Raw genomic sequence first — 72,089 nt, 5'->3', positions numbered from 1 at the left:
AACAAAAAAGTAAGTCTTCATAAGTTCAAAGTGATAAGTGGAAGATTTAAAACAGTCTTTTCCCCTCATTTTTATTAGCATATACTCATTGTACAGGGGGGAATTTGTTGTGACAATTCTGAATAGCTTTACATTGTACCTTGGTTAGATCATTCCCTTCATTTCCCTCCTCCAAACCCACTACCCCCTCCCCACTTAAAGCAATTACAAGAAGTTCCTCTTCAACAAATTAGAGATAAAGGCAAAATAGTTTCTGCCTGGTTGCGAGGGGGAAGGGGAAGGCAGGGGGTGGGGGCGGGGGGAAGGGGGAGAAATGACCCAAACATTGTATGCACATATGAATAAAAGAAATAAAAAAATTACAAGAGGTTCATTGCTCTATTTCCTTTATGTATATGAAGCCCATCAACCTTACTCCTTCATCTTTATCTCCTCCATTCACCTCCCTTTCCTATAAGGACCCCCGCCCCTGCACTGTACCTATTTTACAGTCTTGTCTTTAATTATTAGTCCCAAAGTCAATGTCAAAGAGTTTTCTCATGTATCCCAGCTGTAAATATGCTTTACTTTGGTCAGTTCAACCCCTTCTGTCATCTCCCTTACCTCTTCCCTCCCACCCTTCATTATTCAGCAGCTTTCAGTACATATCATGTCCTCTATCTATGCAGATATGAAATATTTCAATATTGTTGACTATCATTTTCTTTTCTTTTCTCTCCTCCCCCAAGTTCATAGTGTAGTTCCACTATTGCTAACAAATTCTACCTATAGATATGTACATGATCATATTTGTTTTGTGCATATGTTTATCTTTTGAATCTATCTTCTGCATATGAGAGAAAGCATGTACGTTTTGTCTTTCTGGACTTGACTTACTTCACTTAACATGATGTCCTTTGATTTCATCCATTTGCCTTCAAGCCATGTAGTTTCATTCTTTCTTATGGAATAAAACTCCATTTTGTGTGTGTGTGTGTGTGTGTGTGTGTGTGTGTGTGTATCTATCTCAGTTTCTTAATCTATTCATCAGTTGTGGGGCATCTTGGCTGTTTCCATAGTTTAGCTATTGTGAATAGTGCTGCGGTAAACATTGGTGTGCAGTGTCTCTACTGTGTCTTGACTTACATTCCTTTGGGTATGTGCCCAGAGGCGGTATCACTGGATCATATGGAAGGTCTATTTTTTGTTTTTTTAAGGAACCTCCATACTGCTTTTCATAATGGTTATAGTAACTTGCATACACCAATAGTGTATAAGAGTTCCTGTCTTGCCACATTCTTGCCAAAATTTCTTCTTGTTTTTGTTCTTAAAGATAGCCATTCTAACTGGGGTGAGATGAATGCAAATTTTGATTTGCATTTCTTTAAGTCCAGGGAAGTTGAACACTTCTTCATGCATTTATTGGCCATTTGTAATACTTTCTTTGAGAATTCCCCATTCAATTTCTTCATTGGGCTGCTGATTATTTGGGGGTTGAATTTTTTGAGCTTCTTGTAGATTCTGGATATTAGTCTCTTATTAGATGACTAATGTCTCTTATTAGTCTCTTATTAGCTTGCAAAGATTTTCTCCCACTCTGTAGGTTGTCTCTTGAATCTAGTGACTGTTGCTTTTGCTGTGCAGAAGCTTTTTAGTTTGATACAGTTCCATTTATTCATATTTTCTCCTAATTGATGAATCATTGGAGTTCTATTTAGCAAATTATTGTCTATACCTATTTGTACCAGTGTATTTCCTACAGTTTCCTGCAGTTGTTTCAAAGTTTCAGGACTTATGTTAAGGTCTTTGGTCCACTTTGAATTGATATTAGTCTAGATATTAGTATAGGGTGAAAGGCAGTGACCTAGTTTCAGTATTCTACTTGGAGATACCCAGTTTTCCCAGAAATATTTATTTTGGGCACCTCTGGGCACATACTCAGTATTTGGTTTTTCAGCAATATTTGTTGAAGAGGCTGTCTTTTCTCCACTGTGTGTTTTGGGCTCCTTTGTCAAAATCAGTTGGCTGTAGCTGCAAGGATTTATGTCTGGGTCTTCTATTCTATTTGTCTTCATGTCTGTTTTTGTGCCAATATCATGCTGCTTTTATTGTTATGGCTCTATATAAGCATAGTTTGAAGTCAGGTATTATGATACTTCCAGCATTGGACTTTTTGCTCAGAATTTCTTTGGCTATTTGAAGTCCTTTGTGTTTCCGTATGAACTTTAGGACTGATTTTTCTATCTCTGTGAAAAATGTCCTTAGAATTTTGGTAGGGATTACACTGAACATGTATATTGCTTTTGGCAGTATATCCATTTTCACAATATTGATTCTGCCAATCCATTAGCATGGGAGATCTTCCATCTTCTGAGGACTTTCTCAGTTTCTCTCTTTAGTGATTTACAGTTTTCATTGAAAAGGTGAATTCCTTTGTTAAATTTATTCCAAGGTATGTTATTTTTAAGGTATTTTAAATGGGATTGTTTCCCTGATTCTTCTCAGTCTGTCCATTGTTGGTACATAGAAAAACTATTGATTTCTCTCACTATTAATTTTGTATCCTGCTACTTTGCCAAGAGTGTTTGTGATTTCTAAGAGGTTTTGGTGGAGTTTTTAGGGCCTTTTAGGTATACGACCATATTGTATGCAAATAGGGATAGTTTGACTTCTTCCTTCTCTCTTTGTATCCCTTTTATTTCTTGCTACTGTCTTATTGCTCCAGCTAGGAATTCCAAAACCATATTGAGTAAGAGTGGGGAAAAGTGGACATCCTTGTCTCATTCCTGACTTTAGTGGAAATGGTTTCAGTTGTTCTCCACTTGGTATAATGTTGACTGTATGTTTATCATATATAGTCTTTATTATGTTGAGGAATGTTCCTTCTATTCCTAGTTCCTTCAGAGCTTGTATGAAAGGATGCTGAATTTTTTCAAAGGTATTTTCTGCATTTATTGAGATGATCATGTGATTTTTGTCCTTGCTTCTGTATATAGGCTGTATTCCATTTATAGGTTTGAGTATGTTGAACCATCCTTGAATCCCTGGAATGAAGCTAGTTGACTTGGGTCTTGATGTATGATCTTTTTGATATGTTGTTGAATTTGGTTTGTCAGTATTTTGTTGAGAATTTTTGCATCTATATTCATTAAAGATATTGGTCTGTGATTTTCTTTTTTTCTTGCATCTTTATTAGGTTTTGGAAAGAATGTAATACTGAGTTTGGTAGTGTTCCTTCCCTTTCTATTTCCTGGGTAAGTTTGAAAAGTTTTGGTATTAGTTCTTCTTTAAAGATCTGGTAGAATTCAGCTGTGATTCCAACAGGTCCTGGGCTCTCCTTTGTTTTGTTTTTGTTTTTTTCTTTGTGGTACTGGGGCTTGAATTCAGGGCCTATAACTTAAAACATTATAACAGCCCTCGTTGTGTTAGGTATTTTCAAGATAGAGTCTCACGAACTATTTGCCTGGACTGGCTTCAAACTGTGAACCTCTTGATCTCTGCCTCCTGAGTAGCTAGGATTACAGCCATGAGTCACCAGTGCCCGGCAAGGGCTCTTCTTTGTTAGGAGACTATGACTGCTACAGGATTTATTTAGGTGGCTAATATCTTCTTGGTTCAATTTTGGTTGGTTAAATGCACTTAGAAATTTGTTCATTTCGTCTAGAGTTTCCAGTTTACTTGAATATCAATTTTCCAGATTTTCCCTAATGATCATCTGGATTTTGTTCAATATTGTAGTTATGTTTCCTTTTTCATCTTTGATTTTATTAATTTGGAGCTTTTCCTCTGTCTTGTCAGGGTTGGCTAAGGGTTTATTGATCATATTAATCTTTTCAAAGAACCAACTTTTTGTTTCATTGTTTCCTTGTATAGTTTTTTTGGTATTGATCTTATTGATTTGGCTCTGATCTTTATTATTTCTCTCCATCAGCTAGTTTTGGGTTTTATTTGTTCTTGTTTTTCTAGAAGCTTAAGGTGCATCATTAGGTTATTTGAGTTGCCTCTGTTTTTTTTTTTATGTAGGCACTCATAGCTATGAACTTTCCTTGTAGCATAGCTTTTGCTATGTTTCACAAGTTCTGGTAGATTGTATTTTCATTTTCATTAGATTCTAGGAACTTTTCAATTTCTTCCCTTATTTCTTCAATGACCCACCAATCATTCAGCAGTGTGTTGTTCAGTCTCCATGTGTTTGAATATTTTTTGTAGTTTCTTTTGTTGTTGAGTTCTAGTTTTATTCGGTTGTGATCTGATATGATACAGGGGGTTATTTCAGTTTTCTTAAATTTGTTAAGATTTCCTTTGTGTCCTAAAATAGGATATATTTTGGAGATAGTTCCCAGAGCTACTGAAAAGAATGTGTATTGCATGGTGGTTGGATGAAATACTCTTTAGAAATTTATTGTCCATTTGGTCTAGCATGTCTATTAGTTCTGAAGTTTCTTTTTGATTTTTTTTTGCTTGGATGACCTGTTTATTGATAATAGTAACTTATTTAAGTCCCCCACTATCACAGTGTTGGGGTCTTTCTGTGCTTGTAAGTCCATTAGTGTTTTTTTTTTTTTTAATGTTGTTGGCTGCCCTGATGTTTGGCACATATATGTTAAGAATTATTATCTCCTCTTGGTGAATTGTTCCTTTAATTAATATGAAGTTACTTTTATAGTCTCTTCTGACTGATTTTAATCTGAAGTCTTCTTTGTCAGATATAAAAATAGTTGCTTCTGCCTATTTACAGGGTCTGTTTGCTGGAAAACCTTTTTCCACCCTTTCACTCTAAGTCAGTGTATGTTTTTCTCAGTGAGATGTGTTTTTTATGAACAACATATGGTTGAGTCTTGTTTTTTTTTTTTAACCCATTTTGCTATTATATGACTTTTGATTGGGGCATTGAAACCATTAACATTCAGTGTTAGTATTAGAGGTGTGTGGGAGTTTCCAGTCATTTTTATTCCCCCAATGTTTACTTTTCCCTGATTCCTTGTTTACTAGAATGCTTGGTCAAAGTTTTTATTTTTTTTTGGATTTTCCTAACTGACTCTTCTTTTGTGTAAGAGTCCTTTAAGTATTTTCTGCAGTAGTGTGTGGTGGTTGTGAATTCCTTTAGTTTTTGCCTATTGAGGAAGATTTTCATTTCTCCTTCAATTAGAAAGAATAGTTTTGTGGATAGACTAGTCTAGGTTGACAGTTGTTATCTTTCAGAGCCTGAAATATATCTTTTCATGACCTTTATGCTTTTAGAGTGTGCTGAAAAGTTTGCTGATATTCTAATGGGTTTGCCTGTATAGGTGACCAGTCTTTTCTCTTTTGCAGCTTTCAGCATTCTTTTTGTGTATTGAGTGTTTTGATTATGATATGTATGGAGGTGTTTCTTTTCTGGTCCTGACAGTTTGGTGTTCTGCAAACCTCCTGAACATGGACGTCCCTTCCGTTCTCAAGGTTGTGAAAGTTTTCAGCTATCATGCTATTGAATAAGTTATCTATGCCTTTAGTTTGTATCTCTTCTTCTTTTATACCCCATAACTCATAGATTTGGTCTTTTTATAGTATCTCAGATGTCTTGCATGTTTTGTTCATATTTTTTTTAGCATTTGGTCTTTGTTTGATCTAATTTCTCTACTTTGTCTTCTGTTTCTCATACTCTATTTTCAACTTGTTCCATTCTGTTCACCAAGCTATTTATTGAGATTTTTATTTGGCATATTGAGCTGTTCATTTAAAATTGGTTATTTTTCAGGATTCTATACCTTTAAGATTTCCTCATTCATATCCTGAATGGTCTTCTTAATTTCATTCATTTGTTTGTTTGAATTCTCTTTGAGCTCTTTTAGGCATTTATTCATATCTCTTTGAAATTGTTAATCATTCTTACTATTATTTTTTGGAATTCAACATTTGATATTTCCTCCTCTTTGCTGTTGTTTAGATCCTTAGTAGTGAAGTTGCCTTTTAAGGGAGAGCCATTGTCTTGCGGCTTCATGTCTCTGCATTGAGATTTATGCATCTGGTGGTGTTTTTGGTTCAAGGTTCTAATCCTTTGTACCCCTTTAGTTGGGGTTTTATGAAGGATTATACAGGTCTGGGTGGTGGTTGAGCTCTGCCTGGTGTGTTTTCTTGTCTTACTTGGGGGGTGGGTAATGGCTCAATAGTACTACCTTCAACTTCATATTCTCAGGATGCTGGATTCTAACCCCTGTTCCATATTAGGCAAAGAGGCTTACTACTAAAGCTGTTATAGCTCTTAAACTGCAGTCTTGAAATTACAGCAATCTCTCATAAAGGTCAGCTACGGTTACAGCATCTTTGGTTGTCTATTGAACCAAAGATGAACCTGCATGGTCCTGTAAAGCTAAAGGTAGTAAGTGTTGTGTTGGGAAGGAGACAGAGGGAATGCTCTAGTGGGTAATATGAGCTAAAAAGTTTATGTAGCAGATAGGGGTGGCAGCTGTGGTAATAGAAGTGGTCGATTAAGAAGCAAACTGGGATATGTAGGGGAGATTCAAAGTTATTGAAATGGGTGAGAAGAGGGGGAGAACAATAGAGAAAATTCAACAGACAGACATGGACAGATATGGTCAGAAAAAACTGCAAAAATGATCTAGGAATCCATTTAACCACTCATAATATTGGTAGTGAAGGAGAATTGTGGGTGGGTAGACTGTAAAAGGGGACATCAAGAGCTAGGAAGAGGTTATGATTGTTGTTAGGTGGACAGTATGAATTGGGGAGGGTGGTAGAAAGGAGAAGGAGTTGAAAGGCATGTTATGGGGCTCTCCTGTGATGCTAACCCAGAGTGGGAAGGGTGGAAGGTAGGACTAAAGAGAAATTTGGGGCAAGAATGTGAAACTGCTGTTGGAGTATACAGAAAAAGAAGATACAGATAAATTAATATAACATCTACACCAGTCTTAACAGCAACAAACACAAATTTTACATAAAAACAATTGTGAACTTTCTAGTGCTCTTATGAGCAGTTGATCACCCCCACCCCCTTTGTGTCTGAGTCTTTCAGTCCACTAAATGGCAGTTAATTGGATACCTGGCTCTGGAGCAGTGCCTGATAGTGGGGAGAAGAGGGTGTTTGGAGATCTAAGCAGGGTCTCTAGAGTTTGAACTGTCAAATTGGCAGTCTTATGCCATCACTTGTTGCAGCTTTCCCCTCTTCAGGCTTCCCAGGACTTATAGTCTATAGTTATGCTCAGAGGCAGGCTTTTGTCAGATGTCCTCACTGACAGAAGTCTCAAGTACCAGCAGGTCCTCGGAGGCCTTCACTGCCAAGGGTCCTGTGTTCCTTCAGTCTGGGGAAGGTCTTTGTTCAAAGGCAGCCATGTGGTACACCTCAACTTTTAACTGTGGGGTTCCAGAAGTTTTCCTCAGAGAGTTGTATGCTGGGCACTTTGCACTGCACCGTGGTTCTTGTGGTGAAGATTCAGCATTCCCTCCTCCACTGGAGATGCTCGCACTCCAGCTCTGAGGCCACATGGGAGCAGGGCCCCTCAGCATGGTGCAGAGTATGGAGCCTCTGTGAGCATGGGGTAGTGGGTCTCCTAGTGCCTACTGTGTAGTGAAGTATGGAGTCTGCTTGTGTGGGGCAGCATGCTTCCTGGCACATTGCAGGGTGCAGAGTAGCAGGGCGTGGAGCAGTGGAATGACAGAGGGTGGAGTTTCCTTGTGGTAGTGGTGGTAGAGGGGTAGCAGAGCCTCCTGGAGTGGAGAGTGCAAACCTGTGAACTGGTACTTTTTTCAAGTACTTTGTTGCTTCTCTCTTTGTGGGTTTGAAAAGCTCTCTGCTACTCACTAGCTGTGGGGCCTTGTGGGTGTCTTCTGGAGCCCTCAGTTTCCTTCTTCTTTGGGATGGTAGTGCTTTGGGACTGTCAACAATCCACCATCTTGCTGCCAAGTCTGGAATACAGATTCTTTATAACATAATCTCATTTTGTTTGAATAAAAAACTACTACATATGCAAAGAAACCAGAAAATATCATTTCCTAAGTCAAGGGAAAAATCAGTTTATAGAGGCTGACCCACAGATACCCAGATGCTTAAATAACAGACTTTGGACTTTATTGAAATATGTTAAAAGAATTGATGAAAAATGCTATGAGTGAAAAGTTAGGGAATTAAAAAAAAATACGTAAGAACTGTAAAAACAACCAAACGGAACTTCTACAACTGAAAAAATAAAATATCTGAAGTAAAAAATTCATGGGATGAGATTAACATCAGAGTGGCCATTTTATTAGATTTCTATTGCTGTGACAAATACCTGACCAAAGCAACTGAGAAAACAAAGAAAGAGTTATTTTGGCTGATGGACTCTGACCAGGGTTACTTGACCTCATGCCTCTAATGACCAACTTCCTACAAGTAGGCCCCACCTCCTAAAGTTGTACCTGTGGCATATTGTGTCACAGGCTGGTGACAAAACCTTTAGCACATGGCCTTTGGGGGACATTCCAGATGTTATAGTTTGAGTATAAAATGTCCCCCACAGGTTCATGTGTTTAATACTTGGTCCCCAGTTGGTGGTGTCATTTTGGAAAGTTCTGGAAATTTTAGGAGGTGGGGACTAGTTGGAGGAATAGATCACTGAAGATGACCTACTTTGAAGGCTATCTCTTCCTTACTCTCTGCTTCCTGCCTGTCATGAGCTGAATAGTCCCTTCCACATGATCCTGCTGCCATGATGTTCTGCCTCACCACAGGTGCCATATCAACAGAATCGATGACTATGAACTGAAACCTCCAAAATTGTGCAGTGACTGTGACTATGAAGGCAATGGTGGTGGCAGCAGTGGCAGTGTGAGTACTGCAACAGTTACAACTGCAGCTGCAGCATGAAAAAGGACTGCAGCACCTATCCCCACACCTGCGAATGCTCAAGCCCTCTGCCCAGGCTTGTAGTCTCTGCCCAGCAGCCTCCAGCTGGAAGGCTCCTAGTGCCTAAGTCAGCTGGAAGAGGGAGCACAAGAAGCAGTGGGAGGGCCAGGGAGGCTTGGAGCACTGGGGGCAAGACGGGCAATGGCCTGGCAGCCCACACGGACCACGCATGCTGTACCCAGCCATGCCTTGCATAGCACCCCAGCCCCATGGCAATGGTGGCAGCAGGAGGGGACTACATGCCCCAAGACCTGGATAGCCTCCTCTCCTGGAACACACACACAAAATTTTTTTTTTCTTCTTTTTTAAAAGGCGCCACCTCTGGTAATCAAGGTCCCATGCTGAGCTGGACCACCTTCCTGTCTGCAACCTCTCTGTCTTTCTCTTCTGATCCACTCCCTTGTCCACCTACTCTCCAGGCCTCTGTTCACCCTGTCCCAACAATCACTCTTGCTTTTCTTGTCCTTCTTGTCCTGTGGCATACAAGGATCACAGAAACGCTCACCCCGAGGTCATACTCCATTGTCCCAGGGCTAACAAGGACTTGTCTGCCTATCTTAGCCAAAGATTCTAAATTCTATTTAAAGGTAAAATCTAAATTAACATATAGGTTACATCTGTGTAGCTGTGATGTTGTTACTGTCTTTAAATGTTAAATGCATTTAAATTCTCTTGAGTATGTTTGCTAAAATTAAACAAAGAGCCATTTAATTAAGAATTTGACATTGGTCACCCATAAAGTATATCTTTAATAAAAACATATTGTAACTTATTTAAAATTCATTTACTCTAAAGGCAAAATTAAAGGGGAATTTATTCTATTAATAAGATGCCATTTTTTACAATAAAATATGAGTTTTAGATATATACTTGAGACAAGAAGAATTTAATGGTACTAATTAATGCTGTGTATCATAATTACTATTCTAAAATGTGATATACAATAAACATTTAAAAAACATTCTAATTTTAACTGTTCTCTGCTGATAAAATTAGGCTTACTTACAGCCAAGAGTTTAAAAAGAATGGGTTCTTATGTGTGGGTATTTTAAATAGGCAATGTAATTAAAAGTTTTATTCTTAATAATTAATTATTTTGTTTTAAAATTAATAAAACTGTTCTCTACAGCTCAATGTAGTATGTCAGATTTTAAACTTGTCCAAGGTCCTTTCCAAACCGTAGACCTGTAAATGGCTGGGTTCCACAGGGTTTGGATTCTTGGATTTCTAGGTAATAACAAAGCCCCTTTATGAGGCAACCCAGGATCTAATTATAAACAACTGGAGTAAACTGGGAAATAACAAGCCCCTCAAAGTTTAAAGGTTTACTGCCATTTGCCCTAGCCCTAGTAATCCTAAATTTAGATAAGCCTTTAAAACTAAAAACAGGACATTATATTCAAAAAGGAAAAAGCTCTATGACCTATAACTAATTCTCCAAAATTATCAGGTGATGTCACATCTAAGGAGACTAACAAAACTCTTTAAATCCCACCTTAGCTTGATTCAATTATTTGGTTTCTTCATTTGGATGACTAACTCATATGGACACCTGTGTCTCAGGGTGGGATGTCTTTTATTCCTGTAACATATTGCTATTTTGAGCTTGTATGTTACATGCAACTTGTCTTTGTGTTCCATTTGAGAGACCCTTTGGAGAAACCATGTGACCACAGGGAATGCTGCCACCATGATGAAACCCCCACATATCTAGCACTATCTTGCCACTCCCTAGGAACAGAAAACTCTTGGGTGACATCATCTTGCCATCCTCTAGGAAAATAATAATTAACTTGTGGTTAAAATTCTCTAAATCAGTATAGTTTTTATACATGTTGTTTTTGACACATTAATCTATTAAAGATTGGACGAAAATAGAGTATTTGTGTTAAAGATCTGTTATAAACTACTTAGGAATCTAGCTGACTAATCTGCTAAAGGTAATGACAAAGAAATGGTTTGTTTAATATGAGTGCACTCTGAATTAATGTGATTGTTTTGTGTGTCATCGTGTGTGTTTTCTGTGTATGTTTTTCTCCTACCAATCGTGGTCACTTAATTTTTACTTTTTTGAGCTCATGTATGTGCTTTGATATTCTTTGGCATGCCTAGATCAAAACATCTCTCTCTCTCTGTGTGGGGGTGTGCACGTGTGTGTTTAGATGTCTTTAGGATGGTTCTTAACTTACTCTTATAAAGTTAATGTGCACAACTATCTCAAAAGTTATCTAAAGTTCTAATTCCAGCAGGCCTAACTATTCTCTGCCTCAGAAGTAAAGAAAAATTTATAAACAATAATCTCAATCTGTTTCATTCTATCATGAGTGTAATTTACATTTGACTATTTTATAATTAGATTTATTAACCCATGTATTCTTATAGATTAAAAATATGTTTTAATTTAATTTCCTTCCTAAGTCTTTTAAGGTATAAGGTTACTAAGAGTTTTATTAAAAATAGTGTTATCTAAATTCCAGTTTTTACAAAGGTTATTTCAAATTAAGGTCTTAAAACTTGTAAGTTTATATATGTGTGATTGGGTTGGCTAGAGTCTAAAGTTTGCCTAGAGAGATTTCTAAGGTCAAAATTTAAGGTACTAATGTATATTTAAAAAATGGATTTCTGTTTTATCAAAATAATTATCAAGATCTTTTGGTGCTGTAGGCTAATACAAAATTTTCCCCAAACCAAACAAAAGCTTACCCTCCAGATGGGATGATAAAACCTTAAGTTTTTAGGAGCCTACAAAAAGGTAATTAATCCTAAAATACCAAATTATGCATGTCATTAACTCCAAATGACTGAGCCTGTTATTTTTGGGCTCCAGGGGCTACATGCAGGTCAACAACAACCCTGCTATGTGTCCCAAGTCATTCTGTTACTTAACATCCACACTCTAGGATGTAATTTCCAAGTCATGGCTTTCAATCTTTGGGTCTCCTAATTTATGCTTATTCCCTTATCTCTGTTTCTGTATCTAATCATTTGAGACATGAATCTCAATTGCTTTATTATTTAAAATGTACATGTTCCCCCATTTTTCTCTGTTTACAAGCTGACTACAACCCCATGATCTCATATGAAAACTGACTGTTGGGTCTGGAGACCTAAGGCAGATGAGTGATACTCACTATCATTCCTTCATCCTGAGGAGATGGAGGCCTGCATTCCTGCATCCTAAAGGACAGATACAGATCTGCCATAGGGCTGATGAGCAAAATGCTCTCAAGATTGTTTCCCCTCCCCCAATAAAGGTGCAAACCAAACCAGTTCACCTGAGAAAGCCTGAGAATCCATGGCCAATGAGAAAAACCCACCTAACCCAGAGTTAGAACATCCATAAAAACCCCAGCCTTTACCTGAGCAGCGAATCACCGGCTTCCGGGCTCCACTGCAGTACCTTAGCTGTAGCCTTTCCTTTCTCTCTAATAAATCCCACTTTATATCCCAGCTTTGGCTTATCATTCAGCTGCCTCACGAGCCAGTCTCTGGCCTCTGAAGGCAAGGACCCTCAACCCTGGCACATAACATGACCATGAGAAATGGGTCTGCATCAGCAGAGCCTACCTTGGTGCAATTTGGATTTGATAGTTAATTTTGTAGTAGTTACAACAGTTCATATGAAGATGTTTTCCTTATAACATTCAGCAGATTATCTTCCTACATATTGTTATCTTTTCATTTGACATGTTGTTTTGGTATCAGCCTCTTTGCCCAGTGCATAATAGTTCTGATGTTTTAATAGTTGGGTTAACATTCAGGATGAGCATCCCATCTAGGAACCCTCATGCAGGGGTGGAAGGGATGGGCCCTTAGGAGAATGAATGACTTGCCACTCACTTGCTCCACAGGTGTCTCATGGAAACAGGTTCGAGGGACATACATTGAAGCTTTCAAAATATAAGAAGGATGCTCCACAAATCTTGAACGCTCTCATTTTCTCTCTCCAAATGGGCACCTTTCCTCCTTTCCTTTTTTTCTCTCTCACTCTCCACCAGTCAGCATAGGGAATTCCATTCAGGAGCCCTTGTGCAGGGGTGAATGGATTTTCCCCCTTCCCTTCCCTCTCTTTCTTTCCACCACCCAGCAAAGGAGAAGTCAACATATTAATTTGGCTGTATGTTTAAGTACTGGGAGATGCTTTGATCCTACTAACCAAAAATAAGATAGCAAGTTCTGTTCATAGCCCACTTAAAATTATTTACTATTCTTTACATCCTGCCAAAGTCCTAAGGTATTTTTCTGATAACACTAAAAAAACTAAGTTTAAACTAAGTAAAAAACTTTTAAAATGGGTGTAATACTGCTAGTGCCTTGTATGTGTATCTAAATATTTTAAATCGTTTACAATGTTGAAAACATATACCTGTAAACAGCTGTAGTTCTTTTATCTAAGGTACATTCTATTTTAATAAGGTCTTTCACATTTCTACTCTTTATACCAAATGCTAAAATTCTACCATTTCAGCTTGACATCTGTCTGTCAGATAAACATTTTCCTGACATATGTTCATCACAGAAACATTGGCTTATCTGATGTTGGCTAGATAAACATTATTTTGTATATAATATGCAATTAAACAGCAGAACAGAGGCTACTTAAAATTACTAACATTGCCTACTCCTAACCATTACAAAAATTTAAAAATTTTAATTGCCGGTACTGTATTGACAGTACTGACAACCACTAACTGGTTACTTTACCTAACCAAAGTTCAAGGTTTAAATTGTGACTAACCATGGTTACTTAAGTTTTGTCATTACAGTTCTGATCCTTCAGGAACATGCACAGGCAAGCCCATGAAAAATGATTCTGACAAGTGCTTATCTATCAACCAGGACAGACATTCTTAAAAATTGTGGTTAAAGTTGTAAAGCGTTGTAACTGTTACCTGCTAACACTTCACAGCAGTTTAAAGGTGTCAGTACACCCCCTATGGGACAATTACATTACTTAAGCCCAGCCTAAAAGCCATTTTACAAATCTCTTTGTTGCTTAATTTGGTCAAAACAGTTGCATTGGCACTGACTTCTGATCTGTTTGTTGTGTTACTTCCCTTCCTCCGTGGGACAAAATCTGACTTTCTGGGAGAAGACTCTGTTGCTCTGTGGGACAAAACTGCCAAATTGGCAAAATCTTCAGAGACAGCTGTTCAGAGAAACAGTTTAAGAGGAAGAGATCCCCAAGCAATCAGTGTCTTCCAACTTCTTAGAAGGACAAGTGGCGTTCAGCCACCAGAGACAGTTGAAAAGGACTACACAAATGAGGGGACTTCTCCAGATCCAAATGGGGTCAATTATGCCAAAACTCTACAAGTAACCAAAGCCAACGGATTTTTCAAAAAGGTATTTTTACAAATGTGCTCTAATATTTAAACCTTCTAGGCTTCTGGCAAAAGACAAACTCATGTCTATGATCAAGTTCTCCTGTTTAAGCAAAGACAATGTAACTCTCAATGGCATCTAACTTTTGCCTAGGGACACTGTGAGTCTCCTTTCTGTACAGAACTGAGCCATTGATGTTTACTCTCTGATTGGACTGACACCTGCCCTCTGGTATACCTGGTCCCTAATGTAGTCAGCTCTTAACTGCCCACTATAATGACAGCTCAAAATAGAAGGCCATCTAAGAGTTAAAAATAGCTATGGGTATTAACATCTATAGGCAATGTCACTTGTCAACATTACTTTATCCTTCCTGCTATACCTGGCAGGGCCCCTTCTTATGCTCCTATCATTGTTGATGTTCAGGTCATGCCTCCTAAACCAGATTTATCTCTTCCAGGATAAAAGCTTTAAAACCCAAACCATGACACAACAGGGCCGTCAACTTCTGGATGTGGATGAGATGTCCATGAGCAATCTTGATTGGGCTGGACAAAAAAGACTGAGAATGTTCAAGTCCCCAGGGACAGTGATAGGAAAAGGGCAACATTCCTGATAGATAGGGTCTACAGCCCCTTTTCAGCTCAAAGCAGCTACCAAAGATGGACCACCCCTCTTCAGCAACCCCCCAAAAGAATTTTTGGAATATTGTCCCTCAAGGGGAGTTTAAGGGAGGCTTGCTTAGGAATAGTCTGGGACTGCTCCCCCTCTTGCCTCAAAAGCTCATCCCTCTAGCCTACAGGTGAGAGGATCTAGGTGATGATGTATTCTCTTCCCACTTCCAAGTTCAAGGTGGTATAAAAACGACCTACCAAAAGACCCCAGCTTTCTTCTTCTCTTCCCTCACCTTGCAGGATGGGTGATTCCCCTTTCTTCAATAAAGCTATTCTACCTCACCTCATCCACATGTTCTGCTTATATTATTCCACTTTGCAATGCAGGAACCAAGGTCTTCTGATAACACCATTTGCCATTAACAATACCAGTCCCTTACTCACTCTCTGCTTCCTGTTTGCTGTGTGTTGAGTAGCCTCCTTCTCCTGTTGCCATGATGGTTTACCTTATCAACAAATCCAAGGACAAGGACTATGCACTGAAACTCTGAGACTTTGAGCTAAAATAAATCTTCCACCATGTAAATTGTTCTCTAAGGTATTTTGGTCAAAGCTCAGCAAAAGTAATCAATGCAGATACAAAGAACAAAATTCCAGCCCTGGCCTCCAAAGTCTCATGCTCATCTCACAGTGCAAAATACATTTAGTTCTCTCCAGGAGTCTCCATATTCTCTACAATTCCAGCATGGCTCAGAAGTCTGGTACACAGTCAAGCTTTTGGCTGTGAGTCACTGTAAAAAAAGTTACATATTCCAGGATACAATGGTAGGACTGCTACAGGGTAAGCATTCTCATTTTAAAAGGGAGTAATAGGAAAACAACAAGGACGGATCAGATCAAAGCCAGACCAAAACCCAGCAGACCAAACTTAAATCCCATAGCTCCATGTCCAGCACCATGGACACACGATGGCATTATGTGGGCTCCAAAGGCTTGGCCAGTCAGTTTTGCCCTCTTGTGAAGCTGCACCCCACGTGGCTTCTCTCTCAAGCTGGACCTGCTTGGTATCTGTAGCTTCCCTTGGCAGGGGTCTGTGCTAGAAATATTGGGGTGATGCTATGATCACAAATCAGAAACACACTTGAAAGGTGATGGGCAAGGCAAAATTTAATTCTGCAGAAGAGTGTGTTTGTATGTCTCTGACTTAAGTCAGGCAAGCCAGCCTCCACCCCATACACACAGAGGGGTGGGGAGGGGGAGGAAACCACCTCCATTTAATCCCTGACATAGGATTGCCCCCTTGCTCTAAGGAGGGAGCTGGGGTTCACAGTCTTCACGATTGACTAGGATTGAGGTTTAGGGGAGGCGTAGGGGAGAGCAGATGTGATTGGAGAGCATGGCTGTGAGACTTAATTTGATTGGTGTACCCTAAGACAAAGAGGTGAGCCATAAGGTGGGAATTTCTAGGATTCTGGGGAAACCGAGGCCTGAAAGGACTGTTTGGCCTGAAGTGGCAGCACCAAGTATATAAGTAACTTGTGAGACAAGGGAACCTTGAAACCAAGATTCCTTTGGACAATGATTATTCTAAAACTAGCAGTTTGAGTTTTAGGACATCCGATGACAATTCTCTGCTTAAAGGCAGAAACTTTACAGCCAGGTGACATGCCACTGAGCACGTAGACAACTGGAGGAATTAGCTAATATCCATACAATGACAGACATATTCCATAGTGTGGCTATTAGGTGGGGGTGGAGGGAGAAGTTCATACCCACAAACCTGAGATTAAGATTCTCATGCTTTCTGTTAAAGATTCTCTTTGACAGAAAAAATCTCAATTTAGTTGATTTTCACAGTTCCCCTCCTTTTCTTAAAATTACAATTCTTTTCTTTAAAATTTTTTTCTAGCATGAGTTGGCTTTCTTGTTCAGGAGGATCTAGTAGGAACTGATTATATTGATATGAGGTAGGGGTTTGTTTGGTGGGGCTGTTTCAATTAATCATTGAATCAGAGCTGTCATGCATGGAATTACACACTTCTGTGGTTATTATTCCTAGTACAACAACTAGTGGGTTATAGTAGATGTTATGATTCCTTTCCAATTTCCAAACCATTTCTCCATCTAGTTAGTGAATGGGTCATTAATTCCTGAATTTTCTGCTAATTTATCTGCCAGGATAGTTAACCGTTGTTTGTGATTGTGCCATCAGGGGCAGTGTTATTGGGAATAAAAGTACAGCATTGGCCACCAATCACTCCCCCTTTTTCTGCTAGAATCATATCTAAGGCCAACTTGTTTTCCCATGCCATCTGACTAGTGGCATCTAATTGTTCTACTATTCCTTTAACAGCATCTCTAGTGTAATTGATAAACATCTGCTGATTATAATAGATATAATTAATCAAGTCTACAGTTTTATTAATTGTAGACCACCAGAAAAATACTGATTCGAATCCTGTTGTTATTTGGTTTCTAGCTTTAAACTCATTTGGTACTTCTCAGGGGACTCCAATTGCATGATATAAATGTGGGAGTCAAAAGACCCACCAGGAACAGTCATGGCACTGCTCCTTTTGATTCAGAATGGGAGTCTTTCTTTAGACTGGTCAGGTTGATGAAATGCCAGGGTGAAAGGGATGGCCAATTGAACCAAGGTGCAGGTCCTACTCCAATCAACTAGTACAGTCTCAAGCAAAGGTTCTTCATGATACCACCAGATGTCTCCTTGGGAGATGGTTAGTGCTGATTTGTTTATCATCTCCTCGAATAGTTGGCCTTCAGTGCATCTGGACAAGTTTCCCATGAAACTGAGTACTGTCCCCCCTGCCTGGAGAGGCAGGAAGTATAGTTAGTACTGGGAGTGGGTGACCACTAGTCTTTGGGGGGGTCCCTGCTTTTGACCCTTGCTTGTTGGAAATAACAATGACAAGTCTTGCAAGGTGAGTCCCCCCAAGCTGTACTACGCTGATACAGAGAAAGAATGCAAAACATCTGAGGATCAGCCAGTTGGGAATGAGACCACCTGTGCTTCTGGTCTCCCTGTAGCGCATGCAAAGCAAGTGCTCTTATTTAGGGTGTGTACAGAATATTTAATCCATTCCATCCTGGCATTTATCTCCCCATACCCTGCTCCCACCCACTGGTTGAGTTCATGTGTGTCCAATGGCTCCCTCTCACTTCTCATTGGATATTTTGAGGTCTATAAGTCACAAACTACTCTTTATTTCGTGTGCTTTGCTAGGTTACCTCCTTTGTGTCTCGATCCAACACATCTCAATCTAACTTTTTCCCGGCTGAGACTCAACATGAGAGTGGCTATCTTGGCAGAACTAAACTGGACACAGGTTGGACAAGGGCCACAAGGGTGTCACAGCTTAGACATGTAGGCATTAGACCACCCACCAGAATAGAGAAGTATTGTGTGAAAGGCATATTGTAAACGTCTATAACCACACCCTTAGAATTCCATCAGGGAGGGCTGAAGTGTATAACCACTCTCCAAAGAGAGACTGCAAGACCAAAGAATGGAAAACACAACATTGTAAAATGCCCTCACAATCTAAAAATGTGTTTTTATTTTTAATTGACACATAGTAACTACATATTTGTGGGATAGATAGTGTGACATTTTAATACATGTGTATAATGTATAATGATAAGATCAGAGTAATCGACATATCTGTCACCTCAGACACATATCATTTCTTTGTGAAATATTCAGGTTTTCATAATTTTTGGTATAACCAGATGCTCCAGCCTCTTTTTGTACCCACCCTGCATCATCCATTTTTACAAGGAACTTTAGATATTTTTAGTAGGAAATGGAATTAGAGACTAAGATCTGGGCACTGGGAATGCTCACTGTGAGAGTTTGTTTCTTGTCCTGTTAGCAGACAGAACTAAGACATATCTGTATATATAACAGCATATACACACATCTATACAAATACACACATATGCATATATACGTATGTGCATTGTATATATATGTGCATATACATATATGAATAAGGTCAGAAAGGTGACACCTGATCTGATAGGATTAGTGTCTATTATGGTTTGGATATGAAGTGTCCTCTCTCAGTGGCTTTGTGTTGGAGGCATGGTCCCTAGTAGATGAACCCAATAATTGAGAGGTGATTGGATCACGAAGGCTTTGACTTAATCAATGGATTAATCCCTTGAAGGAGCATGATAGCAATATTGAGAGGTGGTAGGAAACTAAAAGGTGAGCCAAGTTGGAGGAAGCAGGTCACTGGGGCTGTGCTTCAAGGGTATCTTGTCCCCAGTCCCTTCCTGTTGCTCTCTCTCCTCCTGGTCTTCATGAGGTAAACATCTCTACTCCAGTACACCCTCTCTTTCATGATTCTCTGTCTTGTTAAATACTCACAATGTTGGGACATGCAACTATGGACTGAAACCTCTGAAACCATGAGCTAAAATAAATCTTTTTTCTTTTTAAGTTGTTTCTGTCAGTATTTGTCACACCTGACTAACACAGGATCCTTGTGAGAAGAGACACCTGAGTTCTCTCTCTTGCTCTCTCCCTCTCCCTCTCTTTGAAAGGAGATAAAGATCATGTGAAGACATAGCAAGAAGGTAGCTCTCTGCAAGCCAAAAGAAACTTTCATAAGAAACTGAATTGCTCATATCTTGGATTTCTAGCTTCCAGAAATGTAAGAAAGTAAATTCTGTTGCTTAAACCACTCAGGCTGTGGTGTTTTGTTATGACAGCCTGAGCTTACTAATACATGCATCAACAATAGAATAGTTCTAAACTGTAGTATTATGACATAATAGAATGCTGGAATTCTGGAATTGAGAAAAAAATTACAACTATATGCAACAATGTGGATGGATTACACACACACACACACACACCCATGCATGCACACATACATACTCTGGATTAATCATGTCTTGCTGACACTGGAGGACTGTCCCTCCCAGGGCTAGCTAATTTCTAGAGACTGGAAATGACTATAATGTGTATACTTTTCATATGCAAATCAAACAAACCATTATCAGACCGCCAAGCTCTGGGTCATATATCCCTGCCTTAATCAGCCCACAGTCAGGTGATAGACAACCACAGACAGCCCCTGTACCCCAGAGCCACTGGAAGTAATCAGTGCAGCCATTCCTAACCTGCTTATTTGGCCTGACCCATTTCCCCCTCTATCCTGCTATCTCCTAATTCCTCTGGTGGTCTTGTAGGGTGTGCCAGGTTTCCTATTTCTAGAGATCTGTGAATCATGGCAGTTATTTCTATGTCTGTGGTTCTTACTATACCTGATTAAAAAACTTCCAAGTACCATTAAAACACACAGAAAGAGTAAATACTGTATGATCCCATTTAAATGAAGTTCAGAAGCAGGAAAAACTAATTTATGATGTTTGAAGTCAGGGAAGTGGTTATTCTGGGAAGGGGATGTAAGGAGCCCAAGAGGAGCTCTTGAAAAGTTGGCAATGTGTTTCTTGACCCAGGTGTGGGTTATGGGAGTTTGTTCACTTGTGCAAGTCAATAATTAGTGCCCAATTTATAATTTGGGCACGTTTTGTATGCAATACAGAACATTGCCTTGTTGGCTCCAATTCTCTCCCTAGACCCTTGTTCATTGCCATATAACTTTGCAATACTCTGACCCTAGAATTGAGTCTGTCACATGACTTGATTTGGCCAATAGAAAAAAAAACTGGGACATAAGAGGACTTGCGTGTTTATTTTATTTTTGTTATTGACATTGTATAGACTGGTGGGGCTAGCTCACTAATCCCAGCATGAGAGCCTCAGCTAAGGCTTCTGATCCAAACCCTTCCTGCAGCTGAACTGTCTGATGCCCCACAGAAGAATGAAGGAACAGTCAAGATCAGCTAATCCAACCCTGGATCAGTTGGCCCCTGGCCAACTCACAGGTGCAGAAACTGAAGGTGACAGATTTTATTAAGCCATTGACTTTTAGAGTAGTTTGTCATTCAGCAAAAACTGTTATAGTTAGTGGGAAAAAAGATAATGAAGACCAAACTACCTAACTGGTCAAGTTAGGAAAAATAGAGCAAGAAATTGAGACAGGAGAAATTTCTTTTTCTTTTCTTTTCCACCTCCCTTCTCCCCTTTTCTTCTCTTCCTCTCCCCCTCTCCCTCCTCCTCCCCCTCTTCCTCCTCCCCTACCCCACTTCTCCCTTCCCTTCTCCCTTCTCTTCCTCAGCAGTACTGGCATTTGAACTCAGGGGCTTGCACTTTGAAGTATTCTACCACTTGGGTCATGTCCCTAGGCCTTTTTGCTTTAGCTGGTTTTTTCAGATAGGTCTTTTGTTTTTGCCTGGACTGGCTTCCAACTGGCTTCCAACTGCAGTCCTCCTCCCTATGTCTCCTGAGTAGCTGGGGTTACGGGTGACAGTGACTGCACCTGGCTAAGAAATTTCATTTCTAAGCAGTTATTCTACTAAGCGTGAGGTGGAGATGGGAAGATCAAGGTTCAAGGCCAGCTTGGGCAAAACACCAGATTCTGTATGAAAAATAAAGCATAAAAGGGCATGTCTCAAGAGGTAGAGGATTTTTCTACAGGCCCTGATTTCAAATCCCAGTCTGCCAATGTTATTCCATTGAGCTGGGTTGGGAATACCACACTGCGTGTTCTCCTCATATTGTATGACGTCATGAAATCTATAATTCTGACTCAACAAGCCAGCCTCCCAGAAAGGCTATGGGTATTGAGGAAAAGAAGTGACAACAAGGAACATAGAGGGAGGATTTGGGTATGGGTGACGTGGGAGAATAAATGGATTTGGTTTTGGGGAAGGTTGAACTTGACCTCTTTGAAGGGCATCCAAGGCCAATTTACTAGCAGGGAGAAAATGCAAATCTGAAGCTCAGGTCTTTGCTGGCAATCTACATTTGCACATGTTCAACAAGCAGGTAGACCCGAGAAGCCCGGACTGGACCTGTGTGGTTAAGCCAGTGTCAAAACACCTGGAAGCAGGGGTAATAAGGACACCTGGAAGCAGGGGTGATAAGGACACCCGGTTGTTCTGTAGCAAATGCTACAGTCTGGGTGATTCCTATGTGGAGATAAGTTAAAAACTGAAGCATGACTTTTAACCCAAAAGAAAGATGGTGATACCTCTTGATCAGCAAGCAGAATACCCTGTAGTACTAAATGTCATGCCATATGCCACTGACCCTGCATTCAGGAAACACCCTCACTCCTGAGCAGATAAGGGGACCTGCTTTCATTTGAACAGCTACTGAATCCTGGCAGGACTGGCCTGAGTGGGTGGGTGGGGAAATGCTGAGAGGGCTCCACAGGCAGTGAGTTGGGGGTAAGGAAAAAGGATGAAGAAAGCTACAAATAAGGGGAGAGAAAAGGAAAAACCTGAGGTAAAGCTGCACATAGGGACCAGAGGAGGAAATAGGTATTATCAAGGAAGTGGGACAAGATGTATGATTGTGGTCAGCTGCAGATGGGAAGAGGAGGTAAACCTAGAAGGAGAAAGCAGAGAGAGGAGAGAGAGGAGAGGAGAGGAGAGAAGAGGAGACAGGGAGGGGAGGGGAGGGGAGAGGAGGGGAGATGGGGGGGAGAGAGAGAGAGAGAGAGAGAGAGAGAGAGAGAGAGAGAGAGAGAGAGAGAGAGAGAGAGAGAGAGGAGAGAAGAGAGAAGAGGAAAAGGAGGGAGTGCAATACAGGGGAGGAGGCAGCCAAGAAAGGACGCTGAATCAGAGAAGTGGTAGAAGAATGAGAGGATGGAGGGAGGAAATGGAAGCGAGAAAGAACAGGCAAAGACTGGACAAGAGTCCAAAGAGTAGTGACATCTCCAAGGCCATCACCACATGGAACCAAGCTCACCAGCTCCAGAGCTGGGAGAGGGTGTCCCGCGGGAGAAGTCCTAGACTTTAGACTTTAGCCTGCGGTTGGACCAGTTCCTGGGAGCCCAGGGGAGTGAAGGGAGCAGAGGTGGTGTATCTGCACTCATGCACGTCCACCAAGTCTCTCACTGAGCCAGGAGCCCCGGGACACAAGAGCGAGGGGATGCAAACAAGAACCGCGGAGGAATTAAGGCAGCTGCCTTAGAGGATGGTACCTCCTTGAGGGTGGGGTAGAGGCGTGGCGGGACGGAGCTGGCACTGCTGCTTAGTGGGGAACGGTGGACGTTAGAAGCGTCAGAATGCCGGGTCCGGGGTTGGATGGGGTCGTTGGGGAGTGGAGGGTAGTAGGGGACTGGGGGAGTTGGGGAGGTCCTGGCCTGGGAATTCGAAGGTAGGGGCTGTGTGGCCATAGCACTGAGGGTGTGTGGCGGAACGGAAAAGCCACCGGTGGTTTTCTCTTTCTGATTGCTTGGTCCCAGAAGCTGATGGGTCATCCAGGGGCCGTCTACAGGCGGGACAAGCGGAACGCGGTGGAGAGGCCAGGTGCTGCGGCGGAGAAAGGGACCCTAGGACCCTCTGGTTGCACGAAAACCTCCGTTTGCCCTCAATCTGTGCGCTGGCTGCAGCGCGAAGGGCCAGACCTGCGAAACGGGCATCGCTGCCAGGGGCATTGCTGCCAGGGCCGTCCCAAGGTGGGAGGCATGACCGAGGGGCGGGAATCAAGGCCGAAGAGGCGGACACGGGATGGGGGTGGCGTCTCGTGCTCCATAAAGGAGCCGTGGGGGCCGCGCTCTCCTGTGAGCGGGCGGCGGCCACCGGCTGTGAACGCGGCGCGATGCCCGTTGAGTGCCAGGAGAGCCCGGTACTGGCAGGTAGCGCCGCGTTGGTCGCCTCTGGTGCGATGATTCTGTACTTCGCGGAGCCTTCCACCTACGGGAAGCACTGGATCCTGGAGCCGGGGGCCAGCAGCCTGCCCGCCGGCGCCGCCTGGTTCCTGCAGGAGCTGCCCTCGTTCATAGTGTCCGCAGGGATTCTCGCCTGGCAGCCCGGCTCGCTCTTCGGACCGCCGGGGACTGTGCTCCTCGGTCTCTTCTGCGCGCATTACTTCCACAGGTAGTTTTTTTTCCCCTTGTGCGCGCGGAGGGCAGAGCCCTGCCCGGCTCTCCGCGCTCAGGGGCGCGTCGCGGTCGCGCAGCACCGAGGGCGTCGAGTGGCGGCGCGGACCGCTGCTTGGACCCGGGTGCACCTGGCGAGGCCAGGACTTGGACGAGGGCGAGTTGCAAAGCAGCCGCGCGACTAACGTCACCTTCACTCTCCCCCTCGTCAACCCTCCCATCCCGGGTCCCGCGCCTCTCTCACTTGTTTCAGACCTTCGGGCAGCGCAGGAGAAGGAGGTTCGCCAGGTCGAGGGCGCTCCGGAAAGCTCTGGCTGGGCGGTGCCCTGGGCCTGGGCTTTTCTCCTCCAGTGGTGCACGCTCTGTGTTCGCCTGCAGTGCTGATTTCACCCCTCTGATTTCATCTTTCTTGTGAAGAGTGGTATCAGGCTGGTTCTGGGATCTTGGGAGAGACTTGGGCGTTGATACTTCCCGAAGGCAACTCAGCTTAGAGGTTCTGATCAGCTTAGTCTTTGCGGGTTCTCAGGAGGGAGATGGGCAGAGCCCAGACTCCAACTCACAGGTGGGAAGGAAGTACAATACAGTCCCTCTGGGTTAAGCCTGGGTCTTGGCTTCTTAGGCACCACCCGAAAGGGTCTGAGCTCACCACTAACTCATCCACTTTTCCGGGTCTCTCAGGACTTGAATTGCGAGTAAGTCTAAGTTGACCAAGAGCTCAAATGTTATAGATGAAAAATTCCGAGTTCAGGAGAACTTTGCTTTTCTAGTATAGGAAGGAAAGACAGAAAAGAGATATTAAGCATATCAGGATTCAAAGAATGACTGCGGACCAAGACTCCCAGGGGAAAGAAAGAGCACGTTACTACGTTGCTTGTCGTGCTCAATCATTTAGTATCTATTGTCTCATTTGGCTCCATTGTATCCTTGTGCGATATGTCCTTATTACAGTCACTATACAAAGAAACAAAGGGTAAGTAAGGCTATGTGACTGAATGAAGATGAAATAGATAAGGGCTAGCATAATTCACAGCTGAGCCTATGAGTGTCTGGTTCAAGGTCCTCCAGCTGTTTAAAGTAGGTAGATATTCCTGCAATGAGAAAACAGAGTCCACTGGCAGCTAAAGATTGCAAACCAAATCAAGATGTGAACAAAAGCACTCTGCTTATTACGAGTGGAGGATTCCTAGGGTTGGAAGATCAAGGAAACTGAGATTAGAAATTAGTATAAATAACGCCTCTGGGAACGTTGTAGGAAGGGCACAATGTTCTCTTTCTTAAAGGAAAGTGACACTTCATTTCTGGGGAAGGAAGTGTCAGTGACACAAATTTCACTGTCTTTCCTTACTCCCCTTTTATTCTCTGGGTCTTCTTTATTAGTCATGATTTAATAATGATGCAATTTTAACTGAATTCTCACTTTCAAAAGAGAATTGTTGGCAAGCAGTGATGAAGTTTATATTTTTCCAATAAATACTTACGAAAAGCCTGTTGTAGACAAGATCTAGGGTAGTTATCAGTCACTTTATTTTCCCCAGATTGAGATGGCTTAATTTGTCCAGATAGAAGGATATTGCATACAAGAGGTAAAAAACCAGCTTTTGATTTCACTGATTTTGAAATATACATTTGACAGAAAAATATGATTGTGTCAACAATTATTTTAATCTCCAAATTAACTACTCTCAGTACCATAAGCAGTATTTTATGAGGTCATTTCATATTATGTAATGGTGTTTTCTGACAATCTTATGATTCTAGACTTGTTTTTAAAACCAGAAAGTACTTTGCACAATAAATTATGGCCTATGCATTAAAAATGAGGAAGTAATTATTCATAAAACAAATATGTACATACTGTCTGCCTTTTTTAGAGGAAATTCTAAAATATTATGAGAGGATTTGGGGATGAATATTGTCTGAAGAAAAATTGTCCACTGAAAGCATAATTCTGAGTTACTTGTCTATAAAGCATCAGATTCTTTTTTCAGTCCTCTGGAACATTAGAATTTTGAGTGCCTCCTGAGTGCTTACTCTGCACCAAACATCCTACGTGAACTATCTACTAGTCCTCTAACCAACTGGTTAGTAGGCACTATTTCCAAATAGAAAACTGGCACAATAAAAAAAGGTTTAGTAACTTGCCTAAGGTCATAAAGTAACTTGAGGAATCAGACTTCAAGGTCACACTGTATCTTGAAGAATCAGAGTCCAGACCAGGCAATTTGGATCCATATCTCAGGCTCTTAGATACCATGATAGGATGTTTTATACTTGCTCTGCTACCTCATGCTTGCTTTCTAAAAACCATAGGCTTGAGGAGATGGTGGGAGAGATCTAACCAATGTACAATATAAAGCTATTTAGAATCATCATAATGAATCCCCCCTGTAGAAGGACTATATCTTAATAAAAATGAAAAAAAGAAACAAAGCTATAGGCTTAAAATTATTCTTGCTTTAATAATAAAAAAGCAAATGCACGCTAAAGGAAAAAAATGGAAAATTTGAAAAATAGTTAATAAATAATAGATTATTGATAAAAACTTAAAAATTTAATATTAATTACTAATGATTTGGAACATTTCTATCATCTTTTATCTTTCTTAGTATATTTTACATGTTTATTTTTTACTATTTTTATTAGCATACAATAGTTGTGTAGGAGGATACATTGTGATAGCTATGCATTAACTTATAATATATCTTAGTTAGATTTACACCCTCCATCCTTCTTCCTCCCCACTTCTTAGAACAATTTCATCAAGTTTTAGTCTTCTGTTTCCATATATTAATACAAATACATCCACCACATTCACCCTTGCTTACCTTTACCTTAGGCCCTCCCCTCTCCCACTGGGACCCACCTGCAGAAAAGACCTGTTTTACCCTTCTGTCCTTCATATTTTAAAAAGTGTATACTGAGAGTCCAAGGGTTTTTCACACCAGCATTTCAAACATGTATATATTGTGCTTTAATCCAATCAAACCCCCCATCACTTACTCTTTCTCTATCACCCTGCTCCCCTACCATTCAACAACTTACAGTCTTATATTACATTCATATATAAATGAAATGTTTCGCTATTTTTCATTCTCTAACATTTTTGTTTCCTCTCTGACCTCCAGTAGTCCCCTCAGACAGATCCACTAATACGATCTCCCTCTCTCTCACTCATGTAGTCTTATCTACATGTTTCTTGAATTGGACAGATAGTGTTTTTTCAGGTTTGTAATGACCTTAGTTCTTTGGGTACAGTGTCTAAAATTAGAACACTGCCCCAAAGGTAAGAAAAGAAGGATAAGCAAAGGAAAGCACAATAGAGAAATAGATTTTTTGGGGGGTGAAAAGAGGCTTTCATTAAATGTATGTTTTGCAAGAGATGTGAGGTAGGCAGTTCTGGAGAGAAAAGCTGGGTGCTCCAAGTTCTCATTGTTTGGGTCCTCTGTTAGGCATTGGTTTGGAGGAAATCTCTAGGTGCAAACTTTTAGATCTGTCCTGAACTCTTCCTAAATGGGCCACAGTGGATGTACATGTTGCTTGTGGTGGGACCCCTGTATGGGAAGGTGGTGGGACCCCTGTATGGGAAGGTGTTGGTTAATCATAAGTCCAGGGTGCTTGTTATATTTGGAATGTCTCAGGTGGAGGCAGTTCCCTTTCCTGCTTATGTATGGCTATCTGCCTACTCTGAATTTCCCCCTCAAGGACTCCTAGCTAAAAAATATATAATGGAGAAATAGCAGCCTCTTCAACAAAAACTGCTGGGAAAACTGGTAGCAGTCTGCAAAAAACTGAAACTAGATCCATGTATATCACCCTATACCAATATTAACTCAAAATGGATCAAGGATCTTAATATCAGACCACAAACTCTAAAGCTGGTACAGGAAAGAGTAGGAAATACTCTGGAGTTAGTAGGTATAGGTAAGAACTTTCTCAATGGAACCCCAGCAGCGCAGCAACTAAGAGATAGCATAGATAAGTGGGACCTCATAAAACTAAAAAGATTCTGTTCATCAAAAGAAGTGGTCTCTAAACTGAAGAGAACACCCACAGAGTGGGAGAAAATATTTGCCAGCTACACATCAAAGGACTGATAACCAGAATATATAGGGAACTTAAAACACTGAATTCTCCCAAAACTAATGAACCAATAAAGAAATGAGCAAGTGAACTAAACAGAACTTTCTCAAAAGAAGAAATTCAAATGGCCAAAAAACATGAAAAAATGCTCACCATCCCTAGCAATAAAGGAAATGCAAATTAAAACCACACTAAGATTCCACCTCACCCCTGTTAGAATAGCCATCATTAGCAATACCACCAACAACAGGTGTTGGCGAGGATGTGGGGAAAAAGGAACCCTCATACACTGTTGGTGGGAATGTAAACTAGTACAACCACTCTGGAAAAAAATTTGGAGGCTACTTAAAACACTAAACATTGATCTACCATTTGATCCAGCAATACCAGTCTTGGAAATATACCCAAAAGACTGTGACACAGGTTACTCCAGAGGCACCTGCACACCCATGTTTATTGTGGCACTATTCACAATAGCCAAGTTATGGAAACAGCCAAGATGCCCCACCACTGACGAATGGATTAAGAAAATGTGGTATCTATACACAATGGAATTTTATGCAGCCACGAAGAAGAATGAAATGTTATCATTCGCTGATAAATGGATGGAATTGGAGAACATCATTCTGAGTGAGGTTAGCCTGGTCCAAAAGACCAAAAATCGTGTGTTCTCTCTCATATGTGGACATTAGATCAAGGGCAAACACAACAAGGGGATTGGACTTTGAGCACATGATAAAAGCGAGAGCACACAAGGGAGGTATGAGGATAGGTAAAAAATTAGTTAGCATTTGTTGCCCTTAACGCAGAGAAACTAAAGCAGATACCTTAAAAGCAACTGAGGCCAATAGGAAAAGGGGACCAAGAACTAGAGAAAAGGTTAGATCAAAAAGAATTAACCTAGAAGGCAACACACACGCACAGGAAATTAATGTGAGTCAACTCCCTGTATAGCTATCCTTATCTCAACCAGCAAAAACCCTTGTTCCTTCCTATTATTGCTTATACTCTCTCTACAACAAAATTAGAGATAAAGGCAAAATAGTTTATGCTGGGTATTAAGGGGGTGGGGGGGAGGGAGGGGGTGGAGTGGGTGGTAAGGGAGGGGGTGGGGGCAGGGGGGAGAAATGACCCAAGCCTTGTATGCAGATATGAATAATAAAACAATAAAATAAAATAAAAAAAGGACTCCTAGCTATAAAATCTTTTAGGGAAAAAGGGGCATTGATGATCATCTAAGTACTTCCTGATGAAGATATGTAGGGTTGGTTAGGGATGGGAGCCTTGTTCTCTGTCAGGAGATGAGGAAGGGACCCCAAGAGCATCCTGACATGAGGGAAGTTGGGAGTGAGGTTGACTGTCAGTTGGTTTCATGAGACAACAATTAGGATAAGAGGGTCATTTCATCCAGAAGGAAAAGAGGATTTGTGGTAATTGTTGATATTGTCACAGGACCAAGATACTTTATATGTGAAAGGAATAGAATTTGGTGAGTGCACTGAGATTTAGGGGGCTGAAGAAAACAAGCAGAAGTATTAGAAGAGTAGTTAGAACAAGACCCAGGAAACTTTCAAAGGGGTGAAGTACATAAGATTGCCCTGAAGAAGGAGAACCCATACTTGTTTTGGATACAGAGGGTGACATCAATGGGAGAAGCCCAGAGAGTTAGATCAAGTTGCAGGTGATCAAGAACAATAGAACAGAATAAATTCACTTCTAGCCTTACACGGAGGGTGGCTTAGTTCATTAGGAGACTTATCTAAATGTCTTTTGAAGAGATATTTAAGGTCCTGAACTGGTTCACAGGTATACGAGGAAGGGATTAGTGTGTCTTGAGTCTCTCAGTTGGCTGCCGGCTTGACTCTGGAAATACACATTTAACTGGGTACTTATGGCACCTTGATTGCTATGGGGATAGACAGCAATACAGTATAAGTGTTCTTCCAGAGGGCCTCAGTGGGGTCCTGGAGATCCATTCTTTCCATTCTTTTTTAGCAGTACTGAAGTTTGAACTTAGGGTCTCATGCTTGTTATGCAGGTGCTTTACCACTTGAGCCACACCCCACCCGCCTTTAGATTTTAATGAGTGTTTGACTCCCAGGTGGATAAAAGTTAGATTCTTCAGGTTTGGTAGGGGATTGCATTTCCATTCTGGAATACTTGGGCTTGTACTTTCTAAAATATGTTTTAACATTTTAGTATCAAACAGAATGTCCCTTTAGAGGAGATACTTAAAGCCATGGACTGGAGGCATTTGGGTGAAATCAAGTTGCCAATCTTCCCCAAGGAATGTTCCCTTGCCTTTGAATAGAATGAGTCTACTGAGGAATTGGGTCCTCTGTGGGTTACAGAGCAGAGGAGGCAGGCTTTAACTTGAAGAATGGTTTTGGCTAAGCTTTGTCCAGAAAAAGAGTTGTTCCCCTCTAAGTAGGGCATGCTTTCCCAAAATGACAGGAGTCATGGAAGGCTTTAATAATCTTTTATTGTATTGTTCTGGGTAAGTTGATGTGCTCATTTAAAAATGTCAGCCATCCATGGAGATTGAATTGATATCACCTTTGAAATGCCCAATCTCTAGTTAAATGGAAGATTTTTGCCAAAGTGATGACTTTATCTGTTCTGTGGAGCTGTCTGGTAGAAGAGCTTCAGTGTTAGGCAATTATGCATAAGAGCCCTTTCTCCATAACCTCTCAGATTTAGAGACTTTTGGAAGAGTTGGGACAAGTGACTCCCTTTTGATTTTGACAACTTTTCCCCTTGGCTCTGAATATTTTTCTCTGAAGACATTATGGATTAACCATGCTGTGGTTTAGCTTTAAGTGTCCCTCATCCCTAGGATGAGATTTGTTTCAGTTGGTCTGATCTGAGCTTACCTGTGGGGGGGTGGGGGGAGGCCAGACAGGAGTTAGTGCCAATAAGACTCTTCTGGTTTAATTTAAGCAACTAAAAGATTTAGAAGGCATGGCTGAGCTTAGCCTGGACACTCTCTTAAGGTCCTGTTTTTTAAGAGTTTGGAAAGGAATAGAAGGAATATATTTTTTTTTGCCCAGATGCAATAAGCTGAGCAGCTGACAGAAGATGTGGCATGGGGAGGCATGCTCCTGGCTAGCTCCCTTGCCCATCAGTGACTGGGGATGTAGAAGAGACAAATGTGATTGGCAATTGGGTTTATGCGGTAAGAGAAGGTGCTCATGGTTGGGTAGGAAGTGAGTAGTGGCTGTGGCAGCAGGGAGCAGGAGTTAGGAAAGAGAAGCAAAATGTCACCTCCAGCCCATAGTGGGGGCAAAGATGAGAACATTCCTTAGTGGAAGGCAGTCATGACACTAAAAATGTTGCTCATTTGCAGTAGTCCGTGGGTGTGATGGTGTTGTAATGACTTTGATTCTTTGGGTACAGTGTCTAAAATTAGAACACTGTCCCAAAGGCAGGAGAAGGAGAAGAAGCAGGCAAAGGATAGCACCATAGAGAAAGAGAAAAGAAGGAGGCTTTCATTAAAAGTGATAGGATGCCTCTGAAGAGATGTGAGGTGGGTAGTTCTGGAGAGAAAGCCCTACTGCCCCAAATTCTCATTGTTTTGGTCCTTTGTTAGATAATGTGTTGGGGAAAATCTCTTGGTGCAAACTTTTGGGTCCACCCTTAACCTGGCCTAAATGAGCCACAACAGATTGATGTTGTCTGATGGTGGGCCTCCTGTAGGAGGGTTTGACTAATCATAAGTCCAGGGTGCTTGTTACATTTGGAGTGTCTCAAATATGGGGGATTTCCTTTCTTGCTCATGTCTTGCTTTCTGCTTACTCTTAACAATTTTTTGATCTTCCTGATTATCTAACATTTTATAGGTATTTTCCCACATTATCACAGACTGTAAATATTATCTTAGTGGCTGCTTGTTATTTCATCTTATGTAAAAACAGCTTATCTAGTCATTTACAGCTGTACAGTTGTAATTCAATTTTTTTTATGGCTAGGTTAAATGAAGCTGTGATGTGAATTTTTGCATGTAAATTATTTTCTGAAGCTTGGATTATTTTCTTAATCAAGATTCCCAGAAGTGGGACTGGAGTGCAGCTCAGTGGTTAGATACCTGTTTAGTATGTGTGAGACCTTAGGTTTAACCCCCAACACCAAAAAAAAAAAAAAATCCTAGAAATGATTAAAAAACTGAGCATTCTTTAGGGTCTTGATATATATCTGCTTTGAGAATTTGAGTCACTTGGCTTGATAATGAGTGTGAATTAAGCACAAAGCATCTCGGCATTACTTTGTCCTGTGCTTTGCTATACAGATGAATCAATGGAGGGAGAAGATCTTAGCAGGAAGAATTGCTCAGGTTTGGCTCAAGCTCTTTTGCAAAATGACCCTTGGGGTCTGTTCAGTACAGCAGTCTGTCCCAAGGTATAGAAGTTAAAATTCATTGCACTCTTCTCAATACAAGAATAACATACTGGACTGAAAGCTACCCAAAGGCAAGTTTGTTTGGTCTAATTTCATCATGACTGCACTTCCAGAGTACAGAAAACTGATGATATATAGTTGGTATTCACTAAAATGTGTTGAATACATAAATGAACTCAACTTGCAATAATAGTACAGACAGCATTGTGGGAGTGCTAGCAATTATATAGGAATGATTACTGCTGAGAGGGCATAGATAGGTCAACTCGTTTCATTGCCCCCCATTCAGAATCTATTGTTGCAAGTGTTAGAATTGTTTAGCCACACGAAAACGACTGCTGCCTAAGCATGTTGTCTAATCCTACTGCCAAGTCATTTGACGTCTGAGTTATTTCACCTCTTGCTGACCTCCACTGTAGCCTGGGAACGCCTATTTGTCCAGACTCTCTGGTTGACCTTCACTTGCCCAAGAAGTCTTGGTGTCTTATATATGTATTGGTCATCACACCACTTAAATGCCTGTGGTAACCGATATCTTCTTGGATGTGACCTTGATAATTGTCGAAAAAGAAAAAGAAATATATTTTCTTCCCAAAAGGTGGAATGCAAACATTACAATTTCTTCGAGTTCCAAGAGATCTTTTCTGGGGTTTTGATACTGAGACAGTTTCCTAATCAGCAAAAGAAAGTGATGGCTTAATCAGATGCCTTTTTGCTTTGTCAATCAATTCTCCAGCAGCACAGATTCCTCTTCATCTTTTAAGACTCAGGTCCACCATCATTTCCTCCAGGAAGCCTTGACTAAATCTCTTCTCTCTGAATCTCACTGTGATGCCATTCTGGTGCTTTGCACACTGGATCATAATTATTCTGAGAAGACATAGTCCTTGCCTGTCCAGCTTCTGCACTTAACTGAAGCAAAGCACAAGAGGTTGACACAGTGAGGAGCAAAGTGGAGGTTGGGATCTGAGTCTCCTGGCCCTGCCAATGTATCATTTGTCTCCAAAGAGGTGCAAGATGTCTCAAATTTCACTAAGATATGTAGGAAAGTGTTGATTTTCTGAGAATCACAATAAGTAATGTCTACATTGGATACAACAGACAAATCTCACTTCTCACAGATTAAGAAGAAAAGCCCACATGAGATAAGTGATTATTTAGTCATGTGTTAAGGACATTCATGAGGCCCAGTGTTGAGCAATTAAGGTTTACTGAAAGACTGTTTTCAGAATAGGGTCAGCAGCTTTCTTTTTTGACACAGGGTCTTGTAATGCAGCCCATGCTGGTCTGGAATTTGAGATCCTTCTGCTTCAGCTGAAATTACAGGTGTGTGCTATCATGGTTGACTCCAGCAAACGTTTTCTGTAAAAAGTGAGATTGTAACTATTTTGGTTTTGCAGCCATTTGGTCTCTATTGCAATAAACTCACCTTTGCTGATATAGCAGGGAGCAGCTGTATTTTGTAAGCAAATGAATGTGCTTGTATTCCAATAAAACTTTATTTACAAAAACAGTGGGCCAGATTTGACTTGTGGTGATAGTTTATCATTGCCTCCTTAATAAAACTATGGATGACATAGCTTTATATTCAGTGCTATGGCAATTCTATAATAAAATTTGGTTAAATTCTATAGCAAAGAAGTAGACACACTTTATTTATTTATTTATTTTATTTCTTTTATTCATATGTGCATACAATGTTTGGGTCATTTCTCCCCCCTTCCCCTGCCCCCTCCCTCTCTCCTCTACCCCCTTGCTACCAGGCAGAAACTATTTTGCCCTTATCTCTAATTTTGTTGAAGAGAGAGTATAAGCAGTAATAGGAAGGACCAAGGGTTTTTGCTAGTTGAGATAAGGATAGCTATACAGGGAGTTGACTCGCATTGATTTCCTGTACGTGTGTTACATTCTAAATTAATTCTTCTTGAACTAACCTTTTCTCTAGTTCCTGGTCTCCTTCTCCTACTGGCCTCTGTCATTTTAAAGTTTCTGCATTAGTGTGGACACACTTTAGAAAAATTTTGTTATGCTTAATTGAAGACTTGATAGTAAATATTGTTTTCTGGGAATTCTTGGGTTCCAAGTCCAAGCATCCAATTTGATTCTTATGGGAAATAATAGGAACCCTGGAGTTTTTGTCCTAAATAGGATGACATCATAAATACATCTGAAGGAACATATAGCTAATGGCAGAAAGGACCGACTTCTTACTCATTTTAAATCTAACTTAATGTCACTGAAAAAGAACACACAAAACGAGGAAACAGGGATCTAGATTGGTGAACTGACATCTACCAAATTCCATGTCCAGGAAGGGGAGAACAAGGCTTGAACCCAGGGCTCCTGACCATTATCAGAGCTCTGCATATTCAGAGCTGTGCCAGGACTTATGGGAGACAGGAAAGAAGTATAAAATCTGGTGCTTGTCCTCAGAAGGAAGGCAGGAAAGAGCCATTGCTGTGTGCCTGTTATCATTTCTGTGTGAAACCTGGGTGGTGGCAATGTCAGAACAAGAGTACCTGACAGGTGGGAAAATGTAAATCGAGGAGAAAGGGAGCCTGAGGGGACACTGAAACATACCGAGGGTCCTAGTGCCTGTCTGTGTTTGAGTGTGCATGTGACAACGGTCAGATAGTGGGTAGAGTTTTGATGGGTCCCCAAAGTGGAATTCATCTTTACTAAGTTCAGAACCAATTGAGAGAACAGTAATAAGATAGTTAGATACAAATTAGCAGTTATTTGTTATTGATGGAGGGGTTTTAGGGAAAGTGATTTAGAGTTTGGATCATGTGGGCTTCCTAATAATGTTCCTCAAAAATACTCAGTAACCACAATGGCTGGACAACCATGGGCTTCTCCCAATGGTGCCTGTTCTGGAAAGACAGAAGGACTGAGCTGGGCACACCCATTGGGAGGTCCTGAAGGGGACTGGCATGGGACAGTAAGAAGGCAGGAAGGATACTGCAAAGAACCCAAAAATTGACTGCCTATTGATTTTTAAAAAATTTTTTATTTTACTCATATGTGCATACAATGTTTGGGTCATTTCTCCTCCCTTCCTCCTGCCCCCTCCTTCACACCCCCCTCACCCCCTTACCCGCCCCTACTCCTCGCTACCCGGCAGAAACTATTTTGCCCTTATCTCTAATTTTGTTGAAGAGAGAGTATAAGCAATAATAGGAAGGAACAAGGGTTTTTGCTAGTTGAGATAAGGATAGCTATACAGGGAGTTGACTCACATTGATTTCCTGTGCGTGGGTGTTACCTTCTAGGTTAATTCTTCTCAAACTAACCTTTTCTCTAGTCCCTGGTCCCTTCTCCTATTGGCCTCAGTTGCTTTAAAGTCCTTTGCTTTTGACAATTGTTCTGACCACAAACCATCCAAGATCCTTTTGTGTATAGTTTCTGTTTCTCTCTGCCTTCTTTTTAACACTAGTACACGATCTCACTTCAATGCTTCAAAATTTGCCTATTCTGTGTTTCATTTTCTCAGGGAAGGTTCTTTACTTGTAATCAACCTAATTATGTATACTTCAAAAATATTAGTTGTATGGACGATATCTGTATTGGTTCTAAGTAAAAATGTGTAATTAAAAAATCACATAAATATTATACTCAAATCTACATCAATAAATATGGATTAATATCGGCAATGATTGGGATATAAATTTACATGAATAACATACTTTGTGTTTACATTTTTCTTACATTAATAACATTTGATGATTTAACTCATATCTCTAGTAGAAGAAATAATATTGATATTATAAGGTTTAAGAAGATACTTTACAAACTCAATGGAGATCAAGACATTCATATAAATCTTCTTTTCTTTGAGAGATTTCAAAAGCTGTCCTGCAGTATGAGATCCCCTCACCCAGCCCTGTGTCACCATCAGCTTCTGAAATTGCCATTTTCATATTGTTCCTTTGAGTTAAATGTTGAAGAGCTCTTAAAATGAAATCATAGTACCTGGAAAAGTCTCCATACAAATATACTATTAGTATCTGTTGAATTTGTGACGATGCCATCTCTCTCTTCCCCCTCCGATCTCTCTCTCTCTCTTTCTCTTTCTCTCTTTTTCTCTCTCTGTGAACTCAAGGCCTTGTGTTTGTCAGGCAGGCACTCTACCACTTTAGCTACTCACCAGCCCTTCTAAGTTTTGATAATGGTAATTTATATCTTCTCACTTTTTCTTGATATGTTTTATGTACCTCATAAATTCATTTAAAATATTTTTTCTTTTGATTTCTTTTCTTACCCCATGGGTCATTTAGAAGGGTGTTATTTCATTTCCAAATATTTATGGATTTTCCAAATATTTTGTTATGAATTTCTACTTTAATACCAGTAGGGATAGAGAACACACTTCATATGACTTAAATCTTTTAAAATTTGTTGAATTTAAAACTTGTTTTACGGCCCAGAATTTGATCTATTTTGGTAAATGTTCTGTGTAAATTGAAAGAACGGATCTATTGCTGTGAGGAGGGGTGTTTTAAAAATGTCCCTGGGTTGATTTGATTGATAGTGCTTTTCAAATCTTCTATATACTATCAATTTTCTATCTACTTTTTATGTCATTTATTTATTTGTTTTTGTTGTACTGGAGTTTTGAACTTAGGACTTTGTGCTTGCTAGATAGGCACACTACCACACTATTTCTTCTTACAGTTTGATCAAGTTTTCCTTCATGTATTTTGCAGCCCTATGATTATATACATAAATATTTAGGACTGTTAGGTCTGCTTGATGAACTGATCCTTTTATAATAATGAAATAATCCTTTTTATCTTTGAAAATATTTTTTGGTCTGAAATCTACATTTGTCTGATATTCATGTAGTCATTACAGCTTTTTTTTTTTACTAGAGCTAACATACAGTTTTCTAATATCTTACTTCCAATCTGTTCTGTTTTTAAATTGAATGTGTAGCACATAGTTGAATTTGGAGGTAGCACACAGTTGGATTTTGCTTTTTGCTCCCCTCTGACAATTTCAACTTTTTAATTTGAGTGTTAGAATATTTATATCAGGGTACCATTTATGTAATTTGCTTTAACAGCATTGTCTTGTTAGCTTCTCCTTGCCCCTCTATTGTTTGTTTCCATTTCCTGTTCATCTTCTATCTTTTGGATTGAGTTTTATTTTCTTAAAATTATATTCTTTGTGGGCTATTAGCTATAATTCTTTCTTTTGTTACTTTGCTTGAAGGCTTATGGGAGATATTTTAAATTTATCAGTTCACTTTAAGGGTATAGTATATCATTTCATATATATTGTAAAAATCTGAAATAACATACTTCTATTTCTTCCCTCTTGACATTTATGCCATTGCATTTTACTTGTACAATGCTATAAAAGCCTTAACCTATGTCTTAACAGCTAATTATAAGTATTTTAAAGTAAAAGGATATAAATCCTCTATATTTACCCATGTAGTTGCCATATTTGATGCTCTTTATTTTGGGGAGTTGACATATTTCTATTTGTTGTCATGTTTTCCTCTTGCCTGAATAACTTCTTTTACTCCACTCAAGGAAGTTACTCAGGTTTCATTTTTCTGAAAGTGTGCTTCTCATTTACTTATTTTAAAAATTTTATTTGTATGTACATACAATGTTTGGGTCATTTCTTCCCCCTGCCCCTTCCCTTAACCACCCCACCTCCTCCCTCTCCCCCCCATCCCCTTCGCTTCCAGGCAGAAACTATTTTGCCCTTATCTCTAATTTTGTTGAAGAGAGAGTATAAGCAATAATAGGAAGGACCAAGGGTTTTTGCTAGTTGAATTAAGGACTATACAGGGGGTTGACTCGCATTGCTTTCCTGTACCTGTGTGTTACCTTCTAAATTAATTCTTCTCAAACTAACCTTTTCTCTAGTTCCTGGTCCCCTTCTCCTATTGGCCCCTGTTGCTTTAAAGTATCTGCATTAGTTTCTCTGTGTTGAGGGCAACAAATGCTATCTAGTTTTTTGGGTGTCTTACCTATCCTCATACCTCCTTTGTGTGCTCTCACTTTATCATCTGATCAAAGTCCAATCCCCTTGTTATGTTTGCCCGTGATCTAATGTCCGCATATGAGGGAGAACATATGATTTTGGGTCTTTTGGGCCAAGCTAACCTCACTCAGAATAATGTTCTCCAGTTCCATCCAAATACCTGCAAATGATAACATTTCATTCTTCTTCATAGCTGCATAAAATTCCATTGTGTATAAATACATTTTCTTAATCCATTCCTCAATAGTGGGGCATCTTGACTGTTTCCATAACTTGGCTATTGTGAATAGCGCTGCAATAAACATGGGTGTGCAGGTGTCTCTGGAGTAACCTGAGTCGCATTCTTTTGGGTATATCCCCAAGAGTGGTATTGCTGGATCAAATGGTAGATCTATGTTTAGATTTTTAAGAAGCCTCCAAATTTTTTTCCAGAGTAGTTATACTAGTTAACATTACCACCAGCAGTGTAAGTGGGTTCCTTTTTCCCCACATCCTCCCCAACACCTGTTGTTAGTGGTGTTGCTGATGATGGCTATTCTAACAGGGCTGAGGTGGAATCTTAGTGTGGTTTTAATTTGCATTTCCTTATTGCTAGGGATGGTGAGCATTTTTTCATGTGTTTTTTGGCCATTTGAACTTCTTCTTTTGAGAAAGTTCTGTTTGGTTCACTTGCCCATTTCTTTATTGGTTCATTAATTTTGGGAGAATTTAGTTTTTTAAGTTCCCTATATATTCTGGTTATCAGTCCTTTGTCTAATGTGTAGCTGACAAATACTTTCTCCCACTCTGTGGGTGGTCTCTTCAGTTTAGAGACCATTTCTTTAGTTGAGCAGAAGCTTTTTAGTTTTATGAGGTCCCATTTATCTATGCTATCTCTTAGTTGCTGAGCTGCGAGAGTTCCATTGAGAATGTTCTTGCCTATACCTATTATTTCCAAAGTATTTCCTACTCTTTCCTGTACCAACTTTAGAGTGTGGGGTCTGATATTAAGATCCTTGATCCATTTTGAGTTAATATTGGTATAGGGTGATAAACATGGATCTAGTTTCAGTTTTTTGCAAACTGCTAACCAGTTTTCCCAGCAGTTTTTGTTGAAGAGGCTGTCTTTTCTCCATCATATGTTTTTAGTGCCTTTGTCAAAGATAAGTTGATTATGGTTGTGTGGCTTCATATCTGGGTTCTCTATTCTGTTCCACTGGTCTTCATGTCTGTTTTTGTGCTAGTACCATGCTGTTTATATTGCTATTGCTTTGTAATATAGTTTGAAGTCAGGTATTGTGATACCTCCAGCCTTATTCTTTTTGTTGAGTATTGCCTTGGCTATTCATGGCCTCTTGTGTTTCCATATAAATTTAACGGTAGATTTTCAATCTCTTTGATGAATGTAATTGGGATTTTGTTGGGAATTGTGTTAAACATGTAGATTAGTTTTGGGAGTATAGACATTTTTACTATGTTGATTCTACCAATCCATGAGCATGGGAGATCTCTCCATTTAGTATAGTCTTCCTCAATCTCTATTTCAGAGGTTTATAGTTTTCCTTGTAAAGGTTGTTTACAACCTTTGTCCATGTCCTGGACTTTTATTTTAAGGGAGACTCTTGATTGCTGCTTCAATTTCATTTTGTGTTATAGATCTATTCAGGTTACTAATGTCCTCTTGGTTCAGTTTTGGATGATCAAATGTATCTAGAAATCTGTCTATTTCTTTAAGATTTTCAAATTTATTTGAATATAGGTTCTCAAAGTAGTCTCTGATGATTTCCTGGACTTCCATGGTGTTTGTTGTTATCTCCCCTTTTGCATTCCTGATTTTACTAATTTGGGTTTTTTTCTCTCCTCATTTTGGTCAGGTTTGCCAGGGGTCTATCGCTCTCATTTATTTTTTTTGAAGAACCAATTTTTTGTTTCATTTATTCTTTGTATGTTTTTTCATGATTTTTGATGGTTTTTTTTAATTGACTTCAGCTCTTATTTTTATTATTTCTCTCCTTCTACTTGTTTTGGGATTTGCTTGTTCTTGTTTTTCTAGGAATTTGAGATGTAGCATTAGGTCATGGATTTGAGATCTTTCAGTCTTTTTAATATACGCACTCATGGCTATAAACTTTCCTCTCAGGACTGCCTTTGCTGTGTCCCATAGGTTCTGGTAGGTTGTGTTTTCATTTTCATTGACTTCCAGGAACTTTTTATTTGTTCTTTTACTTCATCAATGACTCATTGTTCATTAAGCAATGAGTTATTCAGTTTCCAGCTGTTTGTTTGTTTTTTGTCTTTATTTTTGTTGTTGAGTTCTAGTTTCATTGCATTGTGATCAGATAGACTGCATGGTATAATTTCTATTTTCTTATATTTGCTGAAACTTGCTTTGTGCCCTAGGAAATGATCTATTTTGGAGAAGATTCCATGGACTTCTGAGAAGAATGTATATTGTGTAGAAGTTGGATGAAATGTTGTGTAGACATCAAGTAGGTCCATTTGATCTATGCTATATTTTAGATCTAGGATTTCTTTATTGATTTTTTTTGGATGACCTATCTATTGATGATAATGGGGTGTTAAAGTCTCCCACAACTACTGTATTGGAGTTAATATATGCTTTTAGGTCCTTCAGGGTATGTTTGATGAAATTGGGTGCATTGACATTGGGTACATACAGGTTGATGATTATTATTTCCTTTTGGTCTATTTCCCCTTTTATTAGCATGGAATGTCCTTCTTTATCTCGTTTGATCAATGTAGGTTTAAAATCTACTTTGTCAGAGATAAGTATTGAAACTCCTGCCCGTTTTTGGGGGCCATTGGCTTGGTAAATCTTCCAGCCTTTCATCCTAAGCTTATGCTTATTTCTGTTGGTGAGGTGGGTCTCCTGTAAGCATCAAATTGTTGGGTCTTCCTTTTTAATCCATTTCGTCAAGCGGTGCCTTTTGATGGGGGAATTAAGTCCATTAACATTAAGTGTTAGTACTGATAGGTATGTGGTGATTCCAGTCATTTAGTTGTCTTAGTTGTTTAAAGGTTTGATTGTGTGTACCTAAATCAAAGTTACTCTCTACTTTCTTGCTTTTTCTTTCCCTGTAGTTTGGTACTGCCTGCCCTTTCATAGTTATGTTGGGTTTCACTTTCTGTGTGCAGAATCCCTTGAAGAATCTTTTTAGTTGTGGCTTTGTGGTCATATATTGTTTTAGTTTTTGCTTATCGTGGAAGACTTTTATTGCTCCATCTATTTTGAATGATAGTTTTGCTGGGTAGAGTATCCTAGGGTTGAAGTTATTTTCATTCAGTGCCCGGAAGACCTCACCCCAAGTTCTTCTTGCTTTTAATGTTTCTGTTGAGAAGTCTGCTGTGATTTTGATGGGTTTACCTTTGTATGTTATTTGTTTTATCTCTCTTACAGCCTTCAATATTCTTTCTTGAGTCTCTGTACTTGTTGTTTTAATGATAATGTACCATGGGGTAGTTTTATTTTGGTCAGGTCTGTTTGGTTTTCTGGAGGCCTCTTGCACCTGTATGGGCATAGATTTCTCTAGATTTGGGAAGTTTTCTGTAATTATTTTGTTGAACATATTACACATTCCCTTTGCTTGCACCTCTTCTCCTTCTTCAATGCCCATAATTCTCAGGTTTGGTCTTTTGATGGAGTCAGTGAGTTCTTGCATTTTCTTTTCACAGTTAAAACTATTAGTTAAACTATTATTTAACTAATAGTTCTTCAGTTTTTCCTTTAATTACCATTTCATCTTCAGGTTCTGAGATTCTGTCTTCTTCTTGTTCTATTCTTCTGCATTGGCCTTCCATTTTGTTTTGCATTTCTGTTTCCTTCTTTTTTCTGTGGTTTTCCATATCCTGAGTCCCTTCCTCTTTAATATTGTCTATTTTTGTCCGGAGTTCATTAATCTCTTTATTTATCTTGTTCTTTGTTTCACTTTGGTATTTATACAGTGCTTCTATAGTTTCTTTTATTTCTTCTTGGGCTTTCTCAAATTTTTGTTGTCTTGGAATTTCTTGAGTGTCTCCTGTACATTTTGGTTGACCATATGCAGTATCATCTCTATAAAATTGTCATTGATTGCTTGCAGGATTTCTTCTTTCAGAGTGTTCTTGTGGGCTCATTGGGTTCTTTGGCATAGTTTATCTTTGTTTTGTTGGAGTCTGGATCTGAGTATATGTTTTCTTCATTTCTCTCTGGTTCCTGTATTAATTTATTACCAGTTTCCCCCTTTTTTCTGTCTTCCCGTCATTGCCCTTGCTATTGTTACTGTCCCTCTACTCTGTGTAATTCAGTATTGCCTAGCTTGTAATAATAACAATGGTGATCTCTAGAATGGAAGGGTGCGAGGAGAGGGAAAGTAAAGAAGGTAAAGAAAAAGGGGAAAACAAACAAATAAACAGCTAAACAAACAAACAATAACAAAAAAAAGTACCAAAGAAATAAACAGGGAAAGATAGTGTACTAATCAATGGTAAGCTAAACAGGCTTTAGAGAGACAGAGAGAGGAGAAAAACAAAACAAAACAAAACCCCACGTTCAAATGCAATAAAGTTTCAGTCTTAATAATTTTGTTGTTAGTCCCTCAGCCTCCAATCCTGGAGATAGTGTCTCAGAAGTAGTTTGGTCATCGTCTCATCAAAGGGGAAAAAAACAAAAAAACAAAACAAGCAAACAGAAAAAACAAACAAAAAACCAAACCAAAACAAAAATCCCAAGTTCAAATGCAATACAGTTTCAGTCCTTCAGATTCCAGTTCTAGTTCTGTCATTGTCTCATCAAAGGAAGAGAAAAAAATAAAAGGGTCTGGAGACAGCTTTGTGAATGTCTGTCTGAGGCTGCAGCTCACCTGCCCACTGCTGTCAGCCTGCTGTTGCTGGAGGCTTTACTGATTGCAGATCCCAGGAGTGAGCTTAACACTCACCTAGCATCACAGGCTTTGTTTATTTTGTGTTCTCCTGGGTGTGACAGCCACTTTTACAAGCTTTCCCTTCTGCAAGTACACTTGGGGAGGTGGTGCTACATCTGCCTTCTCTGGTCGGCTTGTTTATTTACAGATTGTGAGAGAGTGCCCCTTCCCCGCTCTCCAGTGGAACCCTCCTCATGACTGTCACTGTTACAAGCTTTCCTGCTCCAAGGTTGCTGGGCGGGGGCCGCCACTCCTGCCTTCTCAGGCTGGCTTGTTTATTTACAGTTCTGTGAGGAATTGCCCCTCCCCCACTCTTTGGAGCTCAGGGTACCCTGCCCTCTTTGCTACGTGTCTTTTTGTTGTTGTTTATTATTTAGTTTGTTTTCTTTTCTCTTTTTTCCCTGGGTGAGGGTCGGTCTGTCCAGGCAGCTATGCTGATCTGGCCCAGGGTTGTTTGTGGGAGTACCACATGCTGCTTAGCTCACCTGGTGGTCTGCTTCTCTTGACCTGGTAGGAGCTGGCGTCTGGAGGCACAGGAGCCCTCCTGGTTTCTCCGTTTACCATGGAGTGGGGATGCTATGCATGGGCTAGGGGTGTGGCAGTGTTGGAGTTTTACCTCATCTTGGTGGCTTTTCCTGCAAGGTGTATCTCCAGCGTCTTTCCAAGATTTTACTTTAGGAAGCACGCTTTCTGCTTCCTCCCTCTAGTCACCATCTTGGAATCTCCTTGCTTCTCATTTATTGTGAAGACACAACATTATAGGAGATAGCATTCTAGACTGATAGCTGTTTTCTTTTAGCTGTTTAGATGGTTCCATTGTCAGCTTTCTTGTACTGTTTTCAACAAGAAATCTGCTATCTCTCTTATTTTTGCTCTTTTGTACACAGTGTGTGACACAGCTCCTCAACATTTTGCCATGGATTAGGGGAAAGACCTTCCAGCCCTTTGGCTTGAGTTTTCCCAAGACTTCATGGGGAACTGGTCTCACAGCTGTCTCTCTCTAGGCTTTTAAACTCCACTCCTGGAGACACCAATTTCTGGAGTTGACTAATGCAGCTCTGTTCCTGGACCTGCCATATTTTCTCTCACACATAGCTTTACTGTTCCTCATGCCCATTCTTTTTTTTTTAATTTTTATTTTATTCATATGTGCATACAATGTTTGGGTCATTTCTCCCCCCTTCCCCCTGCCCCCTCCCTCACACCCCCCTCCCTCCCTTACCCTCCCTTACCCCTCGCTACCTGGCAGAAACTATTCTGCCCTTATCTCTAATTTTGATGAAGAGAGAGTATAAGCAATAATAGGAAGGACCAAGGGTTTTTGTAGTTGAGATAAGGATAGCTATACAGGGAGTTGACTCGCATTGGTTTCCTGTGCATGTGTGTTATCTTCTAAGTTAATTCTTCTTGAACTAACCTTTTCTCTAGTTCCTGGTCCCCTTCTCCTATTGGCGTCAGTCGCTTTAAAGTATCTGCTTTAGTTTCTCTGTGTTGAGGGCAACAAATGCTATCTAGTTTTTTGGGTGTCTTACCTATCCTCATACCTCCCTTGTGTGCTCTCACTTTATCACCTCATGCCCATTCTTGACTGATGGTATAGCCATAGCACAGACTGTTCTGAGAAATGACTAAGTTTCTATTCTTGTGAATCTCACTCCATGGGGTTGTTGTAAGGATATTGCAAGGGATGCTGTTTGTTTCATTTCTCAGTATCCTCTTCTGTGAAGACCCAGGGGAGATACTCTACTCTGTTTCAAGTTAGAAACCATAAAAATCCCATTGAACAATTGTTGTGTGTGTGTGTGTGTGTGTGTGTGTGTGTGTTAATGTCTTTACTTATAAGCACTAATCACAGACTCAAAGTCCACTCCAGGAAAAAAAAAGTGCACAGTTAAATTTTTATCCTATTCCAACAAGCATATCTGACATTGCATAGTCTGGTTGCTCACTTCAGTCATCATCTACTTTAATTCTGTACCTGTATTTTCTCTTGCCTCCCCTTTCTTTAAATTTCATGCTGTTGTGATACATGTTACACATCTTTGTGTGTATTTATATCTATATCTGTATATATAATATTTTGTAAAAAATTTATATAAACAATTATTAAGGAAGGGGGTATTGAATTAGTTGAAAAGTAGTTTCCTTGGCTGGAAAGACACCATAATATTTTGTGTAGATAGCTCCATAATTTTCTTTTCTTCTTTTCTTTCTTCTTCTTTTTTTTAATAGTATTGGAGTTTGGACTAAGGATTTCATGCTTGCCAGGCAGGTTCTCTACCACTTGAGCCACTCGGCCAACCCCATTTGTTTCTTGATTGAAATCTAGAAAGCAAAATACTCAAGAAAGTGTTCTATTCTATACTAGGTTGTCAGCAGGTCAGGATAGATTAGTGATGTCTAGGAGCTAGAAGACCAGATAGTCTACAGGCTGGAACATTAGGCAAGAGAAGCTGATAAAAGCCAGAAGGCACAGTGATGGGTATCTGGTGTCAAGGTAGCTGCCGGGGGAAGATAATGGCCTTTGTGATGGGTACAGCCGTATGGACAAATTTAGAGGTAAAAGTGTAGAGTAGTGTTGCCCCTAAATTTGTGTTCTACCTAGAACCTCACACCATGAATTTCTCTGGAAATAGAGTATTTTCTGATGAGATTCACTTAGATGGTTGAGTGGGTCTCAACTGAGCTTTGGGGGCATTCCAGTATTTAGAGGTCAAGAGGATGAGGAAAGAAACAGCAAAGGAAAATCAGGATAAATCAGTGAAGTGGAAGAACCAAGATAATGAGGTGTGATGGAAGCTCAGTGAAGAAAGTATTTCCAGAAGGAAGGAATGATTAATTTGTCAAGTAAGAAGAGAGCTAAAAATTGGTTCTTGGGTTGGAAATGTGATGGTCTCTGGTAACCTCCCTAAGGTTTATTTCTGTGGGGGAGAAGGAAAGTGGAGGAGAAAAAGGTCATAGAGATGGTGAATATAGCTCACCATCTCTTCACCTTAATAGAAAGCAGAAAAATGGGAAGGAGGAAGATAAAAAAAAAGGTGTGAGGTCAAGGAAAGAGTTGTTACTATACAAAACAGCTAAATACAATACATGGAAACTTTGTATTTATATATAAAAAACCTGAATTAATTTTGATTGACAATGAAATCTAAAATTTCATATAGTGAAAAGTCTTCAATTGACTTGATAATCTTAGCAATCACATTTATATTTGAAGAAGACTTAGTTAAATATGAGTTGGCCTATGCAAGATATGTAATTTCAAAGTTTTTTCCCCTTTGATTTAATTTGGATTTGCAATTTCAGTTAACTCTTTCCAATGAGAATCCTCCTCAAATTAATATGTACTTAGCAATGACAGAAAGCTTTATATTTATAGAGCATTTACCAGTCTCAGTATCAGAATGAACATGAAAGAATTAAAAATTTACATTAGAAGTGGAGGGAGGAATTAAAGAGGTGTGATTCCAAACCAGGGATACTGAATCTCAGTGTGTAATGTGGCATGAGATCTGAAGGGGAAACTCATCTGTCACTTCACAGCATTGATGTGCAGCCTCCTGGACCAATGAACTCTCTTTCCATCTCTTCACTGCTGTGTCTCTTTCTGTCTTGAACTTCTTCTACCTTTCCAACAGCAAAGTCATTTGGTTCAGAAGATCCTTATTTGTTTTCAGGACTTCATGCTGTACAGAGACTCTGCCTGTTTTCTATGTTAGCCAAACCTCTTTCCATTTTCCCACTAGGAAATCCAGTAGGTTATGCCTCCCAGACTCCCTTGTAGTTGGATGGGGCCAAAGGAATGAAGGCAGGAATAATTTATGTCATTCACAGTCTGTCTTGACCCTTAGAAAACCTATGCAATGTCCCCTGCCCTTCCTTTGCTGGCCAGATGCTGAAGATCCTCTGGAATATCCTGGGTCCCAAGATAACTGTGGAATGGCATCACCCTAGAGCACACTGGGCTGCAGCACAAGCAAGGAATGAGCTTTGATTACATTGACCTTCTGATTCTTTGCAGTTGTTGCAGTGGAGAGCCGGCCTTGATTACTACATACTCCTTGGAAGAGATACAATGCTTATTGACTTTGAATTCATGCTTAAAAGAGCCAGAGAGTAAGGGTGGGTGGGTAAATGGTTTAATTTGGAAGCTTGGCTACTTGCATCATGCTCTATTTTATTTTTTTATTATCTTATGATTGTTGTACTGGGAGTACTTCGTGACATTTACAAAAGTGCTTGCAATATATCTCAGTTAAAGTCACCCACTCCATTATTCTCCTTTACCCACTTCCCCCCATGCCTAGAATAATTTTAACAGGTCTCATTTTTCCATTTTCCTACATGAGTACATACCATTTTTACCATATTCACCTTCCTCCACCTTTTCCTTATATCCTCCCCCTCCCACTGGAATCAGTCCCAAGACAGGACCTATTTTATCTTCCGGCACCTAATTTTTGAGAAAAAAAGACATTTGTGTTTGGTTAAGATATCTATACGAAAGTTTCATTATGACATTTCCATGTATATATGTATTGTGTTCCGAATTGGTTCATCACTTCCATTTTTCTCCTTTCTACCTTAGTTTTCTTCTTAGGGTGAGTTTAACATGTTTAAAAATTCTCTGTTCATTCTTATATAGAAAGTACATAAACCATATTCACCACCTTTACTTCCTTCTTTTACCTTCTCCTCTCCATTAGCGCCCTCCCCTTAGCATGACCTGTGTTTCATTCTTGACCTTCATTGTTTAGGTGACTGTTTATTGTTCAGTGGGATTTTTGCTTTGGTATTATACCTGTAGAGGCATTATGCTTAAGTCAATCTAACCCCACCTCCACTTCACTTTCTTATCCTTTCCCTGTGTTGTTTAACAGTTTCCAGTGTGTTTCCTTGTGTCTTGTTCCTAGGCAGATGTGATGTATTTCATTATTATTTACTATCTTTCTTTTCTTCTTTTCCTTCTCCCTTGGTCTCCTCTACCAGTCCCACTTTTGGATACATATTCTGTGTATATGTGTATATATCTATAATATTGCTCGCATTTGTATTGGGTCTATATTCCACATATGAGAGAAAACACGCAACCTTTGGTTTTCTGAACCTGACTAATTTCACTTAAGAGGATATTCTCCAGTTCCATCTATTTATTTGCAAACGACAACATTTCATTCTTTATGGCTGAGTAAAATTCTGTTGTATATAAATGCCACGTTTTCTTTACCTGTTGATCAGTTGTGAAGCATCTTTGCTGTTTCCATAGCTTGGTTATTGTGAATAATGCTGCAATAAACATGGAAGTACAGGTGCTATTATTGTAAGCTGACTTACATTCTTCAGCTATACCCCTAGGAGAGGTGTTGCTGAATCAGGGCAATTTTATTTTTAGTTTTTGAGGAACCTCCATACTGTTTTCCAAGTGGTTGTACTAATTTATATTCCCACCAGCAGTGTATGAAGGTTCCTTTTCCCCCATATCCTCACCAATATTTGTTGTTGTTTGTGTTCTTGATGATAGCCATTCTAACAGGAGTGTGGAATCTTAATGTAGTTTTGATTTGCATTTCCTTTGTGGTCAGGGATGTTGAGCATTTTTCATGTTTTTTTTTTTTTTTGCCATATGACTTTTTCCCTTGAAAAAGCTCTGTTCAGTTCATTTGCCATTTCTTCATTTGGTCATTGATTTTTTTTTAGAGTTTAGTTTTTAGATCTCCCTGTATATTCTGGTTATTAATCCCTTGTCAGAGGTATAGCTGGCAAAGATTTTCTTTCTGTGGGCTGCCTCTTCAATCTGGTAACCATTTCTTTTGCTGTGCAGAACCTTTTTCATTTCATGTAGTCCCATTTTCAATCCTTTCTCTTAGTTGCTGAGCCATTAGAGTTCTATTTGGAACATTATTGCCTATGTCTATAAATTCCAGTGTATTCCCTACTCTTTCCTGCCGTGGCTTCAAAGTTTCAGGTCTTGTATTAAGGTCTTCAATACACTTTGAGCTAATGTTTGTACAGGGTGAAAGATATGGACATAGTTTCAGTTTTTTGCATTCAGATTTTCAGTTTTCCCAGCAAAATTTGTTGACGAGGCTGTCTCTTCTCCATCATATGTGTTGGATAACTTTGTCAAAAATCAGGTAGGCCTGGTTGCATGGAATGCTCTGGGTTTTGAGACTTTTATCTTTTGGGTTTGGTTGGCACTGACAGTACTACATTGGGAGGCAAACAATTATTTTTCAATAACTTTCTCTAGCTTTCTAGGACCCTCTCCCTCTGAGAACTTATGCTACCTTCAGGCTCCCAAAGTTCTCACAGAATGTGAAAGTAAGGAGAAACAAATGATCAGCAACAATCCTGGGTCAGATACGTTTTCTTGCATCATATTACTTAATTTATTTCACGATAATCCATTGAGGTACTTATTATTAACTCCAGTTTACAGATAAAGAAATTTGTCTAAGATTAGAGTTTGAAGTAGTAGAATCTGTCAAGCCAGGCCTTTCTGACCAAGAAGTACTTGCTCTTTCCACTGTCTTCATTTTTCTGTTTCCCTCAGGGGAAGGAAGAAAGACCCTTGAATCTGATTTGCTCGTGCACACTCCAGCATTACAGGCCCAGTCTCATTTTCCCTCTTGAGTCCAGATGTAAGGGGAAAGAGGGCAGCAGTTAGCCTTTAGTTTCCAGGGAGGTGACACTGGAAGCTGGTTCTTTTTTCCTGTTTGGTTCTGTAATGCAAAGAATTCAGGTCCCCATGATCCAACAACTGGCCTGGAACTGGACAATATGGTGAAAAGGCTGAACATTGTGAGACCACATAGGCAGCCTCCCTGTTCCAATGGGGTTGATAATGTTCAAACCCACAGAGGGAGGACGTGGAACTTCGGTCATCAGGGGAAAAGTATGGCCTTCAAGAACACCTTGATGGTTTTAAGTCTATAAAATTTGGGTCACATGCAGTGTAATACAGACTATGTTCTTTTGCCAGTCACTCTCTAGGTTAAAGCATGCTTCTACATAGATTCTATAATTTTTGTGTGTGTGTGTGTGGCACTGGAGTCTGAATTCAGGGACTCACTTTTGCTAGGTAGGCACTCTTACTGCTTGAGTCACTCTGGAAGCCCATCTAAAATTTTCTTTTTGTGGTGCTGGGGGTTGAACCCAGGGCCTGGGTATACTAGGCAAGTGTGCTACCACTGAGCTGCATTCCCATCCCTAGTTTTTCTAATTTGATCCTCTTATAAATCTTGGAAGATAACAGGGAATGCATATGATCTCATTTCCAGGTAAGGCAACATTGACCCAAGTTCTCTGACCTGAAGCCCATTGCTTTTCTCAAAATTCCTGCTTTTGCTTTTGATGAGATCTAAGACAACCTCCAAGGATTAATGCTAGGAATCCACATCCAAAATGCAACTGTGATTGTCTGTGACAGTCTCTAGAACTTGTGTGCGCTTTGTTGTCTACAAATGGTCAGATGAATGATGTCAGATGTGTGGGACTAGCTGGTGTAAGTGTGTGTGTGTGTGTGTGTGTGTAGTTATCTGTAATTTACAAAATCTTGCCTTACTTCATTTTCTGTTGCTATCACAAAACACCTGAGACTGAGTTGTTTATAAAGAACAGGTTTATTTAGTTCATGGTTCTGGGGACTGGGAAGTTCCACAGCATGGTACTAGCATCTGCTCAGCATCTGGTGAAGGCTTTCCTTCTGTAATATAACATGGCAAGACAGAACAAATATGCCAGAGACAGCCGCTTTTATAACAAAGCCACTCCCTTGATAACCACCAACCCGTGAATAGATTAAATCACATCCCAAAGGTCTCACCTCCAAATATCATTAACATATAAACTTGGGCTTAAGTTTCCAACATGAAATTTGAGGGACACCGTTCAAACTCTAGCAGTTCTCAAAACTTTAAGATCCAATCACCTGCATAAGATTATCAGTCACATTTTGGAAAGTGTTTTTCCAAGTTGAGCTCTAGTTCTGTGATGAATATGGCACACTGGAGTACCTTTTAAGAGTTACCATGTGCTTAAGCATTTTGAGGCTTGAAGAAGTAACCATGCAAGTAGAGGGACTAGGTCTTTCTTGGGGTAACAGAGTCTGTACTTAACTATGGAGCCTCTTTTTTGCTCATTCACGTGTGACAGTACATTTTTGAAAATATCAATTCACAGGTAATTAGAAAGATTTAGTGTAGAGAACCAGGGTTATCAAAAGACTTAATTCTTGTTCTTATTTCATCACCAATTGGCTATATAATTTTGACACATTGTTTAACATCTTTGTGCCTTAGCTTTCTCATGTACAAAATGAAAAGAGTTTGATAAGATTTTACTTCTAAAAATCTATCATTCTGTCTCTTGTCTTAAAACCAGAGTGACATGTAGTGTGACTACATGTGCATAGCTCTAATTCTACTTCACCTATTTAATTTAATTTAATCTAATTAATTAATTTTTTTTTTCAGTACTGTGATATGAAGTCAGGGCCTACACCTTGAGCCACTCCACCAGCCTTTTTTTGGATGGGTTTTTTCAAGATAAGGTCTCATGAACTATTTTGCCCAGGCTGGCTTCAAACCATGATTCTCCTGATCTCTGCCTCCTGAGTAGTTGGGATTATAGCCACCAGCTTTCTCTTACTTTATTTTGTAAGCCTCATCTGCTCATCTTTCCAAATGAAAGTGTTGAGTGTCACACATCTTCTGTTTTTCCATTTCTTGAACTGAAATTATTTTCTTCCAACTGCAAATCTAAAAACTAACTGCTGATGATTCTTCTTTTTCTTGCCTGACATTTTCTATCTTCAGTCAGTAATTCTTTCTTGAACTGTCTGCTCAACATTATTTGTTGTTTCTTTTAAATATTGTGCTCTTTATTTTAACTGTTGTATTTTTCATATCTTTTATTTTCATTTAGTTCTTTTTTTTTGGTGGGGTTGGGGTTTGAACTCAGGGCTTCATACTTGCAAAGCAGCTCTACATCTTGATCCACACCTCCAACTCCATTTTGTTCCTTTCTCAAGGGAAAAAAAAGGCTTGTTTAGAAGTATTGTTCTGTAGGGCAATTCCCCTTATCCAGTATATGTGGTTCAGTATTTACTTCTTACATATATTGTTTGCATATTCAATGTTGCTGATCGTTTCTTAGTGGTTGTACTTTTCAGGTGTCTGATTATCTTGGTCTGAAGCTATGTTCTCCTGAGAAACATGTCTCACTGTGCATCAGGTCAGGGCTAAAGCCCAGGTCCTAGTAGTATCCGTTCTGGTGAGCTTAAGAAACAGGAGAAATGAGACTCAGGACGAGGGGCCCACGCACCACAGACTGCTGCTCTGTCTGGCTGCAGATCACCCAGGCAGCTGGCTGTCACACTCTTAGACGCAGCCCTGGGGAGAGGAGACTTCAGATTGCAACACACTGGCCTTGCCATGGGGATTTGGAGGGAGGAGTGGGAGAATCTATGCTATAGGGTGGCTGGTTAGTTTGTGCCTGTTTTCATCACTGCCCACACCATTAGAACTTCTGCTCTCCTCTGATGTGACTGCAAGGATTCCATCACAACGCAAGGGGCAGGGAATACTCTTCTCAAGGACAGGGAGGGGAGGCAAGAGCAGAACTGAAGTTCTCTGCTTCATCAGGCAACATGGCCATGGCCCTTACCCACCCAGCGGGTTATTGCCTTCCACATCTCCAGGTGGTTCTCATGTATTTTAATTGACTGTCACTTTTCTAGAATTCAATTTGAGAACAAGGGAAGCAACAACCTATGTGAGTTTGCCATTGTGTGTGATGTCCATATACTAAAAGGAAAAAGGAAAGATTCAGATGGTGACCTTGTTCTTAATCCTAGCCTGACTTTCTTATTTTTCTGTATTACTTAGTTGTTTTAAAAACAAGTTATCCAAGACCACTTAATCTGTGGGGTGATAGCTTGGAATCCTGTGAATGATAGGTTTTCTAAATTTAAAGGTCATTCTCCATTTTTTAGCTGTATTCTCATGAAAATTTCTACTCAACCAGTTGAAGATGAAAGCATAGCTCCTTTTCAGAAGGTAGGAGCATAAATGCTTAATTGTTCCTTTAGGTATGTTTTGTCAGAGTAAGGATTTTGTGTAATAGTCACCTCTAATGGTAGCAAATGTCTTAAAATTTTTATATGTTGCATGGACTCATAGGATTTTTATTTATTCAATGTTTATAATCAGCTGCAGCCAATATTCCTTTGAATGCCTAGTTTGTCACAAATTTGGCCAGTAGAACCCTTTCTAGTTGGTATGTAGGTACTATTGACTGCTTCCTGTGTTCCCTTTAATCTCCAGCTTTTTCCCTTGCTTTTCAACCTAACAAAGCATTTCTGGTTCACCTGGTATTTTCCTACCTCCGATGTGGAATGAGCTATTTCTCCACAATGCCTTGTTTCCCTCAGACAGTGATATTGACCAAAGAAGAGAAGGGATCCTCCTGTCCACTTTCTAGGGGATACTATAATTTCAGTAACTAACCATATTAGAAAGACATGGAAAGCCATACGGACAAGTCTCTGCTATCAAAATGCCATTCTGCTGCATGTGGGCAAACCAGGCCTTACCAACCTCCTATAAACACTGGAGTTCTCTCTAGATTTATATAAAGCCGTTCTCCAATCACAGGCACACAAATGTTAATTTATTAATGACTAGATGGGGATGGTATTTCCTTTTTAAGACTGTTGTGAGAATAAAATGAGGCCCTAAAAGGTGGCAACTGTGGATTTTAATGAAGCAAGATAAATAATAGCATAAATGCTTGTTCTAGAACCAGATAGTAATGTTCTTCCACTGCACAAACTCAATGGAAAACTGTATGTAACAAATATGGTATCTGTTTGAGACATTTTCTTCTCATTATTTGACCCACCCTGCCTCCCTCACTTTCTCCCTTCCTCCCTCCCTTTCTTCTTTTCATTTTTTGGTTAATAGCTCCTAACTTTTCCCCTTTTATGTCCCAGGACCTTTATTTACTCCTTGCTCACTAGAGGGAGGCCTTTTCCAGTTGTGCTCCTTTTAAAAGGATTTCTCTTCTGCATTGGCAATGGATTCCTTCAAGGCTACTATCTGAGTTACTGTGCAGAATACCCTGAAGGGTGGTACACAGATATACGGTTTAGCTTGGGTAAGTGACTCTGACTACCTTTCACTCCTTTCCCAGCTAACACCCATGGTGTAAGTCACCATTGCCTGTTCCCATCCTACTACAGTAGCCTCCTCACAATCCCTTTCTTTGTCTCTCACAAGCCTCCCCTGGTCTTTCCTTTATTATTGTTTTCTTTTGGTGGGATTGGGGTTTTGAACTCAGGCCTTCACACTTGCAAGGCAGGAGCTCTACTGCTTAAGCCACACCTCCAGTACATTTTGCTCTGGTTATTTTGGAGATGGGGGCTCACAAACTATTTGCCCAGTCTGGCCTTGAACCACAATCCTTTTGATCTTAGCCTCCCAAATAACTAGAATTACAGGCATGAGCCACTGGTGCCCAGCTCTACTCTTTCCTTTATAAAGCAGCCAGAGAGATTGTTTTAAAATGTTAGAAAATCATGACATTGTCTATTCCCCCAAACTGTCCAATATATTTCCATTGTTTTCAAGATAAAAATACAAAAATTCTTTATACTGCCTGTGAAACTCAAATGTTCTTGATCTTTCTAATTTCTCACCCCATTTTCCTGCCTCATTCCACCTCACTTTCTGTGTTAGTTCCAGTGGCCTTCCTGCTGCGCTGGAAATTTTTAAGCTTGTCCTGTCTGTGAGCTTCTGCCCAGGACTCTCCCTCTGTGTGGAATGCTCTGCCCATCTAGCCATGGTGCGTGGTCCCTAGTAGTTTAAGTCTCTACCAATTTGCACCTCCTCAAAGAGGCTTTTCCTAACCACCTTATCTAAAAGAATTGAAGACATTGATCATTGAATTGTTTTCATATTTTGCAAGAAGAGTTAAAGTCCAGGAAGGCTCAGCTGTTTGTACACTAATTAAGGTTTAAATAAAAAATATGCTAGAACAATAGAGATTATCCTTAATCCCTCTTAGGTTCACACATCACATTCCATCCCTCAGTTGAATACTTTTGACTCTATCTCCAGAGCATGTGCCAGCTGGCCTCTCTTCTTAACTGCATGACTGCAGCCTCTCCAAGACCTGATTACGTTTTGCCTGGACATCCACTGTGACCTTCAAATTGAGCTTCCTGTCTTCATCTTGTTCTTCAACAACCCATTCTCCATTCAGCGAGTGAACATTCAAAACTCAAAGGACCAAAGGATTCGTTGCATGCATGCATATATAGAATATTGTGTGGCCACAAAACAAAAACGAACAAAATGAAACAAAACAAACAAGGAAGATCTCTATGTGCTCAAGTGGAGAAACTTCCAGGATATGTAGAGGGATAAAAATAAAGGTGTGAACAGTGTATATAATTTGCTACTTTTTGTGTAGAAATGGGATAGAAGGAAACATATGTAACAAGAAAAAGAACACTGGAATTATAAAAGTTTCCTATCTGCCTCAGGGTACAGAAAGACTGGGATGGGTAGACAGTTTTTCTTTTAATATAGTTTTGTCCTTTGAATGATGACAATTACTTATTTAAGAAAGAAGTAAATTGAAAAAAATTCCCCCAAATTGAGAACAAACATACAAATGTACATCATTATCTATTGAACTTGAACTTATAATGTAACCACACAGGAAAATGACTTATGTCAGTTCACAGAGAATACAGTGGATAAAGCCAAGTGACACCTACCTGAGGAAGTCAGCCAGTCACTGGTGGAGTGGCTCAAGTGGTAGAGTGCTTACATAGCAATTGCAATGCCTTGAGTTCAAACTCCAGTACTGCCAGAAGAAGAAGAAGGAGAAGAAGGAGAAGAAGGAGAAGAAGGAGAAGGAGAAGAAGGAGAAGGAGAAGGAGAAGAAGGAGAAGGAGGAGAAGGAGAAGGAGGAGAAGAAGGAGAAGAAGGAGAAGAAGGAGAAGAAGGAGAAGAAGGAGAAGAAGGAGAAGAAGGAGAAGAAGGAGAAGAAGGAGAAGAAGGAGAAGGAGAAGGAGAAGGAGAAGGAGAAGGAGAAGGAGAAGAAGAAGAAGAAGAAGAAGAAGGAGAAGAAGAAGAAGAAGAAGAAGAAAGGAAGTAACCCAGTCATATCTAGAAAAGGGGACATTCTGAAGGACTTGAGGGACACAACCAGCAAATCTCAAGTCAGTGATGAAATCAGATCCTACTTCTCCCTTGCTTATCAATGACTTCGAAGAAGAAGAAGAAGAAGAAGAAGAAGAAGGAGAAGAAGAAGAAGAAGAAGAAAGGAAGTAACCCAGTCATATCTAGAAAAGGGGACATTCTGAAGGACTTGAGGGACACAACCAGCAAATCTCAAGTCAGTGATGAAATCAGATCCTACTTCTCCCTTGCTTATCAATGACTTCGAAGAAGAAGAAGAAGAAGAAGAAGAAGAAGAAGAAGAAGAAGAAGGAGAAGAAGAAGAAGAAGAAGAAAGGAAGTAACCCAGTCATATCTAGAAAAGGGGACATTCTGAAGGACTTGAGGGACACAACCAGCAAATCTCAAGTCAGTGATGAAATCAGATCCTACTTCTCCCTTGCTTATCAATGACTTCCGATTGCACTGAAAAGTCCAAACCCTTCCCTAAGTCCTGTGTTGCTTGATGGGACTTTTTACTTCTCATCCTGTCCTCTCTGTTCATGTCCTCACTCTCTCCTTGTGCTTCAGCAGCTCTGGGACTTTGCACCTACTATTCCCTGCATCAAGTTGCTCTCCCTTAGATTTTCACACTTTCTTATTATTTGAGTCACAGGACAAATGTTAAGTCTTCTGAAACACTTTCCCTACCCACCCCATCTAAAGTAGAGACACCCCTCCTTCCACCCCACTCTCTATCCCATTACCCTGCTTTGATTTTCTACAGTGCAGTGATCATTATGTGATTTTTTTTCCTTTAATTCACGACTACATTCCTCTACTAACATGTAATTTCCATGACAACAGATACCTTGGCCATTTTTTGTCACTATTGTATCCCCAGTGCTTAGGATAGTGCCTCAATGAATATTAGTTGAATAAATGAATGGATGAATGAATATATGAACAACCTCCAGTCCATTCTTGTGAGATAGGTGCTGTTAGAAAATACATTCTACTGATGAGGAAAGTTGAGTCAAGAGAAATGAAGTGACTGGTCAAGGACACACAAGCAGTTGGCCCAAGTTCCCTGTCTCTTTCCACCTCAGTGCATGCCGTCCCTCTTTCCCACCATCCTCTGCCCTCAGGTGCCCTTTCCTCCAGGACAATGATCTTTTGACTAGATGAGGTAGTCAAAAGATATCATATCAAAATGACAGCATACCAAAGGTAAGAGTAGATCTGTTTGAATTAAACTCTTCTTGCTTTTTGCCTCATGCAGTTTTGACCAACACAAATGTACCTTGTTGAGAAGTGTGTGGACAGTATTTCTGGGCTTTAATAATGTCCATTGGGATGTAGAATCTAGCATCCCTGGTCCTAAAATGTCTCATCTGAGACCATGGCCCTTTCTGCACCATGGATGGTACATGTGGAGACATGTCTAGCATATATGGTTAAATAAAATCAATGAGGCTGTGAACAGTACGTGCAGTATGCCATGTTTCTTGAAAGAGCCAGAGAGAACTGGCCATGGTCAAACTCTTCAATCTACCTCACATTACCTTCACTAGCACCAGTCGGGAATGTTCACAGAACAATTAATAGTGGCTTAATTTGGAATCCATATTTCTTCAATAATAAGAGTGCAAAGGAAGGTGGCTTGTGCATTCTTTGGTTGCTTACTGATGCCATTAAGAACCCTGGAACTTTCTATATTAATGCTCCACTGTTCTTAGACTGTTTACCTGTGGTTTTCATGTTAGTCACTTTCTTGTTACTTTGGCTGCAGCTCAAGGCATTACATTTGGAAATCAAGGCAGAATGAACAAGGAAGTGGAGATATTGGCCCCACTGACTCCCTTTATTAGAAAAGCAAATGATTTCTAAGGAAGTCCCTGAAGGACTCTCCCTTACCTTTCTTTGGCAGAACTAGGTCATGTAGTGGGGGATGACAAAAGAGGAGATGGTGGAATTGGTCACTGAATTAGCCAACCTATTTGATTATTTGTGAATGGGCAAAGGGATTGTTGTTATTCATTCATTTGATTAATTATTTAAGTAGCACACAATATTGCCACCTCCTGTGGTCCTCTTGTGTCCATCATGCATCACTGTGCATGCAGCATTTTGGTTTAGGAAACAGTACAACTCCTCCTTCACCAGTGATTAGGACCATATCTTAGTACCATTATTCCTTTCATTTTTGGAAAAAAAGTCTTAGGTTGTGTGAAGAAAATAAAAATCAGGGCACATTTTTTTGACTTATCCCTTCTCTTCTTTGCCAAGGTGTCTTCCTATTCATTTTGGGAATGGGCATCAACATGCACAGTGACTACCTGTTACGCCAGCTCAGGAAGCCTGGAGAAGTCATCTATAGGATTCCACAAGGTAGTGCCTCTCTGCCTTGCAGCTCGCGTTCTTCCTTGGGGCTGTCCCAGGAATTATACCATGAGCAATAAATGGAAAGGCTTTTATTATTGCATCAAAGGCTCAGATATGTAATAAATATGTCCTGGCTTGCCCCTGGCATCCCCTCCATGCCTGGTACCTCCATAGCACATCTGCATTTCTGGTTTGAACCCAGAAGCTCAAGAGAGCTACAAGAACCCTCAAGAAGGATGATCACAGTGCCCTGAAGGTGGGGGTGTCAGGCTAGGGTAGATGGGGATAGGCTATAACATAGTTGTAGTAGATAAGATTGTCACCCACAGAGTGGGATCCTTTATGAATTAGCACATCAAGCAGAAGATTTCATCATTATATGAACATCATAGAGTGTACTTACAAGAAACTAGGTGGTACAGCCTACTACACACTTGGGCTACATGGTTCGACGTATTTTTACTTTTTTGTTAAAAACTAAGACACAAACACACACATTAGCCTAGGCCTTCACGGGGACAGGATCATTAATATCACTGTCTTCCACTGGAAGGTCTTCAGGGACAGTAACACACGTGGAGCTGTTATTTCCTGCGATAACAATGTTTTTTTTCTGGAATGCTTGTTTTAGAGTCTTTTACACTTAGCTTTAGAAAGGTAACTATATAAGCTATAATGTAATTGTCTGTTATCATGATCTAATATTGTGTCCTGTATATAATTACATGGACTAGGTTTTTATATGTCTGACAGTGCAGTGGGTTTGTTTACACCAGTATGATCACAAACACATGAGCATTGTCCTTTGCTATGACAACATGAAGGCTGTGATGTCACTAGGTGATAGGAATTTTGAGGTCCATTATCATCTAACAGGGCACCATTGTGTATGTAATCTACTGTTGACTGAACTGTCATTATGTAGTCCATGACTGCACATTTCTTAGAGATAAAGATGCAGAATATTTGAAATCCTAACTGTTCCTAAGAAATGACAAATAAGCAGGTGAAAACGATTTAGCTCAAGTAATCCTTCAATATATTAGGTGGGTCAGTGGTTCCCACCCTTCTTGATATAAATACAACCCTTTATTTATAGAAAAAATTTCCTGAATGATTTTAGTGTAGATTGATACCAATTGATTAAGAAAACAATGATAATGCTACGATGAATTCAGTAACACATTTTAATGATTTGATTATTGTTTGTACCCTGATAGTATCTCAAATAACAACAACACAGTAGGTTGAGATACATTATTCACTGTATTCACAAATACTTTATGGACCCTTTGCAATAGATCAGTGGCTGCTCCCAAGGTCAGACAGGGAACTCTTGATACAATGTTATCCTTAAGGAAGAAGATTTTAAGGGGTCTTGATATTTTAAAATCTTCATTCAATAACTAGACAAATAGAGATGAACAAAGAAATTTCTTCAAAACTGGATTGCCAAGATTAGTCTTCAATTTCAAGTTATGATAGAGAATGATTTTAAAATGACATTTTTATACAACTATAGGAAAAAAATGTTTTGGTCCAGCCTTCCCCAGTTTAATATGGGTCATAAAGTTTGAGTGTGGATATACTTAATATCGTTAGAAATATGCTGATTTCTAGATATAGTTCTGAGAGAGGAAATACCTGGTTGGATAGAAAACGAAACATTTGAAATTTCTAGAAGCAGACCTCCCCAGCTTCCAGTAAGAATAATCCTCCCTGCTTTAACCCTGATCAGAGTATAAAGTTTTGCAGAGGTTTAGGGGGCTGGATGAGGAGGTAGGAGCAAATGCCCAAAGAGAATTAATTACTTCTCACATATCAATGCAGATTTTCATTATTTTACTATAATATTTTCACTTTGTATGACTGAATGTGTGGTATACTGACTGGCAGCGGGGATGACCAGGGAAGGACTGGGAAGGTGAGAAGTAGTCTGATAATGTCTATTAATAGAACAAAAACATAAAGCAGACCTGCACCTTTTCCTTGTCCTGACAAATCTAGTGGTCCCACAGTTGTTAGAGATCTGGATGGAGCCCATCAAGTAGGTGGGGCTACTCACAGGATTCCCGAATGTTTTATGGGCAACAGGCTGAGGTTGCTTTGTTTTCCCTTCTCCCCAGAGGACACTAAGCATTTCCCTATGACTGTAGAAGAAGTCTCCATCCCCACATTTGTTCTGGCTACCTTTGTATATTTTGGAACAAAATGGAGGGGTATAATATTGCAATGATTCAGTTCTGAATATTGACTTTTTGATTCTTCTGCACACAGGTGGCTTGTTTACATTTGTTTCTGGAGCCAATTTCCTTGGTGAAATCATTGAATGGACGGGTTATGCCTTGGCCACTTGGTCCCTTCCAGGACTGGCATTTGCATTTTTCTCACTTTGTTTCCTTGGGCTGCGAGCTTTTCACCACCATAGGTAAGTTTTCAATTGAGGTGGCAGCATCCAATGTAGCTTTCTTCTCCAGGAACAGGCTTTTAGCACATGGAGTCAGATTTAGAAACCTAAGATATTTATTTTCATGATGGGAATTTGGAACAATAAACAGGATTGTTAAATTCTGAATTTTGAGGCGTTTACTGACATTGGAATTTAGCTGTATGACAGTAGCAGTAAATTTTTTCCCCTAAGAGCAAAAGTAAGTCCAGGTAGACAGAGGTGCCTGAGGTGACAGTTAGGAAGTCACTGTACCTGCCTTATTGAAGAGGACTTCCCAGGGAGGAGTTCCTTGTATCCATATGATTGGTTGACCCAGGCTCTGCATCTGGTGCTAGTTACTGGTTGTCAGGGAGCTGTAGTTAAATGATAAAAGGCAAAAGAACTAACTTCCAATTCTATGCTTCAATTCAGTCCCCTTCTACCATGTTTTCTGAAGTGATGAGACTATATCCTGCACTTCCCAAAGCTTCACAGATAATTCTGAGGGGCACCCAGGATGGAGAACCACTGGCAAAAGTCAATAGCATGGTGTCTGTGTGGCTACTCTTTTGGGGACCGTTTTTAATCAAGGTTTTGTGCTAACAGTGCAGGTGACCATAGAGCCCATAAACTGCTGAAGTGTTATTTACCCTGGAATCTGTGTATTTACCAGCGCTTGCTCTGGACTCTCTTCCTTCCCTTACCCCAACCCTCCATAACTCAGCCAAGGCCATCACTGACTTCCTTGGCATGTAGTATAAGTAATTGTGTGGGGTGCAATTTGAGGACTGCCCAATCTGCTGGTAGTAGAGGAGCTTAGTGAAGCTAATCCCACTAGTCGAGGGTGGGGTGGGGACAAAAGAAGTAACTAAAAATATCACTGGAGAGAAAGGGTAACTTATTAAATTGTTACTAGCTTTAAACCCGAGGGTGATCTATTCCCTAATATGGCTTTTGGGGAAAATGAAAGCCTGTGATTACTACAGATTCAGAGGGAGGGTATGGATGACCATAGAGAGACAGGCTTGGACCTAGAATCTTGGGGACACCCTCAAGCTCTTGCCTTTGTGTCTCAGCCTCCCTAATGATTCGTCACATAGTTTTTAAGGTTCTGAGTGGAATTTATGAGATGAGTTCAGAAATGGATGAAGCAACAGTTTTCTTCATGTCCTATTCCTGCTACATCGTAGACTTGGAGGGAAGGGTGCAAGAGGTTCATATGACAGAGTCATCATAACAGTTCTCCCACTTCAGGCAGGTCTGTTATCCATCAAAGGCAGAGAGATAATTGGGGAGGTAAGGGCATCACCCAACACTTGGAGGGTCTTGAGAAGTGCAGACTCTATTATATTTGGTCAGGGGAAGGACAGCAATTTCACTAGAATTTTCCATCTGATGCAACAACAAAATCCAAATGGAGGCCATCTGGTTGGGTTGGACTGCTCAGAGGTAGGGCTAGAGGGAATCTTTTTTATAAGGCTAAAAGGGCTTTGTGAAAGTGCTTATGGAATGAGGTCAGGCAATCACAGAGGAGGCCACACAGAGTCTTCTGAAATCACAGCACTGAAGACCAGCCCCTTGTACATATTATTGCTTTTTGTCCTCTACTTCAAAGTAAGGTACTTTAGCAGAGTATATTGTCTTGATTATGTCTTGAGGACAACCAGCTTCAACTAGTTAAGAGGGACACCTGGTACAAGATGCATTAGTCTCCTTGGTCTGCCATGAGAAATGACCATCAGAGTTCTGGAGGCCAGAAGTTTGGAATTAAGGTGTAGTCAGGGTTATGTTCTCTGGGATGGTCTGAGGGAACAACCCTTCTTTGCCTCTTCTCAGCTTCTGGTAGACACCAGCCATCCTTGGTGCCCCATGTCTGGTAGTTGCCTCACTCTAATCTTTGCCTCTGACTTCCTGACCTTCTCTCTTGTGTGTCTCCATCTCTGTCTCTTTTTCTCTTCTTTTAAGGACACCAGCCATATTGATTTAAGGGCCTACCTGTTCCAATATAACCCCATTTTAATTAATTATGTTTGTAATGAGCCTAGTTCCAAAATAAGGTTGTATTCTGAGGTTCTGGGAGTTAAGGCTTCAACCTATCTTTTGGGGGGACAAAAATTGAACCCATCATACAAGGGCACTACCAGGTTTCACAAAGAGAAACTTTCTTAGAAACATTGCCAATTGTCTGGGATTAATTTTACCCACACTCTTTGGGAATCTCTGGTTTCTTATATTTCTTAGTTTAATCCAAAAGGGTACTTCTTTCTATTATCTTTAAAAAATTCTGATAAAATATGCATAACATAAAATTTACCATTTAAAAAATTTTAAATGTAAAATTCATTGACATTGAGTATATTTATAATATTGTGCAATCATTACCACTACCCTCTGACCCTCTGGTTATTTTATTTCTCAACACAAGAAGCAAGATGAAAAGAAAAGGCAAGGATGATGAACAAATGGCCATCTGGGACAGCCAGGTGCTCAATAGCTAGGCTCACCTGTAACCAGGATTTCAGCACAGCCAACCTCAACTGCTGTCAACGGCTCTGTTGCATTTATAATTACTCCTTTTCTATCTTTTAGGTTTTATCTCAAGACATTTGAAGATTACCCCAAGTCTCGGAAAGCCCTTATTCCATTCATCTTTTAAAGAAACTGAAAAGGAAACAGCAAAACTCCCACAACATTGGCCCCTGAAAGCTGCTGAGATTGTAACTTGTATTGTATGTAAAATAGTAGGATTCTTGGTGTTCGGCCAGCTGGCTCTGAGATGTTGAGTGATACCTGCTAGCCATTTATTCTTGCCCTGCCAAGAAGTTCTATCCTGATTTTCTACTGGAACTTCAAAATGGAGACATTTTCTTTTTAGTTGTCCCTCTGAGAAAGTGTGAAGCATTTCCCATGTGTTTTGCATAGGATGCTCTGAGAACATGTGGCTTTTTCCTACTCTGTTTTGATGTAGGACAGCTGTGTAGTCAAGAATGTTTTGAGCTGAGGCAGTGCTTACTGAACTTATTAAACATGTACCTTTTACATTTATGCAAGATAGCAGAGATTCAAATTCTGAAGCCACAGCCACCCAGACATGCCCACTTCTAAATGAAAACCTAGTCTCATCTTCCTCCTCTACCTTCCTTCATTGGGAAAGGTGTGAGAAGGTGGGTTCTCCTCATATTGCTGAAAGCATACTGACACATTGACCTCAGTTCACATTTGTGCTGTGTGGATGAGCACCTCTGTCTTGCAGAAGGTTTTGCAACCTTCATTCGAGAAGGTTCAGAAGACTGGGATGGGTTTTGCTGAAGGTCAAGGTTTTAATGACCACAAAGAAAAAGTCATGACCCTGAGTGGTTATGGAGAGACCAAAGAAATGTTTTACAATAGACATTGCAAATTCTCATATTCTGGGAAACAGGCAGGAATATCCAAATAATGGGACCATGTCAAATATAGAACTTAGTGAGTGAGATAATACATCTGCCTCAGCAAGATGTCTACAGCAACGTGAAGAGCATCAGAAGCACTGACCAGCTTTCTTCTTCTGGAATTTCTTTGTCACAGTCCTCAGGACCTATTCAAGAAGATGTGTCCGAGGACTAGTTTGAAAGCAGTTCTTACAGCAGACAGACACATCTAGGCAGAAAATCTATTTCATTTAGTACAGACAGTATTTCATATATAGCCTGATTTTTTTTTTGTATTTTAAAGGTTCAAAATTTAAAAATCAGGAGGTTTCTGCATAAAAGTCTTGCACTGTAGTTTCTTTTAAGAAGTTGGAGGGGGGACAATAGAAGGTAATGGGGTGTGGACATGAACAAAGTACAGTATATACCATATGACAACTTCAAAATGAAACTCATTATTTTGTACAATTAATATATGCTAAAAGAACCATTGGAGGATCATCACACAGAGCCTGCTCGCACATAAGAACCTGGGACTGAGTGGCAACTAAGCATTTGAGTTTGTGACCTCTTGTGAGGGATCACCCTGTGGACAGTGCTGAGATACCAACTCCCTAAGGAAGAGAGTGAGCACTCAGAATCAGAACGTATGAAAATATTTGTCTCCTCAGACCCATGTTTGTGACAAGCATCGGCACTTGGTACTATTTAGCCAGCCGTTTGAGAATTGAGTACAGAAACTCACTGTATAAGGCACAGAGGGAACAAAGGATAAGGTGGATTACTGAGAACTACAAACTGTAATTATATGAATAAGTGTTTTTGCTGTCCATTAACTGCCTCTCAAATCTCAGTTATTAACTAAATTTGTTTGGATTGTAAGATTCTGGAACTTCTGCGGATTTTTTTTCTTTTATATAATGTATTGATCTGTGTTTTCCCACTCCTTTGCCTTCTGTTTTTTCATATCACTTTCTTTCTTGTCTTCTGTCTTCATTTTGCCAACCTGAAATCAGGGTTTATTAGCAGGAAATAAAGTATGACTTACAGAGCTTCTCAATACCAATACCAAACAAGTGCACTGATGCAGCAGGAAAAGGTGCTGATGTTAGCTGTGCCCCTGATTACAGGTATACCCAGGGAGAAACTGTACTTAGTGTGTAAATCAGCTTTGGTCACTGTAGCAAATACCTGAAGTAAATAAATTTATAAAGAGAAAAGGTTTATTTTGGCTCACTGTTTTGGTGGTTTAAGTCCATAACCTACTGGCCACATTGCTTTGGGCTTGTGGCAAGACAGCACATCATTGTGGAGCCTGTGATGAAGTAACAGCATTTGCCTCCTGGCCAGGGATTAAAAAAAAGAAAAAAGAAAAAGAAAGAAAAGGGTGTGTGTGGGAGACTGGTCCTGTAATCTTCGAGACATATCCCCCAGTGACCCATAGACTTCCCACTAGACCCCACTTCTTGAAGTTCCACCACCTCCCAGTGTCACCAAGTTGGGGACCGAGCCCTAACACATGGACCTTTGGGGTACACTTAAGATCTAAACCATAGCACTCAGTGAGATAAACCTTCAGTTATAGCTTTGAGCTCACCTGAAACAAGACTTCTAGTTCTCTCCATGACATTGAAAACTGCATTTATTGCTGCCATGTGAAAAATCCGGGACAATTCTTGAAATGCAGTAAGGCCTTGAAATGACAGCTACCATTATCTGTCTGGTACTGCCTCAGGACAAAAGTCTGTTTGGCAATTGCATGTTTGTTGCCACAAGAGGGCGTGTTCTAGAATGTTATTCAGGTCAGTCCCTACTTAACATATTTTGGGAAAAAACTCCCACAGAACTCCAACCCTATCATCGTATTGCCATTTCAAGTTAGCATGAGCACAGACCTTGTTAAATATATTAGAGTTAACACCACATATCTGAAATCTTCCCTTGATAATGGTGTTCTCAGTGCTTTAGGACTGTTTTGTTTTAAATCTCAGTTTTCTTTGATTAAAGCTAAATATAGTATGTGGGTTAAATACAATAAAACTCAGAATGTGTACTAACTTCTGGACATATTTCTTCCCATTTATCCTAAAAATAGAATGCCACAAAATAAGGCTAATGGAGATTTCCTTTGGAGTGGTTTTGGCTAAAATGCTGAAACGTGGTTAGCTAACAAGGTGCTCTGTTTTGCTCTTGCTAAGAAGTGTTTTCTACTGACTTTGCACTTCTACAAAGTTTTTATGGTACTAGAGTTTGAACTCAGGGCTTGAGCTTGCTAGGCAGGCACTTTAAGACTTGAGTCACATTCCCAGCCCTTTTTTGCTTTGGCTATTTTTCAGATAGGGTCTTGTGTTTTTGCCTGAGACTGGCCTAAGATGGCAATCCTCCTACTTATGCCTCTAGTAACTAGGATTATAGTCCCATGACACTACACTTGACTTGTTGGTTGATATAGGGTCTCAGTTTTTTTTTTTTTTCCGCATGGTCTGGCCTCAAACTGATCTCTGCCTTCCAAGTCACTGGAATTATAGACATGAGCCACCATGCCTGTTCAGAAGTTTTGCTTTTTTTTGATTTTCAGAATTTAAATTTAAGAAGCTGAGACAGATCTTAGACATCAGCTAGTATCTAATGCCTTCATGTCATGAGACCCATGGAGTTAAAATGCTTCCCCAAGGTTCATAGCTGGTCCAAGCCACGTCTCTTCTTATTCCTCTGAGAGTCAGTAATCTTTTTCTTCCTAACACACAGCAAACTTTCACAAGGCAGAGTGTATGATCACACTCACTCAAAAATCATTTAATGAGTATTTACTAAATGAAAACTGTTAGTGGGTGGGAGGATAATTTTTTTTTTTTTGGTGCTGGAAATTGAACTTGGCCCCTGGACACGGTAAGTGCCTGTGTCACCTGCAGTGGAAGATAGTACTGAGTTAGACTCTGGGCTTATCCATCTTTATTTCTATAGAACTCATGCAGAAGGGAAATAGCCAGTGTTTAAGTGCCGGATCACAATTCAGATGCACACTTCTTACTTTGTGTCTCTTTGTGAACTATTTGCTTCCCTCACTCTGTGAGAGGATTGGGCCAGATGCCCTTGTTATAAACCTAGTTGATAGCATGGATGGTTTTCTCTGCCTTGGGGAGGTAGAGAAGACCTCTGTATTCATTGGGGGAAGGTTTCTATCACAAAGTCCCTTTATCTCAGGCTTGTCTTCAGAAGGAGCAATATTGGCTCCAATGTATTCTACAAGGAAATTGGAGTCCATGAAAGATTTCCAAGCCAGCAGTGGTTTAGGTGACTTAAACCTTTTCAAGAACAAATCAATAAACCCCTGGTTTTGCAGCCCCATAGTTTTACAATAACTGTTTTGATTTTCTATGGTTACCTCTTGGCAATCTCACTAATAGCAGATGAGCTGGTTGTTGGTACTGAAGGAATGAATCCATGAAGAGTCAGTTCTTTTCCTGCCTGGACTTCAGTTCTCTAACAGCCTGTGGGCAGAGGTCCAGGCAGGCCAAATAAGCAGAATGATAAAGAATGTAAAGCAGATCCTTCTTGAGAGGGCTGCTGATTGTTTTATAGCCTCTATGCCATCCCAAGATGGAAGAAGGAGGCACGGAGCCAGACAGCAATATGAGTGCTTAGATGATGTCATAGTCCATTCAGTGGATTTGATTTCCAAGTAAGACATATGTTTATTCTCTCCACAAGTCCACTGAGTTGTGATCCTAGAAGTTCTGTATTATTTGTATTGGATCTCATTTATTTCCACCAGTCTTAGTTCCAGTTGGAACTAAATGGTTGGAGAAGGCTAAAGGGCGCACCAAGCTGTGTTGGCTCCTTTAGTCCTGAGTTTGTCTGGTTCTGGGTTTGGTTTTTCTGAATTCAGTCAGAATCTATGTATCAAGTCACCCAGAGGTCCAACTCTCTGGATTCCAACATGTCAGGGTCGGTCACTCACCCAAATATGCCAGATAAAAAGAGATAAGTAGTGGTGAAGGGCAGAGAAAGGACATTTACTATGTGCTGTAGGGAGGCGGAGTAAGCATGTCAGCCCATCTTTGGGGTGCTGAGTTGAGCTTCAGGTTTAATAGGGGAAGAATTGGGGCAGGAGTCAAAAGTATGCATAATTGTAAGACAGCTGTGTCACAGCTGTGTCTGGTTAATCACCACCACAGGATGGTAAGGAGGTGCCTGGTCATGATAAGAAAGGCATTGTGACTTTCCTCACAAGATGTTATCAATCAGTCCTGGATTTCAAAGTGAATGTAGGAGAGGGAGACACTCAGAGTAAAGGAGAAAGACATAAAATGGTGGCAGAAATGCCAAGTTTTTTTCCTGCTTTTAGTTAATTTGTGAGCCCAAGTGAGGAGTCAGTGCTTTTTAGCAAAAGCAGTTTCTAAGTACCTGTCATATGTATATGGGGGATATCTAGTAACCTTTCCTGCTAGGCAGGCAGTGGGGAGGAAGAAGGGAAGAGAAAATGAAGGCAGGTGGCAATTTATATGGAGAGCTATGGAGGGGCCGGCCATGAAGAGAGGCCAGGGGCCTTGGCGGGGAGCCTTCCCCAACAGAGTGAGCTTTTCCCCTTTCCCTGTGTCCCATATCCTGATCCCTTCCTTATGCTCCCTGGGAGAGCAATGACTCTAAAGAGAGAAAAGGCTCTTCATACAGCTCCATTTTCATAAGAAAAATTGAATTTCCTTAGACACAAGCCATATGGCTGTGCCTCACAAATAATTTAGTTGTATTTCTGTCAGCTCACCTCATAAAGATGGTTTTTGGTCTGTATAGTAGTGACCCTTGTGCGAATGAGGTGAAGTAATGGTTCCAAGAGGTGGATGGCAGCGTCCAATTTTCTTGAGGCCAGTGGGAAGAGGGGAGCACCTTCAAAAAAGCTCATAGCCTTTCTTTTCCTTTCCTCTAGATGCCCAGACAAAAGGAGCTTTTCTTATAGGGATGCGTGTGTTTTCAGCATCGACCAGAAAGCAAATACCAATTAAATTTCATTAACTCATTAGTTAATGCTTCCTTTTGTCACAAGTTGGCTTTCAGTTACTGCTTTATTAACAATATTCTTTGTGGTGGCTTATAACAGAATAAACTATCAAGAGATAAGTAAGTGGAGATAAGCAAACATAGGAGTAATAAATGAAAAGAAAGCCAAGGCCAGAGATGAAGTTAGAATACAAAAAGGCATCAGAAGACTGTGGCAAAGACAGGCTTAAATTGGGTACTGAGACTTCAAAGTAAGGGAGGAGACAATCGTTAAATTTGTAACATCCATGAGAACAAGAGAAAAAGGAAAAAGGAATTGGTTGGTCAGGGAGCACAACTGTGTCAAGTCATATTTTTGTTGCTGTGACAAATACCTGAGAGAAACAATTTGAAAGGAATGAAGTGTTTTGTTGTTGGCTGTTTTTTTTTTTTTTTTTAACAGTACTGGAGTTTGAACTCAGAAGCCTTACATTTGCTAGGCAGGCACTCTGTCACTTGAACCACATTCATAGCCATTTGTGCTTCAGTTTATTTTTCAGACAGTTCTCACTTTTGCCTTGGGTCAGTCTTGGGCCTTGATTATTCTACCTCTGCCTCCTGTGTAGCTGGGATTGTAGGTATGCATCATGGAGGTTTCAGTCCATGGCCAGCTGTCTCTGCTGTTTCTGGGCTGTGGTGAGCAGAACATCAAGTGGAAAGGCATATGATCTTGCTTACTTCAAGGTCACTGGGAAGCAGAGAGGGGCAGGAAGTGGTCAGGGTAAGATATGCCCTTTAAAGGCATGCCCCAGTGATCAACTTCCTCCAACAAGGTCCCATTTTCCACAGTGCTATCACTTCCCAATAGTCTATTCAGATTTTTTAATCATCAGTGGATTAAGCCATTGATTATGTCAGAGGCCCTCATGATCTAATCATCTCTGGAAACATCACCACAGAGTCACCCAGAGGTGTGCTTTACTAATTTCCTAGGAGTCTCTCAATTCAATCAAGTTGACAATCCAGATTAACCATAACAACAACTACCACTAGTTCTGAGACTTATGATAGATTTCTTCACTGTGTGGTGTGGGAACATCTTTACAGTAAATGCAGTGGACCCCTCTGTCCAGCTTCTTAAACTGGCCTTCCATAAGGGCAGTAATGTAATACGATGGCTGAACTCTGAAAAAACAAAGGAGTTTTGTTTCCACTTAGTCTTCAGAAAACCATAAAAGATCATCACTATTTCCCTGAAAATGAGAAAAAAAACCTGATGATTTATAAAAACATGGCTATTTTGAACCTTTTACTGAGCAGAGCTAGGGAAGCAACCAAAAGAACCAGATTCCAAAGGATGAGCTGGCACCTCAACTGTTTCACTTGGGCAAAGTGTAAGAAGAAGATGGGACTGTTGTAAGAGCAGGAAGGAAGACAAACTGGGATCCTAACAAGTTCTTAATAGTTGAGTGGGGTCTTGCATGAAAATTAGAATCCTGGGCACCTCAGTTACAAAGGACATCTGGTTGATCAACCATTTTAAGCTGCCCAGGACTGAGGGATCCCAGGGACAAAGGACTTTCATGATTAAATTTGGAAAGTCTCAGGCTAAGCTGAATGAGACCTTAGCATACTTGTCTGGCCCTTTATCCAGAGCTGTACTTGAGCTGACAAGGCAAACTGGGCACAGGGAAGGGGTCCTGAGAAGGCCTGCCCTTGGCTGTACACAGTCATTAGAGCCCATCCAGTTCCCAGACCTTTCTCAAATACAGAGGAAAAGCTTATGGATGGATCAAATAACTCTCAGGACCCTGGAAAAAGTTCATTGCCTCTAAGGGAGGGAATAATGCAAAATAAACAGCCAGAAAGGGAAGATTCAGGAATCCATCATGTTCCTAGTCCTGCTTTCCTATTATACTACCCCAGAGAAAGGAGAAAAAATGAAACTATTTCTCCTTGGGGGATGAACAGAAAAATAAATCTACTAGCTCCCACCATAAGCCTTGTGCCTAGAAATAAACATTAGTAGCTGGCTGCTAGAGGAGAGTCATAAAATTGTCCCAAGTCCCAGGCAATGTTGCACTGATGCTGAGGGAGAGGAAGAAGTAAAAACCATCTTCTTCTGAGGAGAAGGACCAGAATCCTTCAGGGTCACAAACAGGAAGTTTGCCTACCATGAGAGTGTGGGATTGGAAAACTCCCTCTTGCCCCAGAATCCTCAACAAGCAAGAAGTTGGCTGCAAGAGGACGGGGTATGGAGCAGGAAGGCAGAGAAATCCTGCCACAGTGGCCCAGGTCTAGAGGACCTGTGGAAGCCTAGGCTGGAGCAGTGAAACCAAGAAATCATATTATGTCCACTAAAAACCTCATATCCAAGAACAAATAATAGGAGTCTATGCTAGGGACCCACAGAGAGATCCCACTACCCCACTGTGGCATGCTGAGGGAAGATAAGAAACAAGGAATAATCCTCTTGGCCCTCCTCACCTTACACTGTACTTTGGTTCTTAGCCTGTGAACCCCATCTCCACTCTTTCTCTTCTTCCTTCTTGTCTCTCACTCAA

The 72,089-nt window shown here is 40.2% G+C and overlaps 1 protein-coding gene across 1 annotated transcript; it reads left to right on the top strand.

The window, feature by feature from the left end:
• The first annotated feature begins 23,449 nt into the window (after window positions 1-23,449).
• Window positions 23,450-65,774, top strand: Srd5a2 (steroid 5 alpha-reductase 2). Its single transcript, XM_074049453.1, has 5 exons — window positions 23,450-23,781; window positions 54,150-54,313; window positions 58,615-58,716; window positions 60,988-61,138; window positions 63,728-65,774. Exons 1-5 carry the CDS (start codon window positions 23,504-23,506, stop codon window positions 63,792-63,794), a joined length of 762 nt encoding a protein of 253 aa, XP_073905554.1. The 5' UTR covers window positions 23,450-23,503; the 3' UTR covers window positions 63,795-65,774.
• The last annotated feature ends 6,315 nt before the right edge of the window (window positions 65,775-72,089 follow it).

Source organism: Castor canadensis, chromosome 12 (genome assembly GCF_047511655.1).
Source record: "Castor canadensis chromosome 12, mCasCan1.hap1v2, whole genome shotgun sequence".
In the NCBI taxonomy this organism is placed as follows: domain Eukaryota; kingdom Metazoa; phylum Chordata; class Mammalia; order Rodentia; family Castoridae; genus Castor; species Castor canadensis.
The sequence above is the reverse complement of the archived record's forward strand: the minus strand, read 5'-3'. Positions and strand labels throughout refer to the sequence as shown.

Excerpts from the sequence above, each read along its gene's own strand:
- Srd5a2 (XM_074049453.1), top strand. The coding sequence starts at position 23,504 with ATGCCCGTTGAGTGCCAGGAGAGCCCGGTACTGGCAGGTAGCGCCGCG. Across the intron at positions 54,314-58,614 it reads AGATATACGGTTTAGCTTGG|GTGTCTTCCTATTCATTTTG; the intron begins GTAAGTGACTCT and ends TTCTTTGCCAAG. Across the intron at positions 61,139-63,727 it reads CGAGCTTTTCACCACCATAG|GTTTTATCTCAAGACATTTG; the intron begins GTAAGTTTTCAA and ends TCTATCTTTTAG.